The 60,948-nt window shown below is 39.5% G+C and overlaps 2 protein-coding genes across 10 annotated transcripts; both read left to right on the top strand.

Moving 5' to 3' along the window:
* The first annotated feature begins 1,769 nt into the window (after positions 1-1,769).
* On the top strand, positions 1,770-2,469 carry LOC124883177 (small integral membrane protein 30-like). The gene has a single exon (XM_047390162.1). It carries the CDS (start codon positions 1,852-1,854, stop codon positions 2,041-2,043), a length of 192 nt encoding a protein of 63 aa, XP_047246118.1. The 5' UTR covers positions 1,770-1,851; the 3' UTR covers positions 2,044-2,469.
* A 2,116-nt stretch (positions 2,470-4,585) lies between these two features.
* gpr85 (G protein-coupled receptor 85) lies at positions 4,586-40,718 on the top strand. 9 transcript variants are annotated; one of them, XR_007042196.1, is made up of 4 exons: positions 4,586-4,834; positions 5,953-7,979; positions 36,364-38,430; positions 39,290-40,718. XR_007042196.1 is itself a non-coding variant. In XM_047390523.1 (2 exons), exon 2 carries the CDS (start codon positions 6,117-6,119, stop codon positions 7,248-7,250), a length of 1,134 nt encoding a protein of 377 aa, XP_047246479.1. In that variant the 5' UTR covers positions 4,586-4,834; positions 5,953-6,116; the 3' UTR covers positions 7,251-9,028. The 9 variants fall into 9 exon arrangements, 1 of the variants encoding a protein (XP_047246479.1); XR_007042201.1 differs by lacking the exon at positions 39,290-40,718 and adding an exon at positions 5,063-5,119 and having other exon boundaries at positions 36,364-39,251; XR_007042195.1 differs by lacking the exon at positions 39,290-40,718 and having other exon boundaries at positions 36,367-39,251.
* Positions 40,719-60,948: the final 20,230 nt, after the last annotated feature.

Here is a 60,948-nt window from a genome sequence, read left to right as displayed (position 1 = left end):
GTGAAATAAAGGTGAATATACACTACCAGTCAAAGTTTTAGAATAACTTTCTCTTTTAATGGTTTGCTTATGTTTATGACTATGTTTCTCACTGAAGGCATCAAAACTGTGAATAAAAACATGAAATTATGTAGTAAACAAAAAATTGTAAACTTTAATTATGTTTTAGATTCCTTAAAGTAGCTGCCCTTTGCTGTGAAGGAGTGACATAATAACCTTTGGCCTTCTCTCAATGCACCTCTGGGAAGTTCTTTCAAGACTCTTTGGAAAACTATCTCAGGTGACCACCTCATGAAACTCATGAAGGGAATGTCAAGAGAGCAAAACAGTAATCAAAACAAAAGGGTGGCTGTTTTGAAGAATCTGAAATATCAAAAATGTGAAGGTATTTCACACTTTTTGTTTACGGCGTAATTCCATGTCTGTTCATTCATAATTTTTTTGCATTTGGTGAGAGTCTGTAACATAAATAGTCATATACATAAAGAAAACCATTAAGTGAGAAAGTGTATCTAAAACGTTTGACCGGTAGTGTATATAGTTCCCCTCAGTCAATACTTTGTAAAACAATCGGTCAGATTAAATGGTGAGTCTCCATGAACAACAATTTTCAATTCTTGCAACAGATTTTCAATTTAAAGTAGGTCTGGGCTTTGTCTGAGCCATTGTGGATGGTCCTTGATCTACATCATTCTTTTTTAACTCTAGCTGTAAGTTTTTTGGGTTGGTGTCCTGCTGGAATGTGATACTCTGTCCCGTTCTCTTGTTTTTTGCACCTTCTAACACGGTTTATTCCAAGACTGGCCTGCTAAAAAAGCATCCCAACATCATAATGCGACTACCATGGGAATGGTGTGTTCAAGGTGATGTGCAGTGTTAGTTTTACCCCACACATAGCATTTTATATGAAGGACAAAAACATTTTTTTCAGTCTCATCTGACCAGGTCACCTTCTTCCTTCTTCCTGTGATCCCTATATGGCTTGTGGCATATAGTTCTTATTATGGATTTCTTTCAACAGAGGCTTTACTTTATGCCATTCTTCCATGAACACCAGATTTATGAAATGCATGACTAATAGTCCTCCTGTGAATAGAATCTCCCACCTGAAAAAAAGCCCCACAGCATGATGCTGCCACCACCACATTTCACACTATAGTTTTGGAGACTAACCTTGATTTAAACTGTAAACACCACAGCTTTTTCATTGTTACTTAAGCATCATTATGCTGTATGTTCTCTAATAACACAGATCCTTTTTCTATTTTTGTATATATGTAAACCATGCATTATTTGCCTGTTACTTCCCAATAACCCATTGCTTTGTGTTGGTCTGTCAAAGAAAATACAGTGAAGTGCATGTTTCATGCATGACACTGTATATGTGGATCCATTTCTATACTTTCTAACATGCAGTAAAAGCCACCATGTCAACACGTGTTTGTTGCCAAAACAAGAATGTTAATTCGGACAGAAGATGCCAATGACCCTGGGTAAACAAAACAGTCTAATTTGTTTATTATAAGGCTTTGTGGCAGAGAAATAAGCAGTCTATCTGTCTGATTGTGACTAATAAGGTGAAGCTCATCTAAAATCCTCAGGATCTGTTTCAGTTTCATTAAATCCATTGCATCCCATCTAAGAAAGTCAAGCAGAAAAAGCGATGTGCAGTTTTATTGTAATGTCACAGAATACAGAGGCTGTTCTTCTGAACACTGAGCAGCGATGCAATTGGCTGAGCGCACCAGGAAGTCCAGCCGCAACGCTGCTGTCATCTGACTTTGACGCAGGCGCATCTGCTTTCCTACACTCGAAAACAGCAAGAGCGACAGTGAAAGAGGAGAGATCAACATGGTTCCTAGAGTTAAGATTCTAAGCGGCGCGGTGATCGTGTGGCTGTTGGTGTTTTCCTCCCTGATCCCCGCAGCGGAGGCCTACGACGCGGGCGACGCACTGGCCCTACTGCTGTTCACTATCCTGACGATAGTTGGGTTCTGCACAGGCCTCGGCTGGTACGCGCGGAGGCGGAACGGGCCACTCTGAGGACGGAGGATTTCATACACCTTTAACTTTTCTACTGTGTGCTGCATCAAACTTTCTTACGCATGCGTCCCCCTCCTAAATACACGGAACTTTTGGCGCAGGCTCTGTTCTGAAACGTGCCTTATTGGATTCCAAAGATGAACCGGGGAAACCACGTGAAACCGGGGAAGGGAGGAAGGAAACATTCCAGGAAATGTGCGAACACAACGCTGTGATTATGAAACAAAAACTGTTGCCTTTCATTCAAAAAGACTGCTGTCTTTTTTCCAAATATGTTTCTAGCTTTAAATAATCAATGTGGTTACTTGATATGCTTTTAAAATCAACACTGATTGAGGTGATCCATGATATCACGACTAGACTTTGCAAAATTTAACTAGATGATGTGATTACCACTTTTGTAAAGAATAAACTTCTCTAATCAAACTCGTATAAATATTCATAATTTTTTGTTGACCCGTGCATACTTCACAAAATACCTTTTCCAGTTCCTGGACATTTTTTGTGTTTTTTAACAAACAGCATCATGAAAACCAAGAAACACATTAAGGTTGGTCAGGGATAAAGTTGGGGCGATGTTTAAAGCAGGTTTAGGTAAAACAACAATAACAACCAAGAGGCTCATGGTAACTGGGGGAGCTGCAATGGTCCACAGCTCAGGTGGTGGAAATTTACTGGATGAATATTAGCTGCCTTTATGTAAAAGTATATAAAAACCTATTATAGAAAGAAAGTCATGATAAGTCAAACTTAAAAAAGTGCTCTGGTCAAACAAGACCAAAATTAAACTTTTTGTCCTACACACAAAATACTGTGTGTGGAGAGAAACGAATCTTGCATATCATTTTGAACACACCTTGCTCTCAATAAACATGATGGTAGCAGCATCATGCTGTAGAGATGTTTTTGTTCAGGCAGGGATGGGAAAGCTGGTCAGAGTTGATTGGAAGAGGAATGTAGCTACAATTTTGCTAATTAGATCACTTATGAAGGCAGTGAGTTGCTCTGAGTTTTTATCAGGGGTGTCAGAGTCCAGGGGCCTGAATTAAAATGCACACCACATTTTCAGATTATTTTTAGGGCAAGGCTAGGTTATTTGTATAGCACATTTCAGTAACAAGACAACTCAAGGTGCATTATATGAGAAAATATATTGTTAAACATTTTGAATGGCATGGATCATTTTTTTCTACTTTTCATATACACTACCGTGTTTTTCTATCACGTCAATTGCCAGTGATATGCATTAAAGTTTTTGGCTACAACTTGAATTGACTAAATACTTTTGCAAGCCTTTGGAATGTCAAATTTGGTGAAATGTAGCTGAAAATAGTCAGCTAGGCTTTTTTTTTTAACAGCAATAAAAAGTTTGTTAAATGTCATCTCCTGTGTGACAAATGCATCAACTACAGGTCCATCGATTCGGCATGTATGATAACAGCTAATTCATGTTCGTTACCACAATCCCTCTGACGTTTTTTTTTTTTTTCTTGCACTCTCCCCCAGCATGCATTGAGCATGTGTACATATGGCTGATTGAGTTATTGTTCCCCGCAGTTACCATGCTTGTGACATCACAGCAATGCCGTACATGGTGGAAAAATCAGATCCTAACCATCTAAAACCATTTTGTTGTAGCTTTATGTTTCGGCTCATTTTCACAGGAACTTTCAGTTCCCATATAGTGAGAGGAATAAAAGAGACAGGTGGAAGTTAATTTACAGAATTGAAAATAGTTGAGGGAGAGCAGACAGCAGGAGAGATTACTGAGGGATTCTAGACAAGGAACACGCACAAGCACAGAAACCAGAAAACCAGACATATCAAAACATAACCCTACAAAAAATGGCTAAAAATACCTAAGCAGAAGGTGACAAACAAAGTAAGAAATAAGAGTTACAGGAAAATGGAAGTAAAGGGAATACAGTGTACAAATGAAAAAGGCTTACCGAGAGACACAGGGACACAGATGTAAAATGCTAAAAGAACACCAAAAACACTAAATAATCACAAAGGCCCTAAGGGTCTTGGCAGTGTTTTTTTCAACAATGGCTTTCTTTGTGAAAACCTTCTATTACAATTCATGGAACAGCTGTAATTATATTGAGATGATTATATTAATGAAGCAGCTGACTCAGCTCCAGTTGTCTGCAGTTTATTGAGGGATTTAGTAAGGGGTATCATTGTAAGGTTGTGAGGTTGAGTATAAATGCATACTACTCTTAAGTTTTATGTTTTTTTTTTTTTTTTACATATATTAAAGTTTGTCAAAAATTTCAAGGGTTTTTTATACTTTTGCAAGGCATTAGATACCGTTTGAGAAAACAAGACAAAAAAAAAAAAAAAAAAAAAACCTTTTTATTTAGTTTATTGTTTAGGCGTCTGAAAAAAAGCTATTATAAACAAAACTGAAGTAATGATCAGGCTGTTCTTTCATCTGCTCATTGCGTCACCTCCCAGCAGTAATCCGTTACCTAGATGCAGACATGCGTACTGTAGTAACGCGTTACCGGCCAGCAGTGGTCCTGTTGAGCAGATGTTACCGTCAGAGAGACAGGGTTGCTGCTGCTGCAACAAGAGACAAGACGCTTCTTGGATCACAAATAGGAGGGATGCAGGGCGCACGCGCAGTGCGCTCCGTTTACTGTAGGATATTCACCGTGGAGGAAAAAAAGGGGGGGGGCAGGCACTAAATGTAAAAAAAAAACAAACAAAAAAAAAAACAGCGAAAACCCCGACGTGTGCAATGTAAATAACCAACCGTAGGGACACGAACTGGGATTATCAACAGGTAGGAGTTTGATTGATCATGTAATCGGATGTCTTCTTCTCTGTTTTCTGTTTTCCCTCTGGCCCGGTCTTCTTATGTGGTGGCAGCGATTCTGGTCAATTCATAGCGGAGACTTGGAAATGATTCTAGTCTAATGGACGCGCGGATCCGCTTACAGCGTCATGTGGGATGCGGGGACTGTTATTCCGTTCTGTTGATTTTTTTTATAAATATATATATTATTTACAGGACGAATATCTATCGGATTCGAGCGTTAAACGATTTCAAAGGAGGCAATTCAAACGCGTAAGTAGACATAAACGCCTTTTATAATTAAATAAGCTGTAAACAATGCGAAAGTATGTCATATGATTATTACTAGGCGGCTTGTGATTGTCATTTTTCCCCGATCCATCTCGATCGGAACCACCAGAAAGCAAAATCCTATGTCAAAATGGGTCATATCTGATTTAACTCTATGCAATATGCTGAGGAAAATGGTGGTTCGGCTCAATAGATACATTAATGAGAGCAGCGCTTATTAGCGACCCCGTAATCCCTTTAACCTTTGATAATCAGACGAAAACAGAGATGTTTAACATTTATGTTGCATGGTGGGTAAATGTATGAGGCGCTGTTTTATATAAAGATAGCCTTTCTCTGTTCTGCAGGGAAGTGTAGGGTGTGATCAAGAACAGCTTATTTTTGTCTGCATTTGTCTTTATGTTTCACAGTTGCGCGGAAAATGCAGTCCCTCCCCTCACCCATAATGGGGAGAGGACGGGGGGTGTGGGGCGGACTGTAAATCCAACCTAAACCTTTGCAAATGTGGAACTCGTTATTTTCCGACGCGAAAAGATGCGTCGTTTCTTAGTGAAGGCTGGACTGCGCTGTTGCCATCTTTTGTTCTGGAAATTCAGAGGCGTCATGAAAGGAAATTTATGTCACTTTTATCGAGCTCCGTCGCTGCGTGTCTTTGCCTTTCATCCCATTTAGTGTTCAGGTTGATTCTCCATTATGTTAAAATGTAAGGTCCTTGTTAAATCATTATTATTTGGAGGATAGTTGCTGCCTTTTTGACTATGAAAGTGTAGTTGTTGCTTGGGACTAAACACTGATTGTTGGATGATGTTTTTCAGGGATCTTTTCCAGGTGTGATGAGACAAAGAAACAAAGGATGCCTTAGAGAGGAGGTTGTCTATACGCCTGGAAACCTCTTCAAAGCACACCATCAAATGGATCAAACGCCTCCCCCTGCCAACTCTAGATCATGATACTCGGCTGAAGCTATTCCAGTACATTTATGATCCCTCCTCCATCTATGGCGAACTATAGCCATGCAGGGGACCACACCATCTTGCAGAATGTCTCTCCTCTTGCCACATTCCTCAAATTGACCTCCCTGGGTTTCATCATTGGAGTCGGTGTGGTAGGGAACCTTCTGATCTCCATCCTGCTGGTTAAAGACAAGAGCCTGCACCGGGCACCCTATTATTTTTTGCTGGACCTGTGCGCCTCGGATATCCTGCGCTCCGCTATCTGCTTCCCCTTTGTCTTCACTTCTGTAAAGAATGGATCTGCCTGGACCTACGGCACACTGACCTGCAAAGTGATTGCCTTCCTAGGTGTGCTTTCCTGTTTCCATACGGCATTCATGCTCTTCTGTGTCAGTGTCACCCGCTACCTGGCCATTGCCCATCACCGCTTCTACACCAAGAGGCTGACGTTCTGGACGTGCTTAGCTGTCATTTGCATGGTGTGGACGTTGTCGGTGGCTATGGCGTTTCCTCCGGTGCTAGATGTTGGGACATACTCCTTCATCCGGGAGGAGGACCAGTGCACGTTTCAGCACCGCTCCTTCAGGGCGAATGATTCGCTGGGCTTCATGCTCCTGCTGGCACTCATCCTCCTGGCCACACAGCTGGTTTACCTCAAGCTCATTTTCTTCGTCCATGACCGCAGAAAGATGAAGCCCGTCCAGTTTGTGCCTGCCGTTAGCCAGAACTGGACCTTCCATGGGCCAGGTGCTAGCGGGCAGGCGGCAGCCAACTGGCTGGCTGGGTTTGGCCGGGGCCCCACCCCGCCTACTTTGCTGGGCATCCGACAGAACAGCAATGCAGCGGGCCGCAGACGTCTTCTAGTACTTGATGAGTTCAAAACGGAGAAGAGGATTAGTAGGATGTTCTACATAATGACATTTTTCTTCCTGGCTCTGTGGGGGCCCTACCTTGTTGCCTGCTACTGGCGGGTTTTTGCTAGGGGCCCTGCAGTCCCTGGAGGCTACCTGACAGCAGCTGTCTGGATGAGCTTTGCCCAGGCTGGGGTCAATCCTTTCATCTGCATCTTCTCCAACAGGGAGCTCCGGCGCTGCTTCAGCACCACGCTCCTCTACTGCAGAAAATCCCGGCTACCGAGGGAACCCTACTGCGTTATATGATGGTTTTGCTGTTTTTTTTTACTCATCTATGTCTTGGTTACCCTGAATTATCTTGATGTGGGCTCGTCACAGTTGTTCAGCTCTTGTTATACATCCTCCCCCTTCAACCTCCAGTTTTTCCTTGCTACTCCTCACGACCCTTCTTAGAGGGTAGCGAGTGGACTGCTGATCATGCGGCTCTGCATGAACGATTAAATACAAAAAGTCCAATCGAACATGGAGACCAAATGGAATGGAAATATAGAGAAAGTATGGATCTCCTCCTGTGTTTATGTTCTAGTAAACAGACATTGTGGAAGGCCATGACAATGCAGAAAAGCAAAAAGTTTAACATTTTTCTTTTGACAAAACCATGAAAACAAAACCTCCTGCTTTGGATATTTTGAAGATGGGTTACTCTGTGATGTGCGAAATACAAAAAAATAAATACAAAATTATTTAAAAAAATTAACACAAAATGAAGAAACAATACCTCTCAAGGAATCATTGGAAATGTTTTACAGTTTAAGAGTTGCACTAAAACGAAGATGTAAAGTTGCTTTTCTTTGGTCGATGGTTGCCAACTGCATTGCAAGGACAATTTTTTTCCTCTCTGTTATTTTTTCTCCCTCAAAGCAAACAATGAATGCTTTAATTGGCAACAGACAACACAATTGTCTTTACCTTAAGTAAAGCAAAACTTGGTGACTGTTGGGATACACCATCACAAGAGGATAAGATGGTTTTAATGTAAGTGATTTCTTTTTCCATTTACTGGGTGGGTGGGCTTAACGGGGATGGTGGTTTACGATTTGTGGTTTTTTGAAGTTTCAACTTAAAACTAAAACTTATTTCTTGTAGTTTTACAATCCATATGTCCATAGTGTCTCGCATTGTTACTTTCTTAACCGATTTTACAGAAAAAAAGATGGAGCAATGTATGGGTTTGGATTAAAAAAATGATTGATTTAAAAAAAAAAAATGATATTGTGCTTAAAAAAGACATTGAAGACGTAGTTTAATGTTTAATCATATCCATGTACCTAAACACTATCATATTGTTACAGTATTGCCGATGCCATTCCGGGTGTTCTTGCCTTAATGGTGATGATATTGTCATGTTTTTTTTTATTTTTTTATTTAGTCCTAAAAAAAGGTTTGTTTTTGTAGATGCAAGGGGAGGTTTTTTACTTTCTTTGTCACATCAGCGTGAAATGCATGTCCATTTTTTAAAAGCTGGTCCACTCCCAAGAGCATCGCAGGCCATACACTGAGCAACCCATTTTTTTATTCTGCAGTGGTTTGCTACACCCCACAGAGTGCACGAGCACAGGGAGAGTGTGTGTGTGTGTGTGTGCGTAAGAGAGTGTGTGTGTATGTAAGAGAGAGTGTGTGTGTGTGTGTGGCAGTGAATGTGTATTACAGCAAAGATGTGTGTGAGCTAGACAACCGTCACTTCAAGACCAGAGCCTTAGTATGAAATCTTGCACAATTTGTAAAAAACATTAAAGAAAAAAAAAAGACATTTAAGGCACACTGTCTTGTTTCTACTTTCCCTACATTTGCTCTTTACTGATTGTTTTCAATGACTTACTTTCTTTTTCTCTTGTGGCCATGTTAATATTTATTATGTATTCATTTTTGTATATTATAGATAGTGTGTAAGTATGTGAGTCTTTCATTTTAAAGTCCCGAATGTGAGTAACAGTTTCAGTTAGGATTGCATTTGCTGAAAGTTAACTGTGTAATCTGTTGCTTTTTGAAAATAAAAGAAAGTATCAATTTTGAAAAAAAAAAAACCCTGTTTTTTAAATATGCATGTGACTGGGTGGAGATAATACAATACAGACATTTTAACAGACAGATTTTTATGAAATAAGGCCCTTTGACTGTTAATGCTACATTTGATATGCCTTTGAAGTTGGAACTTGGAACAGGTAATTTGGTACAGCTGCAAGTTGGAAAAATGGTGGGACTTACTAATTGTTGTTGTGCTAGCTAGCAGTACAGGAGATAACTCCTGTAGCAACTTTGGTTTGGATAAAGAGAAACAATTTTGCATTGTACTAGTCGCTAGTTGATCATACTAGTTGCTACTCTTGATAACTAGCTAGTGAATGACTAGTAAAGTAAATTCCTACCAATTGAAAACAGTTGGCAAAGACAAAAGCAGATTTATTCTATCTAAAGGATCCCAGTCAAATCAAATGAACTATTAGCTTTTATGTAGCAGTTAACTCATTTAACACATTTAAATTTGGTTTCAAATTTCAAGTTTGTGCCATACTAGTTCATAATTCATTAAGTCTTCAGTCTTACTAACAGCCTTCAGCAAAGTAGATTTTTGCCAACTTAAAATGGTCAGATTTCTAACAACTAGGTAGGACACAGTTTGCAATCCCAAGTAATGATGGATAATTATTGTACTGTTTATCATTTTTATGGAAAGATAATTATTGTGTTAAGAGTTCTGATTTATCCTGACAACGCAAATCTCCCATTGATTAAGTATGCATACCCAAAAAACTAACAGTATAGTGGGGATTGTTAATTTTGCTGTTTTAACTATCCATATTTCCCAATGTTGCCTCCATAACAGCACAATTAATATTAATATATATATATTTTTTATTTATTATTCTGTGCAGTTTGGCTGTGCAATTGTATGATTTTTGAAATACCCTACTTATTTTATTTTTATCTGCATGCCAAAAATTATCATGATAGAATTAGAAGTCCATTTCACCCATTTCTAAACCTAAGACTAAGGCAGATTACCCCCCCCCCCCACCAAAAAATCCACTCATGCAGTTCTTGAGCACCGTTGCAGTGCAACTTTTAGATACATCAAGATTCACATGTGATTCACTCTTGCAAACACTCAAGAGTTGAACGGGTGGCAATAGTTTTTCATGAAAAACACATGATAAAACAGAAATATTGCAGTTCAAGTAGATACTATTTTATAGATTTTGTTTTCGCCAGAAATCAAAACCCCCTGTATAATGTAGACTTCTATAGAAATAACTTTCTAATAGAAAAATATCAACTGTTTAAATACTAAAAAAGGAGATTGGTATTGACAGCTAGTATGTTTTTGATAACTGAGTTGAAAGTTAGCCAATAATCTGCCTTAGTCTTTGCTCTGCTCTGAATAGCCACTAGCATGCTTGTATGGCCCAAACTCATTTGTCTTTGTCCAAACTGATTTGATTAAATGACTTATCTTCGGCAAGTAAGATCATTCTTACTTATTTCCTCTCCAAAGAACCCTTCTTCAGAAAAACTCCTCTCTCCTTTACACAAAAATGTTCAAAACATCAAGCACTGGGGTAAAAGCATCACTTTAAAGTGTGGTTCTAAGTGACTTTTGCTGGTTGGCATTTCTAGAAGGTTTTATATGTATAATTAATGTAAGTGCTTTTTAAATATGAACATAGTTTTTGCTCCAGCTTGTGTGGAACAGCTTGTCACAACAGTATACACGTTGAACCTTGTCACTAAATGTGATGTGACTTCGACATTTAATGGAAATCATTTGTTCTGATCATCTGATCTCCGGGTTGTCTCACCCTCGCAGGTTGTCATTCTATGTTACAGAGGAATACCACTGAATTTCACATGACATATATGCAGCCACCATATGGAACAATGGTGCCCAATAACCCTTTCCTGGGCCCCGGAGCAGCAAATGACATAGCAGTTTGTTCCAGTCTTTCATTTTTAAGGTCACATTGACATGCAGCTGCACTAAAGATGAGCTGTAAAATATGGACATGAGAACTGGGAAATTACAGTAAATTAATGTTTTCTTAAGAATGCATGTGTAAAGGTACAAAAAAATAAATAACTTGGGATGTTTTAGGAAACAAATGGGACAAAATTATAAAATAGGCTTTTTAGAATTCCTCCTCCAGGAATTATAATTCCATTCGTTCACTTTTATCTGCTGAAATAATAAGCAAAAAGCTTTTAAGACATGTTTGGTTATTGAGTGGTATTTCTCCAAAAAGACTGTCTTTGGATCATCCAAACAATGTTTTAAGTGATACTTTCTTATCTTTTGCCAATGACAGATATGTTTTAAAAAAAACCTCATTACTAACAACCTTTGCCTAGGGACATAAGAATATGCTGAAATGACGTGCACACAGTCCAGGGAATTACACAATGTTCTTAAGGTTCTGTCATTAATTTTGGGCTTGTAATGATGCATCTGAACTTTCTTTTTTTTAGAAGTTGGCTTTATTAAACAGGACACAGCTTTAACGTATTTTATTTTTTTTAAAACAAGAATTGAGAGCACAAGTTCACATTTTCGGTGTTTCCCTGCTGCGTCACACCTGACTTAAATAAATGGGTGATGACCAGGCTTCTGCAGCACTTGATGGCATGCTGAGAAGGTAATGCTATCATTTGAATCAGGTGTGTTGGACCAGAGACACGTCTACATAAAGGACAATGGGCGTTATGGACCAGGGTTGAGAATCACTTGCTCTGAACAGTAAAAATTATGCCAATAGGATCAAATACAGATATGTATATAAACCAACTAATCTTTTTCATGTGCTTTTGAAATCACACATTTGGCAGTAATCTGGCTTGATGTTCAATCGCTCTGTGGTTGGTCAATGTTAAATTTGTTGGTTTCCTGGCATGAACCTGGAATTTAAGCGTACTTCATACATTTTCAATATGACTGATATTAGGGCTTTTGGCACAGCATCTAGAAGCCCAGGTTAGCCTGCTTTGTCCATTGCAGAACCAGTTCTGATGTGTACCATTCTACTATCTGAACACCTAACCACATTTTCAAACATGTAGCTGTTGATTTGAGGTGAAGTCAAATAATTTAGACTGAGGAAGCCCTTTTTCCTGCAACACTCAAGTACTGGCTGCAAAAGAGTTGCTCAGCACGAGGTCAGCCACCACACTGGTTGGTGGTTGGCACTGTTCTTAGGTTTTAAAGCAGCCCTTTGACTCATACAAATGCAGTACATCTCCTATTATTGAAGGCAAATAGCTCAGATTTGTCTAATTTGACCAGAAAACATTATCCAGAAGAAATTTGCCTTGTTTAGGCAGGGAGCTGCAAATGTTAGCTGAGCTTTAAGGTTTCAATGTTGAAGCAACCACTACTTCTCTGGTCAACACTCTCTCCATCCATGTTGCTGTTAAATTCAGTGAAACTGATTTCTAATAGGCTTTAGCCTTGAAAGTTCTTGGGTTGTTATGGCTTCTGATGATCAGGAACACTTCTTTAGGCTGGACTATTTTTGACCACAGTTTCCTCACATGTTAGGTCATTTCTATGCAAAGTGATTATGACTGCTTGTTGTTTTTTTTTTTTTTTTAAGTTAAAGTTAACTGTGGCCAACACAATAAGACAGGTTCAAAGCGTGTACAATGTAAGGTTGTATTGCCATTGAGTTCAGTTTATCTCTATAATTAAATTCATAACATATTAATGTTGTAATTTACTGGAACCAAGGTGCAAATCATATACAGGTAAATACAATCCAAGTAGAAATATCAAGTTCAAAATAACTTTTCCAAAATATCAAAGAAAAAAAGCACATATTTTTCAGTTTGTTTTCAAACACCTTCCAAACACCTTTTGGCGGCAAACAAAATCCTAGTTTATTGAATTGAAAAACTTTGGGGAATCACATTGTTGTTAGTTTTAGCAATCAGCATTGTGCCATAAAAACTGTAGGCTCTCCTTTCTGTGACTTAAACATTTCTCATACTTAAACATTAGCTGAACTGAAACTTTTAAACAGCAGGATTGTCTAGGCTAGTGTTGAATTTTAGGAATGCCCCAGACATCAGCCCTATTGAGAATATATGGATTTTGCTGTGTTTGGTTTCTCTTAGTGGGGGGTGTATGCATATAATTGAAAAATTATGTATCATTTTAATAATATTAGCTGTTGTATCCTCATTAAAAAAAAGCATTAAAATTAGTATTTTAAAGCCTAAAATTAAAAAGACATTTATGACAATGATGATATGTACACTTCTCACCAGATTTGTCTCTGTAGCAAACATAAATTGTACCTTTTTGGGTTAGATATCAGTCTAAAAAGGTAATTTAGTTTTCTGTCAGCTATGCCAAACCTTTGGAATATTTCTTTAGATTCACAAGGGAGATACAACATGATGTATTGCCATTTGTTCAAATTATTCAAACTGAGAATGAAATTTTGCTATTAAAGCTGTGGCACGAGTTTAATGTCTCACTGACGCATATTTTCCTCTTGTTGAGTACATGCAAATTATCAAACGGTGTCACTTTTGAGCATTGGCCTTTCTGACATGTTGATTCGAGTGCCTCGATAATTATCTCACTCTTCCTCTCTCTCTTTGCATCTGAGGAAAATATGACAGACAGAGGTGACGGCATGGCTTGAAAGTTGTCTGGCAGATGGGCTCACATGCTAAACTATTTCTCCCTCCGAGGTACCTTCTCTTCCAAGAAACACGGAAGTACATATCGCTCACAATCGAAGCAATTACCAACTGACTGACGCTTGATTTGGGGACACCTATTTAGATTAGGGTAGACATTTGCAGCATGGCAATTATGCTGGAGATAATTTTCATTTAATGTTCAGAAGACTATTCAATTAGTTTTTGCCTGCCTATGAATAATCGAGCAACTTCTTCTTCAGTTCCCTCTGGATTTGCACACACAGTTTGAGATTTTTTATTTCTACCAATGGGTGAAAAACAACAGAAAACACCTTTTCTTTGTATAGTAATTATTATCAATACCATCTGTTGGCTGGCAAACATTGATTTCATTTGAAAATACAAAAACAGGCCTCTATGAGTTTATACAAACGCTTAAGTTTTTCCTATTTGTTTATTTGCATGAAACTCTAATTAATGAGCAGTAAATGTCCATGACAACAAGCTTTTAAAAAATGGGTAAGAAATGAAGTGAATAACTTAATTTTCTGAAAAGCTGCTTAGGAAAAATTAAATAACTGCTTGGTGTGTTTTGTTTTTTCAGTTGACCTGTCATATGTGTTCAACCATGACAGCTTGAAAATGGGAACTCCATACTACTTTGTATGAGAATTGAGAGGTTCATGAGATATGACTTATACGCACTTTGTTGTAAGATCTTTCCAAATACCGTTTCTGTATGACTTCTTAAGTGTGTTGGGTTTGCAGCAGGGATTTAAGAGCAAAAGGAGTCAATCACTTTTCTCTTCTTCATGATTTCTTCAAGTCTCTGAGGTGTGGAGCTGCAGTGGTTTACTTGCCTAACTGTATTGTAGGTTTGGGGCTGATGTGCCATACCTGACTGACTATGATCAAAGGACTGTTCATATGAAAAACACAACTGTTGTGTTTAAATTTCAATTATTATCTGTCTTTTCCTATTATTTTTACTCAGGTTAAATTCCAGAGCACTTTAAGACAATGACAAAACATCTTTACCAAAACCTTTGGGATAATGCAAGTCAAGCTAGTAGTAAATATAGCTTTCTATAATGAGAACAACATGAAATACCTATGTTTATTATTGGGATTTGTATGATAGACCACAAAAAATACTTCATAATTGTGAACTAGAAACATAGTGATGCAAAGTTATCCCAATCCTTCATAAATAACTATTTCCGAAATGTGGGGTTGTATTTAGCCCACCTACTTTGTGGAACCACCATTTGATGCAGTTATAGCTGCAAGTCTCGACCACCTTTGCACATCTAAAGACAGAACAGCAGTTTTCAAGTCTTACTACAGATTCTAAATTGGATTTATGACTGGACTTTGACTGGGCCATTCTAATACATGAATATGCTTTGATTTAAATAATACGAGTGCAGCTCTTGCTGAATGTTTAACGAAGGTTAGCCTTTGCCACAGTTTCAGTTTACCTTGTATTTAGCTCCATGCATCTTCACCACAGTATGATGACGCCACCACCGTGTTTCTCAGTGGTGACAAAGTATTCAGAGTAATCCGCAGTGTTAAATTTCTTCCACACATAGTGTTTGGTAATTATGCTTAAAAGTTCAGTTTTGGTCTCATTTGAACAAAGTACTTTCTTCCCCATGTTTTCTGTGTCCATGGCATGTGGTAAACTGAAAAGAAGAAGCTTTCTTTCAACAACGCTTTTCTTCTTCCCACTCATCCATAATGGCTAGATTGGTGTAGTGTACAGTACAACTAATAGTTGACCTTTTGTCAGATCCTTCCACCTGAGCTGTGGATCTCTTCAGCTCTTGACTCCTTTCTCTTTACCTGGCCTTTCAGGATAGGTGTCTTGGTAATTTTGCATTTTTGCCACACTCTTTCCAGTTTTGGATGATCGGATGTTGGAATATTATTGTTTAACCTAACCTTGCTTTAAACTTCTCCAAACCTTCATCCTTGACCTGTTTCTGCTGTGTTCCTTGGTCTTCATTAAGCTGTTTGTTTACCAGTGTTCTCCAACAAACCTTTAAGGCCTTCACAGAACAAATCTGTTGTTGACCTCTGACTAAAACTGGCTGCAGTGGATTTCTTATTTGTTTTCTTTTGAACTAGAGTTAGATTTAGCAGCTGGATAATTTCTCTGGAAATGGGCCTGGAGAAATTTTGCTTTTCAGATTCTCTACATTCTTAACCCTGTCGTTGGCATCACAGCAATATAGATGAATGCAAGCTGATGCATACCAATTATCACGTTTGCCATTCATAGGAAGTGCAATGATATTCTGAACTGTAATCATGAGAAAAGTACAGAACATGACACTGAATCTTTACTGTTTACTGGACCAAGTCTGTGAGGAAATACAGAATGTGCGAAAGGAAGCAGAAAAACCCATCAATATAAAAAAGAAGAAAAAAACAGAACATTTTACACCCAGTTACCTTCTATCTATGAGTCTCACCGCTAACTACTTAGTTATTTAGAGAGAACATTTTCTTAATGCCCTCAACTAGAAAAAAAAAAAAACTAGAAAAGAATAGCTAAATTATAAACAGTTTAATATAGCTAGAAGATATACCTAACTGCCTCACACTGGACCAAAAATCTGAGTCAGTGGCTTCTAAACCAACCAGAAGGTTTAAAAAGGAGGAATAAATTCCAGAGAAAATAATACCAATAATAATAATACCAAGACTGAGCTGATTATTGGAATACAAATACGTCAGAATAACACTACCACTCTGTTAATGGCTGGTTTAAGCAAAAAAACACAGACAGCCACATTTTTTTATGAAAGTGCAGCTCGGTTTTTGATTTTACAGAGATTTAGCTTCTTTACTTTTAAATCTCTTCGGTTTTGGTAGGAGTTCAAGAGTAAACATGTCTCCTCTGTTGTTAATACTTCGGATGAGTGATGAAGCCTTGGGTCGAACACGATTGGTGGGTTAGTGCTTAAGCACCGAAGCTGCCTGAAGTCAGAATATGCAAAGAGAGAGTACTGGTCGGCGGTAATCCCCCTGGCGAGGATTACCCATGTCTTTCATGCTAGATTAAAGGGTCCCATGATACCTTGCTGTGCTGTCTGGGTCCTGATGTGGAGTCAATAAGCTGGATGAAAAATTATCTGCATTATCTTTGCCATCTTCTGTTTTCAGTGTTGTGTTTAAAGTTGGCTTTTCTTTCTTAATTCACCAGATTTTTTTCACTCTCAACAATCAAAACCTTCCTTAGAGTGAGTTGTAAGAGCATTCATACTACAGTGATACATTTAAAGTGTTATGAATACTGCTTTAAAGTTGTCCATAATTTTTCATGTTTAACTCCAAATATCAATGTTGTTTTATGTGATTGACCAAAAACAAGTAGTCCATAACTTTGAAACAGAAGGTAAATGATGCATAGATTTCATCTTTATTTTTATAATCTTAATATACATAAGTATTGACTTGCATTGAGGGAGGTCTCCACCAGCTTTGCACATCTTCAAACTGAATTTATTGCTCATTTCTTTTTGCAAAATAGCTCAAAATTCTTACAATTCTAACTAAGCTCCTTCTTTCACATTTGCTGTTTTCCCTATATTGCATTTAGTAAACTTTAGACAATGAATCTAATAGCTGTTTTTAAATATTGCTCTTCCTTAAGGCCAGATTTATTGTCCCGTAGATGGGCTTTACTCATTCCATTTTCAAATGATTGACTGAACAGTGCACTCCTAAGATTCTGAAAGCTTGAGTTTAGTTTAATAAGCTAAGGCTGCTTAAAACGTCCTTGACCAGCTGGTGTGTTTTTTGGTCTTCCTGATGCTGTTTGTGTTTTGAGGTTGTATTGAATCAAAATGTAGAAAAATTCAAGGGCTATGAGTTCTGCAATGCATGGTATTTCTTAGCATCTGCTTTCCCTGAATGTGTTGAGATAGCCATGTTTGCACACTTATATAGACGATTTAACTGCAGCAAGACTGGATGCAGTGGGATTTTATTTCTCCAGTTATACAATGAATGATTGCTATATTTCTTTAAGTCAAATTATACTAAGAGAGTACTATGAATCCAAAAAATAAAAAATAAACCTGCATTAACAAGATAGCAAACCTTTTTAGCATACAGATGCATCACAGAAGTGCATCTCCAGAGGGCAATCCGTCGTGATCAAAAGCCAACGTGTACTTTATGGTGTCTATTTAAAACATCCAACCAACTGCTTACATCTGCTCACACTGAGGTACATTTGCCCAAGGAGGAATGAAGAAAAGAAGCACGTTAAGGAGACTAAATTTGACACAGATCTCATTTAAAAGTTGGATTATTTTTAATAATTTGTTTAATAATTCATTTATTTCTGCATCACTGCAACCAGGAAAAGTGCTTAGGGATGTTTATCCAGGCGATTTGTTCCCGCTAATTTGGCATGTTTTTGTCAGAAATCCAAGGGCTTTTGGAAAACAGCGGAAGGGGAGGGGTCGTTGTGTGTGGCTGAGAAGGAAGGGGTGGGGGTTGTTGTGGGAGTTAATCCACTCATTTTCTTGTGTTCCTGCCTCTTCAGCACATTCTCTCACTTCTTCTCTCCTCATCCTTCTCTCCTCCGTTCCTTTATATTTTTGGAAACATCTCATTCTCTTGAGTCAGCCCCGGCATGCTCACGAACGCTCAGTCTAGCAAGCTCTCGCCTCCTCATCATCCTCCTCCTCATCTTTCTCTCTGCTGTTCATGATATTAAAGCATCAAGAGAGCAAAGCAAGAGGGCACAAAAAAAAAAAAAAACTCTCTCTTTTACATGGATAGGCAGACGGGAAAACAAGTGCTTGATAAGCCATTAATTTGCCATATTTACATACCTGACAGGTAACGGATGGATGTGTGCGCATCTGTTGGCATAATAGTCGGTTAAAGGAGGCCTCAGAAGGTCATAGGCTGAAATTTCTGACCTGTAACAACAAGATTAAAACTCAGCGTTTTGGAATCAAAATCAATGCGATATTGATGTTGTGGCCACTTTTTTGGCATTCATCTCAATTTGTCAAACGATGTTGATGGCAGCACTGATTGATGATACCTGACTTGACTGATTGTTGTGACACTTGCTCTTCTTGCATAGCTGATGTTGTTTATCATCTTGCTTTTATAATTTTTCTCAAGTATTCAGCTAATTGCCATGTTCGCAATGGTGTTCCATTTTTGGCTTTATTTTGGGGGGGGTTTTTTGCAAACAAGGTCGGCCACTTCCAGGAAAATCTGCTAAGTGAAGTTTCCTTGGAAACTATAGCAACAGTTTACAATATCCTGCTGGCACAGCTTTAAATCTGCATGTATGATTAAATGGCTTCCATAGAACAATAGATTTGCTTGTTTTGTAATTTTTGTTTTTTTAGTTTGAGTGCATGCTGTTGACCTTCAGCGAGCAGTCATTTGCAGTTTATAACACGTGAGTCAGCTTCTCTAGGTCTGAGCCCATGATTTGGAAAAAGGGTGGTTTGCATCTCCCCAGGTAATGGGTCAAGGAAATTTGGTGTGCTGTTCCCCAGAGATGAATAGATGGGTTTGGGTCTTGTCTGCAGGAATGTGAGCGGTGCTCTGGTCTGTCGAGGTGAACACAGAGCTCTCCATTTCCTGGTTCATTCTACATTCTGATCCTCACCAAAGGCAATGATATATGGATCATGCTTGAAAGAACAAGACTGTGGATCTAAGCAGCTAAAACGATCTTCCCCTGCAGGGTGTGGACCGAAGCTCTTTCATCCGAGAGGAGCTCTCAGTGGAGCCAGTCCTCCTTCGCATCGAAAGGCATCAGTTGAGGTTGTTGGTGCATCTGATCAGGATGCCTCCTAGATGCATTCCTCTGGAGGTTTTTGTGACTCCAGTAGGAGACGGTGAGAAAGACCCAGAATATGCTGATGGAACTACATATTCCCTTGGCCTGTGAACACCTAGAGATCCCCCAGAATGAGCTGGAGTCTCGCTGGGGAGAGGGATGTCTGCATTCAAATTCTAGACCTGTTACCTTAGCCACCCAATTTTGGATAAGAGGTAGACAAATGAAAGATGTTTCTTTTTTGCTGCTAAAAAGTGATAGTAATGAGAAAATTCTGTCGTTTTGGTTGAGGATTTAGTTTTGGTTTAGTCCAGATTTAATTAAAGCCCAGGTTCCACAACAATACACCACATTCAAAAAAGTGATATGGAGATGGCAAACAAATTGAAGGTTGCTGAAGACTGATGATGCTAAACCTTGGGTGAAACACAACTGCCTAATAGCCTCCTGCAGTCCAGACAGTAAAGAAGTGTAGCAGCAGTTCAGAATATCACAATGATGTATACAGAGATTTGAATTGACAGGAAGAGATAGGGAGAATATTATTTATATTTTCAGGATGAAGGACGGTGTGCAGCCATACATGTAGGAGCCACGGAAGGTGGAGGATGTCCCACCTGCTGAGCTGCTGATGGATGAAGAGAATCCTCTAAGAGGGAGTTACTGAAATTGGTATATTGCGTGCCATTTGTTGGAATTCTGTTGATTTGTTGTGAGATGGGATAATCATTTCTTATGTTGTGTACTGAAATTATTTATGTGGTTTTAAATGTGGAAAATGTTAATTTATTATCATTAAAGGTGCAGTGAGGATTTTTCTGCTGGTGCTTGAGAATTTTTTAGCACCTCTCTTTGGGGCGATTTTAATTTACAGCATGTTTTTGGCTGTTTATGCCTATTTGTGTGACATCACAATTAATTTGCTTCTTGTTTACCCTATTTACCTTGTTGAAATTAAAATGTCCTCTGACTATCACAAAAGGCAACCAATTTGTTTTGTTTTTGTTTTTCACTCCTAATGCTACAATTGAAGCATTAGTTGTTGTTTTTTTAATAGATACTGGACCCCTCAATGATGTACAGCAGATAGACTACTTATTATTGAAGACAGCTGCATAGCTAAATACTGAAGAGGCAGCCAGATGATGGTATTGGACAGCACATAATGGAATGTATCTCAAAGGCAAATCTGCTAGTTATACAATTTTACCACTGCAGCATTTTTACTACGTATGTTCAACCCTTGTTTACAGCTGCAAGTAAAACAAAGTTTTGCTTATGTTTTTGACTGGTTCCAGGACAACTTCTGTAGCAGATTTGGTAGAGACTCCGGAAATAAATTTTAAGACACTCAGCACTCACCTTGCACTGGCAGACAGTTTGGCTGTTGTACTTAATAGTTCTTGAAATTAGGTCACTTTCCATATTCGATAGTAGTAAATGTTTGAGGTCGTAGCTGAGGGATGGTCAGAGGCACTGAAATAACTCCGTTTCAGAATACTCCATGTACATAATGTATATGAACATTATGCCATTGCCCATTTTTTGTGGTGGAAATTTGTACTTTAAAACTTTTAAAACTTTGTTTTAAACTCTAGTTGGTAATTACGTTGACTTGAGTCTTGGTGTTTCAAACATATTCCCATGCATAACCTTTATATTTTCAGGCTTCTTACATTATATTATCAGTTAGACAATCTTAGTTACAGTCCCTGACGAAATGTTCTTGGGAAGGACATTTTTCCTGTAACAGTTAGTAAGACAATTTGTAGTTTTTGACCAACAATATGAAAACGAGAAAGCATTAAACATATGGAATGCAGATATATAATATGCATGATAAGGTGTGCAGGGATGAATTATTCACCAGCCCACTGTAATGTGCTTGTTGGTACTTATATGAGCTTTTTACCATTTCCCAGTGTCAAAACAGTACTTTTTATTACTTTATTACTGGACATGATCACAAACTTCTGAACAGTGTTTTGAAGCTAAATGGCCCAGCGGCTCACCTGAAAAATGTTTTCTTCCACTCTAGAACATGGTCACTGCAGTGAAAAAAAGTAATTTTCTGCCCCCTGTTTTCAAAGGATTCAATTTTCCTCTTGAGGAATTATATTTGCTACATAAATGTAATAACTTTCCCTTAGACTGATTACACTGTTGTTATTTGCGCACTTTATTCACCTATAGCACCCACACTGCATGCTAAATAAGTCAGCGCTATATGACCTTTGATGTCATCAACAACCCCTTATTTGTGGCATAATTGTTATTATCGGTTTTAGCTATGCTTTATGCACTGATGTACTTTCCTAATGCAATTTGCATCTTTGTATGGTGTTTGGCAAACAGTAAAACAGATATGAAGCTGAAATGCGTTATTGATGGAGCAATCATCATTCTTCAGCAGAAGCACAAACTGCCACACAGTAGAGGTTCTGCAATCACTGCAGCAGCTGGCTCAAGTACTCTGATCGAAAGATGCACACATATACTATTTACCATGGATTTTTTTTTATCGAAACACAATAGTATTATGCACCTGGAATCTCCCTATCATACTACTAAATATCTGCTTCGCATTCTAATGCCATATGTAGGTACATGGATTTAACTAAATAGTACTGTCTTTTCACACATCTGATGCTGTAGATTGCACAATTAAATCTCCAGCTGAAGAAAGGTTGCAATGGAATTTTTGTACAAGCTAAAAGATTACGTGACATAAGTGTCACACCTTAGAGGTGCAATATTTATTACACGTATGCATGACTGGTACAAAAAAAAAACACATTATTAAGCTAATGCCATGTTATGCACATGTACTGTCTGCACTGATGAAGATTTACTCCCTTCTGCACGCCTAATGCTTGCAGTGGTTGACATTGCATGGAAGTTGGCATTATTTTGCGATTAATGCAGTTTCTAATCATTTTACCAAATAGAGGCACTCATCGACTGTGTAGAGAGCTTTAAACATTCAGGGCATTAAGGTCAGGCAATCATTAATCAAGGAAATAAAAAAATAATAAAAATAAGTTGATGATGTCTAAAAGTAACTCTGTTATTACACACTAGAACACTGTAAATTTTATACCCCTCATCCCAAAACACACACAATGTACAAAATGTGGTCACATCGTACATTTCATATTTGCTTTAATTTTTGATATGTAGACCTAGGTCATAAGTAAGATACTTATCATTTGCCTACTCCTTTCATGCCCTTTTGCTATGTTTATGCCCAAACGGATTTTTTAAACTCCTGTCACTGATTAGAATTTTTTTTTATAAGGCAGGCACAAACAAAGAAACTATAACATTTTACCTTTTTCATCAAATGCCTTTTTTTTTATCCAGCATGTCTCTGTCATCAAATATTTGTATTTGGGATCTTTATATATCAAAAAGTAGTTTCACAAAACTATTTATGTTTTCTGGCATTTACCGCATGGCCATGTTCCATGGCCATGTTTATACTACCTTTTATGCTTATTTTAACTTATTTAATTTAAAAGCATTTCACCGCTGGGGATTATTGAGGAGAAAATATTTTCCAGTAAATTCTAAGCCACTGTATAGCAGTAGGTTACTCTACAGAAACTGTTATTTTTTCCTTACTTTCTTCAGAACCAGACATACGATGGAGAGTGAAGTCGAGAACGCTGATGTCTGTGAATGACTGACTATCAGCTTCTTACACTCAAGTGCTGCATTACCAATTAAATTCCAGAACATTTTTGGCAGGAATCTTTCTGGTGGCAGGAGCTTTTTTTGGGTAATGATTAAAGCTGATCTGTGATATTCTGATCGTGTCAAGAACCTCTGCCAGTATATTTCAGTCTTGCTTGGCCTTGCTATTTTCCATCTATTGAGAATTCTTTAGGTTTTTTTAAGACAGCAAACAAAGAATCTTTTTTTGCTTTCTGTTTCTGCAGGAGCACCTTGAATGTTTTTATTATTTCTTCAGTCAGCTTCAGCATCTCAATTCATGGTGGTTGACTGAGCCATCTCTTGTGGTGGAAAATATTGCTACAGCCACACAGCACCTCCAGGGTCAAGAGCTTCCCATGACTAAATTAGATCAGATATTCTGATCACTCACTGCAATTTATTTCAATTAACATTGGGTCTCTTCAGTGCTGGCAGCCAGCAGATGGTCTAAATCCCATTCGAGGGCCTAGCACCAAAGGGACAGCCAAGAACAGATGACTGGCAATGTAGAACTGTTTTAAACTGACAAGCTAGCTTTAGCACACAATATTTCCTGAGGAAGTCTCAGAATTTCTGAACAAAATCATGACTGCTGTATCCTTATGGTTTCACTTTTCCCGTGCACAGAGCTAAATAGGTTTAAGGGTCTTCTTATTTCTTGTAATTGGTTCAGTGCCTTTACATACCAGGATTGTTTTCCATTTCAAAGTGTTTCATTTGTCCTGAACATCCCAGTAGTTCTTAGTTAGGTTTCAATGTGTACACAGTTAAAGTGTAAAGGTTGCAAGATACATCAACAGATATATCCACAGATAGATATATCATAGGTAATTTCATACTATGTTATACAGATTCTGTATTAGCACTGTTGAAGGTTAACCCATTGCTGTCTGATAAATGCTTGGAATGGCTCCAACTGCCCCTGGCCTAACCTATTTTCGGATTAGTTCTGCTAATGATTATCTGAGCCCTTGAAGGCACAGCAGAATCATTCAACTTTAATCTTAGAATAGTCAGTTGATCCTATGGAGCTATAAATGAAAATATTTTCACATCAATTACAAGGATGCATAGACTGGTACTCTTAATTCTTTCCAAGTGTAGACAAAGTATCAAGAGCAAGCACAGTTCCACCATGAGATTAAAATAATTAAATTGCAGAATTGTCATTATCTTTAATTGTGCCATTCTTGCACATGGGCATGCTTTGATCTAAACCATCCCACTATATTTCTGGCTGTATGATAAGGATTGTTGTCCTGGTGGAAGGTGAACTTGTACTCCAATCTCAAGCCTGTTGCAGCCTGTGATAGGTTTTCTTCCATCATTGCCCTGTACTTAGATTTATTAAATTTCCCATCTACTCTGATCAGCTTCCATCCTCCTGCTGAAAAAAAACCAAACATCTGCACAGCATAATGCTGTCACCACCATGTTTCACAGAGGGATTGGTGTGTAGAGGGTGATGCACTGCTTTGTGTTGGTGGAAATAAGTAGGAGATGAGTGGGGAAAAGTAGGTATATTTATGGTCTTGCGAGACACTGCCCATTGGCTGTTAGCAATGCAAGTACCGCATATGAACTATATTCCTCAAGAACACGTTTTCCTTTACACTGTTTGTCAGAAGGATTTTGGTGCTCAGTAACAAAGATCATTTAGTATGTCTGTCATTTTGCTCGAGATAGAGCAGACCCACATACAGAAGAACACTCAGAAGGACAACTGAATCAGTAAAAGGTGTTTTATTTACAAGTAGTGACACAGGAACATGAACGGTAGAATCGCCAACTGTATGGAAAGAGGGGGAAGAGAACTGGTGAATACAAGAACTATAATGTTGCGGAATAAACGAGAAGTAATTATGATTGAGTGTAGTCAGGTCGCCAGGGGTAGAGGAAGTCGGGGCCCAGGTGAGCGTAGCGGAGAAAGCCAGATGGTTTTACTTGAGCTGGAGAGTGGGTTCTGGTGAGTTCAGGAGTTAATCCAATGTTCAGGTACTTGTGTGGGAGGGTGGACAGGTTACGCTTCTGCCTTGGTTCAGGAGACGGAGGAAAACAGGAAGCAGCCAGCTTAATACTTGGAAACAAAATTCAAATGAAATCCAGCAAATATAGGTAATCTCGTTTGTCCAGAAAACTTCTGGAACCGAAGCCAAAGTTCAACGATGAATGATCAGTAAGCTCAGGTTTCTGCCTGCAAAGGAACATAAACAATATCAGCTTAGGAGCAAAGAAAAAAGCATAGCAATGTCAGATGACCTTATTAAAATATGTTTGAATGTACCATGGTTCTCATTGGTCAAGTAGCTCAAACACGTTTGGGCAGAAAACCTTTTTAAAGAATGTAAATTAATACTCAAAAAAAGCTTTGGAATTGGGGTATGTAATAGGTTGACATAAAATGACATTACAATATTCTTTTAATGTGCCACAGGATAGTACAACATGTTTTTTTAGAAAGAGCATATAGTCAGCAATGCTGAATTTATGTTTGGAAAAAGAAAAATTAAGAAAGTGACATTGTTAAATAATGTAATCAGTACATGGGAGATGAATCAGGAAGCATAACATAAAATACTAGAGGGAATGTACTGTTAATACAATCAGTACCATCAGCAGCTAGCACAGCAGCTGAGGGCTGCGGTGTGTCACTGATATGATTACCTATTCATCCAGGCCTCTGATCTCATTGTTCCCTGACATGGAAGATAATACATGCATACTAATGTGGGACTGTGCTGGAAATAAAAATTTGTTTTTTTTTTGTAGTGGAAACAAGATGGTTAAATTATTAATTTCTTCATTTTGTTGTTTAACTAATTCTTTAATTTTTTACTTATGTATGAGTCGAAGGGTTAATGTAAAACTAGTTTATGAAGGTGCCACCAATTTAAACAATTTTTGTGGAATAGTATAATCAGTAAGGACATAGTGTCATGATTTAACCCAGTGACTTAGCTGTTTTTAAAAAACAAATTTAGACCTTATTTTAACTTAATAAAGAGAGAGAAACTACATTATTAAGTTTCCTTAAGTGTACATAATAATCTCGAATAGATACTAGCAGTGTAGCAATAGATCCATCTCACGATCAAGATCATAGATCATATATAGAGTTGGGATTTTAGCTATATTTTCAGGAAAACTAAGAATCCCTGTTTCACAGTTTTCACAATTATGGTATAAGTTCCAAAAGACACAGTCTGTTTTAAAGAATCTGTAGTCATTGTAAAAAAAAATCCCAGTACAGGTATTATTGTCAGCATATTTTGGAATGTATATTATAAATGATCAAATGCAGTCCAAATTCATAAAAAATATTTATTTATTAGCCCATTAGTGTAGTGAACATGATCTGAGGCAGATGGTAACTTTAGCGGTCGGTGCCTAGTTGTGTATTCTCACAGTGCTTGCAAATGGATCATACATTGTCAGTGTTTCATTTTTCTCTGAGCACCCAAAATGCTGCACTCAAATGATTTCAAGTGGTGGAAACGTCATTGCTTTTCAGGACAGGGTATGTCAGCAAGCCAAATAAAGTCTTCATGAGTCGAGTCATGTCATGTCAACATGACAGGGCAAGTCAAGAACTATTTCCTTTCTTAATTCAAATTAGGAGTCTCAGAGTGTCAAGCTCAAAAGCATTTACCTTCATATCTGGAGCTTTAATAAGAGCTTACACATACTTCTTTGGAAAAGGTCACCTACTGGAAGCAACCAGACGGTGCTTTGCAAAACAGACTTCACTTTGACGGGAAATATTTTGGCATTTTAATATTGAAGATCTCGAGAGTCAAGTACACCCCTCATAGATACCGAACACATAAAAGTGTGTTTTATTTCAAGTGGCCAGTACTGCCTCTTACTGCATAATGGTCGACTACATAAGTGAGAATCAAACAGGAGAGCTATACAAAGTTTGTGGAGGTTGTTTTAGGATTCTCTGTCTTTCTGCCACAATCAAAAAAGAAAACGGCTTTCAGTTTAAAAGCTTAATCTAAAGGCAAATGTGCATGTCCAAGTAACAAGTAACAAGTGAGGCAATGAGCTATGTAGCATGTTGCTCTGTATACATGAGATGAAGAGAAGTATAGAAAGAGATAGCGGAGCGGGAGAGACTTTAGCATGTGGCTGTAGTTATACAGACACTGAGCAAGGTATTACAAAGATTTTAACTAGAGTTTGCCCAATCACGTATAAGCGAAAAAGAGTGAATGGATTAATGGCTTAACTTGTAAACTACTACTAATTAGCTAAGACTTTGTTGTTTACAAGAGGCTTGCTGTTCAGCTAACAGCTTTAGGAAAACAAAGCACTAGATTTGGTTACTGTTGTTGCTTAGCAACAACTAAAAACCATTTTTTTTTTGTCTTTTAAACAGTATGTTCTATTAGAACTGCACATCAATATGTTATTTTCATAGCAAAAGTAGAAAGATCAGTTTGACAGACACATTTTCTCAGTGAAGTGTAACTTAATTGTACCAGCTGTGTTGCGAGGTGCTCGATATTACATGACTTCAGCTCAACTGGAAAGCTTCCAAATATAAATATGCATAAGCATGGCCTATGGCACGCTCAAATTTAGTAGCATGTCCTTGGTAATTTGAAAAAACGCGGTTGCACAAAATACTATCCTTTCATGGTAGGATATTACCATTACTATTCATGAGATAATATGTTGAGAATACACAGAGATAGGAAACAAAAGAATCATTAATGTTTATGTTGAGAAAAAATGCAAACAGCAGCTTACCTGTCAAATTGGTCATCTTAGCTACAACCATAAAAGCTTTTCTGCAGCAAAATGGCAGTGCTTTGTTTTTCTTCCTGCCAAACTGAATCATTCTGAAAAGTGTCGGATCGGAACCTGTTTCTGAATGTTGAAAAGTAATGTAATTTACTTTAAAAGAAAACCAAACAGTTATTAGTTACCCGAATTGGTACCAATTTTCTTTAAATTAGTTTATATCGGTAATAAAAGCATTGGTGCTGTATTCCCAAGCATCGCTTCAGTTTTTCTTGTGAACACGCACATGTAAGCCTGGAGCCCTACAATGTACTTTATAATGTAGATCGATATAATGAAACGTGAAATGATGCCTAAATGGGAATGATTTTTTTTAGGTTCACTTCTGTTTGATGCATCTTTCACAATACTGAGGTGATTTAACAAGGCTTGGGTATTGTAACTTCAATGTGTACTTTTTGATTGTTGGCAGTCTGTACTTACGTGAATCCACAGTGCAAACACTGCAAATAAAGGCCATGCATAATTGAGTCATCTGGACCAAAATAACTCTACCAAGTGAGTGCAAAAAACATTCTCTGAGGTACTGTGATTGTAATCACAGAGCATGAACAAAGGAGAATATTATGTCTGTGTGCGGAGTGGTAGCCCAGGCTTTCTGGAAAATGGGTGAAGCAGAGCTGAATTATGTTGGTGACTGCTCAGTCATAAGGCAGGATAGAAGAAAAGGAAACAAATAGTGTTTGCTATTTGGGGGGGGTCATGGGAGGATATTTTAAGTTGCCCCCTACTGTGGGATATTAACCACATTTCCCTACAGATGACAGAGTAGAATAAAAGAAAATCCCTTTAAATTAGTTGCTGTCAAAGAGGAATTAATTGATTCATGGTTGGCACAGAAAAGACAACGAGACACAGATTTGTACTTTAAAAATTGCTGTAAGAAATGGCAAAAAAATAAATATCCAAAAAACTAGCACCCTTCTACTTCCTATGGCTGCAACATTGGCTTTACAGCATTTTTCACTAGAATCTCTGACTGGAGGTAGATGAAGATTTTTTGCATAGCAGAAAATATACGTTTCTAAAAACATCCAAATATTTTTATGCTGGAGCCTTAACAGACACTTGCTCCAATGTGGACCAGTCATTGATAGCTTCTCAATCAATGAACATTAATTAAGAAAATTTTGTAAATTGCTGTAATTTATAGCTATGTGAGAATTCAGATCTGTGGTGTCATTTTTCCTGTTTAGACCCAAAGGATGTTGTGGCAGACCATACCTACAGATACATGAAAAGCTTCACTTTTTAAGCAATCTGCTGCTTTACAGAGGAATCGTAAGCCTGCTTCCACAGCTAAATGATCCTGAGCCAATTCACTAAGTGAGAAAAGGAAGCCATTGGATTGAAGAGCGGGCCCCATCCATTCCCACCCTGACTGCAGACATGCAGGTTAGTGTCCCTGTCTGCCTTATCTCATGGAGCACCAGCTCGTCTTCAGACCCAAAGCTCAGGCCCAGCTCTTGCTCAAGATAAAGCCTGAAATAGACCACTCTCACTGACAGCAAGGCAAAATTAGATAAGGTTGTTGTGTCCACAGCTTTGAGCTAGAAATGGAGAGGGAGTACAAATGGAAAGGGTATGCATGAGCAAGTAAGCAGAATACAGTTGTGTGATTGCAATGCTGTTGAAGGACATTGCTGCATGTGTTCAACCTTTGACCCTCTTGTTCAAACACAGATAAAAGAAGGGGAAGTTATAGAACTGCACAAATCTCTTGTGCCCTTGCTTTTCTCACAGTTGAGACCATTGATTGTGCCTATTGACCCATGTAGTTAAAGCCCCAGCCAATTTGGTCACCCTGGCTTCAAGAGATAAGAAAATTACCTTGTGCAATGTGCACACTTGTGTGTGAACATACTTCAGAATATGTGTGTGCCGAGGCAAATGTTTATTCATGCTCAATGAAAGCATTTTATTAAGCCTCTGCCAGACACTAAGTAGCAAAAGTGCATCTAAAATGGTTTTCCTCTATTGGCATGCGGAAGCCAATCAATAATTGTGTGTCTTATTAAATTAGATCCTGTAGACAAGAGGCAGCAGTCAGCAGAGTCATCCCAAAGTAACCCCTTGCCTGGTTAGTTCATTCTTCATTAGACAATGGCCTGGAGTAATTGAATTGGCCTGAACAAGCTGAGGGCCCGGCCTTCGCTTTTTCGCCTTTGACAGCATATATTCAAATCTGATGACTTTATACCAGAGCCAAGAGCCCATTTATGAGGGCAGCCAGAGATAAGAAACTTAAAAGTACAGGTCCTTTTCAAAAAATTAGCATATTGTGATAAAGTTCATTATTTTCTATAATGTAATGATGAAAATTTAACATTCATATATTTTAGATTCATTGCACACTAACTGAAATATTTCAGGTCTTTCATTGTCTTAATACGGATGATTTTGGCATACAGCTCATGAAAACCCAAAATTCCTATCTCACAAAATTAGCATATCATTAAAAGGGTCTCTAAACGAGCTATGAACCTAATCATCTGAATCAACGAGTTAACTCTAAACACCTGCAAAAGATTCCTGAGGCCTTTAAAACTCCCAGTCTGGTTCATCACTCCAAACCCCAATCATGGGTAAGACTGCCGACCTGACTGCTGTCCAGAAGGCCACTATTGACACCCTCAGGCAAGAGGGTAAGACACAGAAAGAAATTTCTCAACGAATAGGCTGTTCCCAGAGTGCTGTATCAAGGCACCTCAGTGGGAAGTCTGTGGGAAGGAAAAAGTGTGGCAGAAAACGCTGCACAATGAGAAGAGGTGACTGGACCCGGAGGAAGATTGTGGAGAAGGGCCGATTCCAGACCTTGGGGGACCTGCGGAAGCAGTGGACTGGGTCTGGAGTAGAAACATCCAGAGCCACCGTGCACAGGCGTGTGCAGGAAATGGGCTACAGGTGCCGCATTCCCCAGTCCTGGGCTACAGAGAAGCAGCACTGGACTGTTGCTCAGTGGTCCAAAGTACTTTTTTCGGATGAAAGCAAATTCTGCATGTCATGTGCCAGAGTCTGGAGGAAGACTGGGGAGAAGGAAATGCCAACATGCCAGAAGTCCAGTGTCAAGTACCCACAGTCAGTGATGGTCTGGGGTGCCGTGTCAGCTGCTGGTGTTGGTCCACTGTGTTTTATCAAGGGCAGGGTCAATGCAGCTAGCTATCAGGAGATTTTGGAGCACTTCATGCTTCCATCTGCTGAAAAGCTTTATGGAGATTAAGATTTCATTTTTCAGCACGACCTGGCACTTGCTCACAGTGCCAAAACCACTGGTAAATGGTTTACTGACCATGGTATCACTGTGCTCAATTGGCCTGCCAACTCCCCTGACCTGAACCCCATAGAGAATCTGTGGGATATTGTGAAGAGAACGTTGAGAGACTCAAGACCCAACACTCTGGATGAGCTAAAGGCCGCTATCGAAGCATCCTGGGCCTCCATAAGACCTCAGTGCCACAGGCTGATTGCCTCCATGCCACGCCGCATTGAAACAGTCATTTCTGCAAAAGTATTCCCGACCAAGTATTGAGTGCATAACTGTACATGATTATTTGAAGGTTGACGTTTTTTTGTATTAAAAACACTTTTCTTTTATTGGTCGGATGAAATATGCTAATTTTGTGAGATAGGAATTTTGGGTTTTCATTAGCTGTATGCCACTTCATTGTACTTTTCCTATTATGTTTCTTTTTCTTTTTTTCATGTAGAGCACTTTGAATTGTCTTGCTACTGAAATGTGCTATATAAATAAGCTTGCATTGCCTTGCCTTGCCTTTGGCTCTGCCAAAGCAACACAACTTAGGGGATTTTGTGATACTGAGTTCCAGTGAATTGTCATAAAAGGTTTTGACCAAGGTGTGGCATCTTCCACTCCATGCTTTGCCTTATAGGCAAACTAGAGTGGATCTATGTTGTCAGACAACATCTTTTTGAGCAAGTCATACATTATTTTCTCCATGCATTTGCGAAACACTGACACCTTCCAGACAGTGGCCGAGACAGGTGCAAACGCACAGCAAATGGCTAAATGTGCTGCAAACTCATAACACGCTGCAAACACAATTGATGCAAACTCCAAAACACACAAAAAACAAATGCAACACAAAAGCACTGCAAAAGAAATTTGCTGCAATCACAGAAAATAAAGAGAAGCAGAAACCTACAACCAGCAAAAAATGAAAAATAAAAAACGCAAAGGAGAAATGCTGCAAATAGCAAAAACTACTGCAACTTAAGAAAAGCTGCAAACTCTTCCACAAAACGGGCTGCACGGTGGTGCAGTTGGTAGCACTGTTGCCTTGCAACAAGAAGGTCCTAGGTTTGATTCCCGGCTGGGGCTCTTTCTGCATGGAGTTTGCATGTTCTCCCCGTGCATGCGTGGGTTCTCACCGAGTACTCTGGCTTCCTCCCACAGTCCAAAGACATGCCTGTTAGGTTAATTGGTAACTCTAAATTGCCCTTAGGTGAATGAGTGTGTGCTTGGTTGTTTGTGTGTTGCCCTGCGATCTGTCCAGGGTGTACCCTGCCTCTCGCCCATAGACTGCTGGAGATAGGCACCAGCTCCCCTGCGACCCACTATGGAATAAGCGGTAGAAAATGACTGACTGTTCCACAAAACAGAAGCGCACCAGGCCACCAGGGGGAGTCAAATGCCAAGTCAAATGGGACCACACCCCTAGTAAAGACATTAACGGGATGCCAAGAAAAAACTTGGAAGAAAGAAAATGTACGTTTTCCTATATGTCTTTTTCAAAAAAGTGGTCATAATCTTTTACAATATTATACATCAGAATATTTCTGTTGGTTTTATTAGTGGTCGACTCCCCCTAGTGGTCTGGCCCACTTCCATTTTGTGGAGCAAGTTTGCAGCTGTGTCAGGAGCCAATCGGGCAGAGTAGTGTCCCAACTGGAAATATAATGGACAAATGAAAGATTGCACATGTGATGGATGAATAGACAAATAGGGTGGTGGATAAAAGGAAAGGACAGTTTTTTGTAACCCATAGCTTAATGAAGGACAGGCATTCTAGATCACTTTAGGCTGCAAATATTTAAGTATTCAGCATTTGTTGAAACTAAACTCTTGCCCATATAAAAATAAAGGATATAAAACAAAAATAAATAATGGAACAGTAGATGGATTGATGGACCTCTGCATAAAACTGGCATTTACAAATATTCAACTCAACTTACAAAATGAACCCATCCTCTGGCTTTTTTCCTTCTAAGATGTGCTTTTGGCCAAATATTGTAACTTTAGATGTCCTTTTCTTTGCACAGTTTCTATGGTAATCGAAATCATTGTTATTATCATCAGTTAGCATGGACCTAGGAGTACCTGACGTTTTCAGTGTTTTGTTAAAAGTCCTGAGGGTCCCTACTTCTTGTCAATTTTGCCATGAAAATAAAATGTTTTAACTGATCAATGATTCTTCATCACCATTAGCACCGAGTTTTGGTCAAGAACAAATTTTTGCCTGAACAGACAGAGCCTTTGATGGCTGATTATACCCATTTGTTTATGGGCATCACATTTTAAATTTTCCTTCCAAAGGAGCTGTGGTGAATCATTACTGTGACTGTGGTGAGTCACACCTAAAAGACATCACCGACCCCCTCCTGGACCCCCTGCAGTTTGCCTACAGAGCCAACAGGTCTGTAGATGATGCAGTCAACCTAGCCCTTCACTTCATCTTCCGGCACCTGGACTCCACAGGAACCTATGCCAGGATCCTGTTTGTGGATTTCAGCTCTGCCTTCAACACCATCGTCCCAGTTCTGCTCCAGGAGAAACTCTCCCAGCTGAGTGTGCCCGACTCCACCTGTAGGTGGATAACTGACTTCCTGTCTGACAGGAAGCAGCGCGTGAGGCTGGGGAAGCACGTCTCTGACTCCCTGACCATCAGCACCGGTTCCCCCCAAGGCTGTGTTCTCTCTCCTCTGCTCTTCTCCCTGTACACCAACAGCTGCACCTCCAGTCACCAGTCTGTCAAGCTTCTGAAGTTTGCGGACGACACAACCCTGATCGGACTCATCTCTGATGGTGACAAGTCCACGTACAGATGGGAGGTGGACCATCTGTTGGACTGGTGCAGCCTGAACAACCTTGAGCTCAACGCTCTAAAGACAGTGGAGATGGTTGTGGACTTCAGGCAGAACCCAGCCCCACCTGCCCCCATCACCCTCTGTGACTCCACAATTGACACTGTGGAATCTTTCCACTTCCTGGGAACCATCATCTCCCAGGATCTCAAGTGGGAGCCAAACTTCAGCTCCCTCATCAAGAAAGCCCAGCAGAGGATGTTCTTCCTGCGGCAGCTGAAGAAATTCAACCTGCCAAAGACTATGATGGTGCACTTCTACACAGCCATCATTGAGTCCATCCTCACCTCCTCCATCACCATCTGGTACACCGCTGCTACAGCCAAGGATAAGGGCAGGCTGCAGCGTGTCATTCGGTCTGCTGAGAAGGTGATTGGCTGCAGTCTACTGTCGCTCCAGGAACTGTACACCTCCAGGACCCTGAAGCGGGCAGGGAAGATTCTGGCTGATCCCTCCCACCCCGGTCACAGACTCTTTGAAACTCTCCCCTCTGGCAGGAGGCTGCGGTCCATCCGGACCAAAACCTCACGCCACAAGAACAGTTTTTTCCCATCTGCCACCAGCCTTGTTAACAAAGCCTGGAAACCACCCTGACACTCTGATTCTGATTAAAGACTACAATTATACATTTTTCACTCCCCATTTAGCCTGACAGGGAGGCCTCTGTCTATATATGGAGGTCTAGGCACAGGGGTTTGGGTAGATCCTGGACAGGTGAGTAAACACCAAAGGAAATTACATTTAATATTAGGTTACAGCTTTTTTTTTTTTTTTTTTTTTAAGGTTTTGTAGTTTACATGGTCCTAAAAAGGCAAAATAGACTTAAATCTAGATCTTAAATGTGACCAAATTTACAGTATTAGCATTAGACATAGTACATTATGTTTTCTTCTTTTTTACTGGCAGGAAATTCTATCACACAACTAAACTACTAATTCATGTGTCATAATTTGGCTGTTAAAACTACAGTTCTAATGTGCAAACTGAGTTTAGTTTTTCCTTGTGAATTTTCCAGTGTCTTTCTGCAACAAAAACATCCATTGGTGAATGAGGCCATAATTCCATGTGACATGGGCAGTCAAGGGGAAGGAATATGAGGGTTCAAAGAAAAAAAGGCAGCGAATTACACTTTAGAAAGAGAGAGTGAGATGTAGCAAAGTGCAGATTTTTCCTATTTCTGCCTTGCTGTAAGACAGTTTTGTGGTATTCAAGAAAATGCACCCATTCATATTGTTCGCGAAATGGTCCCCAGTACTAATGAGAAATGGATGGGTAACAATGATCACCATGAGAAACTGGTTCCAATTTTGATATGTCTTAAAGTGTATTCATTTCATGCCTTTATTCTGTTTTACTCTGTGACAGGAGGGTGGTAGAGACAGCTGGCTAAACATGAAATTTGGGAACATTGCTAATATTGGTGCATCTCTATTAGGGCAGCTGCTTGGGTTAATCATTTTTAGGAAAGTGGTTCAGTTTCCAGATGAGGACCAGTGTGTATCTGAAAGAGATACGTTTGGGTGTTTTTTTGTTTCAAAGTAGAGTTCTGTACTTGTATTTCTACTGAGGCAGGACATAATTTGCCACCCTTGAGCTGAAACACGTGCTGAGGTTAGGACATGTTAAGTGTTTCCGGTCAAAGTAACCATCATATATAAAAGTAAAGTGGTGCAACAATCTAAAATATGATTGTGGTTTCAATGACCATTATTTCGTTTATTGTTGCCTGAGTGAGATTAAATGCTTTACATTCTGTTCATAGCTCATTGGTAGAGAGCCACCCTCAACCTAAAGTAAATAAGCACTTAATGCAAAGATGGATTTAATGTTAACAAAATAGCATTCACGTTACCTGCTGTGATGTTTTTGAGCCTAAAGCTGTTTCGAGATGGTAGAAGCCTGCTCTGGTCTGATTAAATGTTAACTTCAGCTTCTGGCAACCACTAATCTGGATTTATACTAAATGAGGATGCTAAACTCTACTGCAGGTAATATATTACCTCCATATAATGTAACTGAAATTTGCTTTAAAAATTTGGAACTATTCTATCATACTAAATAGAATATATGCACATAGCTCAATGTTTTTTTTATTCCTAGGTAATCCTAATCCTTTTTCCTTTTTTTTCTTCTGTTCCACGTTGTAAGCATATCCTATATTTCTCCTAACCACCCTCTGGTCTCTCTTGCTGTCATCTGCTCTTTTGTTTATCCCTTCATCTCTCCCTGTCCCTTTCAACCCCCATTTCTCTTTCATTGCAGCAGCGCCGGAATCTGCCACCATCCATCCCAAGCAGCAGGTAATGGATTGGGCGCGGGACCTGATGTGGCTACGGATGAGCCAGCCCGTAGGCGTGAGAGTGGGCGTTCAAATGGATTTGGAGAAGCTTGCCTGGCGTACTCACACACATGGAACTTTCTGTGTTTGCTCCTCAGTGCAAACCCTACATATCTCCTTATTTCTTCCTTCAAAGTCAAAAGAACATGACAGTAGGGTGCCGGAGTCTTGTTGTTGGGTTGGTTAGGGTACATTTTGATGTTATCAGGATGTTTTTTCTTGGCACTCTTTAATACCAGCAATGTTGCAAAATCTCTGTGTTCTGTTTCTCACTTTGATTGCTGAAGCACAGATCAAGAGCTTGTAAAGGTAGTCCCCAATGTCACTTTACCACTGCTGGAAATCATAAATTGTTGAAGTGCGTCTTGCCACTGGTATATATTGTGTGTTCAGACCAGTGGAACACTTCATGTGAAGTGCAGAGTAAATGGGTCCAAACTAAAGGGAAAAAAAAAACTACAGGATGTTGCACTCTCCACAGAATCCTAACAGAACCCTGGAAACTACCGTAATATACACAAACATCTGTTTATGAATAATGGATGAAGATGAAATCCTTGTACCGGGCCACTCTAGAGCAGATGTTATTTACAGTCTCATCAAAGTAAGTCACCATCATTGGTAATGCATTTTATTACAAGACATATTTTATTGTATTCTAAGAAACATTTCTAAGAAACTTTTTTGCATTTTGTCACCCTAAAGTTTTATTTAGAGAATTTTATGCAATAGACCACCACAAAGTGGCAAATAATTGTCAAGTGGAAATTAAATAATATATATTTTCAAAACCTTTAAAAAATGAAAACATACAAAATGACATTTGCATTCAGCTCTTATTGCCCTGAATAGGTTCCAGTGCAACCAGTTGCCTACAGAAGTTACCTAATAAATGACATGATCTGTGTGTCTTTCTGTTTTGTTAGTTACTTTGGGCTTTTTTTTATTATGTTTTGTTATATTTCTGGGGGTTTTCCCCCTGGTATTGTGTATTTAGTTTCTCCTTTAGCTTTAAGAATGACACATTTGTGTTGTGTTATTTTAGTATGTTTGTGTATTTAGATTCTCATTTGTTTTATAAAACCTAGTTAGTTTGAAGTTTTCACTGCTTATTTTCTCCACATCGCTCTGTAGACATTTTTCCACAGCTTCACTGCTCAAGTTCACATTTTAACTCCCCTTGTTAATGTGCTACTAAACACCACCCCAGTAGCTATTAGCTGGCTGTTTTTTCTTTGTTCCTTGCCAGTCCCATTGCTTTTCCATCATCTCTCCTTGTTCCCATGACACCTGCTGTTTTGCCTAATGCTGTGCTCCCTTTGTATTTTGGCGAATTTTTGACTTTTGCAGTTAAATATAATCTTCACAATATGCCTACAAGATGTTGGAAGAAAACATGTAAAAGGCTGCAGAAGACTATTCCCACCATGAAACATGGTGGTGGCAGCAGTATGATGTGGAGATGCTTTTATTCAGCAGGAATGGGGAAGGTGGTCAGAGTTGGCTAAAAAATACACTGCAGTCCTGGAAGAAAATCTGCTTGAGTCTGCAACAGACTTGAGGTTGGGTACTACTTGAGATAGTACTATAACCCTAAACAGTAAGAGAAACTCTGGCAGTTTCCTAGGTTTTTTTTTTTTTTTTTGTTTGTTTGTTTTTGTTTTTTAAGGTCTACTTAGGAGCAAGTCATGGTACACTAAGTCACTGTAAGAAACTTAAACCATGATTTTTGTTTCATTGTATATACAAAAAGAGATCTAAATGGACCAATAACAAACCATAGAAATGCAGTCATTTGTCAGAAAATGTTACATTTACAAGCCACCCTGAATATAAGGGGACTAGTCAGCAAAGGGTTTATGTATGTGTGTTTCATTTGCAGTCTGGACACAGAAGGGGGGGAGATCTCCTGCTCTGACTGCAGCTTGGAGGGACTGTCGTGTGAGGACAGGGTCACTTGTGACTGCTTTGGGGCAGTGGTGGCTCCCATGGTAGTAAAGTACCATTTTTATTGATTGTTTGAACTTTAGGAACAACATATATTGAGAAAATTGTAAAAAGCACTATAAATGGACTAGTCAGACCTACACTAAAATATTCTATACTGGTTAAATACTCAACTTGGGATTTTTTTTCAAACCTCTATTAAATTAAATTTTTCTAAAGCACACAACTTTTCTCATAAGTTTTCTTTTCATTGTTCTGGTTATTCATTTAATAAAAACTGCACTTTTTGTGCTTAATTTAACACATTAGTAATGCTTGTGTGTGGGGATTGCGGAACAATGACAAGTTTGTCTTGCAAAGAAGAATGGGCAGCAGATTTTTTTTTAAACATACAAGGCTGATAGAGATATACCTGAGCAGAAATGTTGCTTTAATTTCAGCAAAAGATGGTCCTGCAAACTATAAACTCAAGTAAATGGGTTAAAACTAAATTTAAAAAAAGGCTACACAACATTGCACTCTCCGCAGATTTTCTTTTTTAACAAATTTTAAAAACCTTTCAATTCACAACCTTCCATTTTATTCTTATGTGCTATTTTGTCTGCTACATAAAATCCCAATAGCACACATTAAACTGGTTTAAATGTGATAGAATGTGAACAAAGTTTAATCAGTACAAATACTTTTGCATGGCTGTGCTCTGCAGCTTCTCAAGAAAACTAAATATTGAAAAATTAAATTACCCTTTTGTGAATTCTTTTTTCACCACATGTATTTTCATCTATATGCAGGTGAGGTGTAATTTTATATGTGTTTATCCACTCAAATAACCTTTATTGACTGACATATAAATAAAAATGCGTCCTGGCATTGAAAACGTTTTTGTTTTTTTTGTTTTTTTAGTGAGAGAGATGGATGGGAGGCACAGTGACTCTGCCTGCAGGCAGCAGCAGCAGCCATTGTAGGGGCCGAATACAAGGCCAGACACCTGTTTTCCCCCAAAATGAAAAATGAAACGAAGACAAGCATGCGTAATTCTCTGCATATTGGACAAACGGGGGCGAGGCCAAAGACCTGGGGAGAGACAAAATGAGGGTGTGTGTCAAACAGTGAGACATCCAGAGGAAGAATTCACAAAGGTTAGGAGTCCTTGTTATCTTTGATAGACTCTCATGAAGCCGAATAGAATTCTAATAGATTTTTTCTGCTGCATGCTTTGCTTTGGGCCTCATACAACTCAATTAAAATAACAGCAGAGAGCCAGCCGTTTAAATCTTATGAAATATTAACTGTTTATATGCAGCCAGCTGAGTTCCCATGAAGCAAAGATAGAGTTGTCATTTAAATATAAAATAAGTCATGCTTTGTCCAACATAAGCTCTGGATCTCCTTTCTCTACGGCCCTTTTCTTCATGTACACAATCACAGCACAATTAAGTCAGTGATTCAGCAGCAGTAGATTTCGTAAGCAAATTTGCCTCTGGTGGGAAAAACACAAATGCAATTTGGCTCCAACTAATGCTCACATAAGGTATTATTTATTCACACCTTTCTATTTGTGTTTGTTATGACTAAATAATTGCAGGTCTCTCAATGTATCACGATGGAACAAAAATGAGAGCACATTTTTTTAAATAAAGACTGGGGAATTGCTAAAACAAAATGTTTCCAATTTTAGTGAAGATGGCTTTAAAAAATATTCAGTTTTGATTGCTGAAGCATAATCTTGCACAGCAAAATTCGAGTACATATGTTCAGCTGAGGACAAGAATCTTTTTGACAAAATTCAAGGTGCAACATTTTATGGCTTGCCTAACAATTGCAATAGAATAAGTGCAAATAAGGTTTTTTATTTCCGTTGATTGGATTTTTAAGAACTTTTTATCTTTTATCCATAACTTTTTCCTTGGGGGATAAGTATGATGCCAGATTAAGGACACTCTCAAAAATAGGAAAGACAAGAGAACATGCCTTTCAAGTAAGGCAGATGTATGTTGATTTCTATAAATCAGAGAACGACTGCAAGAAAATAGCCGCTTGGTTATAAATTGCCAGAGTGATTATTTAAGAAATTAAAACAACTAGAAGTGTGACAAACAAGACTGGATATGTACAATAAGGTAAGAGTCTCTACATTTCAGTGAGACGGTACTAGAACCTTCTGCCCTAGAAACCAAAACAGCAATGGAGACAAATTAACATTTTATTTTGTTTGTTTGTTTTTTATTGTTTGCTTTCCTGTTTTGTCCTGCCAAAATGTGTTCTTCAAAATGTTGGTCATTTGTGTCAGTGAGAAAAACAACCTTAAAATGTTTTTACCCAGCATGCACAAGATGTTCATTTGAATTTTTACTGTTCATATTATTAAGACCTGCTGGTGCGGCATGAGTATACCAGCCCGTTTCTTAGAAATGTATTCATTATTAATGAAAAGAAAAAAAATCGTAACTTTGCCGGACAAAGTTACTGTTAGTTTCAAAATAAAGATGAGCATACAGGCAGAAGAGTATAATTCAATTCAATTCAATTCAGTTTATTTATATAGCGCCAATTCACAACACATGTTGTCTCAAGGCACTTCACAACAGTCAGGTACATACATTCCAATTAATCCTAACAATTGAACAGTTCAGTCGGAGTTAGCTTTTTATTCAAATTGGATAAAAAGTTTTTCTATCTAAGGAAACCCAGCAGATTGCATCCAGTCAATGACTTGCAGCATTCCTTCCTCCTGGATGAGCATGTAGAGACAGTGGACAGTCACTGGCGTTGACTTTGCAGCAATCCCTCATACTGAGCATGTTAAAAACTCCCTTTTAACAGGAAGAAACCTCCAGCAGAACCAGGCTCAGTGTGAGCAGCCATCTGCCACAACCGACTGGGGGTTTGAGAGAACAGAGCAGAGACACAAAAATAACACAGAAGCACTGATCCAGGAGTACTTTCTATGGGAAGGAAAAGTAAATGTTGATGGATGTAGCTCCTTTAGTCGTTTCACCTAGAAAGAAAGAATAGATAAACTCTGAGCCAGTTTTCAAGGTTAGAGTCTGAAAGAGAGCACATATAATTAGTTACAGTAAAACCTCAGTCAATTACTATATCTAGGAGAGAGAAAGGGTTAAATACTAAAAGACAGGGCCATGTGGATCATCGGTAGAGGGTGAGCATTAAGTTGTTACCAGCAGAAGCTTGGACGATTCCCCTCTCCAGAAAGGTGTCACAGGTAGACACAGAGCCAGGCCAGGTGTAGCTTCTAGGAAGAGAAAAGAGAGAGAACATAAAGTGAAAAACTGAAATAACAGTAAACAATGCAAAATTGGAGAGTAGTGTGAGAATGTAGCAAAGAGGGTGAAAGTGGTCGTTATGTCCTCCAGCAGCCTAAGCCTATAGCAGCATAACTACACAGATAGTTTCAGTTCAGATTATTTAGTTAAACGGCGCTTATTTACAACAATGTCGTCTCAAGGCACCTCACAAAGGGTCCCACTGATGGCAATTGTTATACTAAAAACCACAAGGATTGGGATACCTCCCTCTGTCATACTGATTATAACCATTGGAAAAGAGAAGGGGTCATACAGGTAGCAGAAATGGAGGGTGTGTTTGCACCTCAACCATAACTGAGCCGGTTTAGGCTAAACCTGACTCCCCCTTACTCCAACCAACAGGTAGGGAAGAAGACGGAGGTAAAAAAATAAGGAAGATAGCTCAGGATAAACTAAGCCACTCTAACTATAAGCTTTATCAAAAAGGAAAGTTTTAAGCGTAGCCTTAAAAGTAGACAGGGTGTCTGCCTCACGGACCAAAACCGGGAGCTGGTTCCACAGGAGAGGAGCTCGATAACTAAAGGATCTGCCTCCCATTCTACTTCTAGAGACTCCAGGAACCACCAGTAAACCTGCAGTCTGAGAACAAAGTGCTCTGTTAGGAACATATGGAACCATCAGATCTCTGATGTATGATGGAGCTAGATCATTGAGAGCTTTATATGTGAGGAGGAGAATTTTAAATTATATTCTGGATTTAACAGGGAGCCAATGAAGGGAAGCTAAAATAGGAGAAATATGATCTCTCTTTTTAATTTTCATCAGAACTCTTGCTGCAGCATTTTGAATCAGCTGAAGGCCTTTAACTGCATTTTGTGGACATCCTGATAGTAACGAATTACAATAGTCCAGCCTTGAAGTAACAAATGCATGGACTAGTTTTTCAGCATCACTCCTGGAAAGGATATTTCTAATTTTGGCAATGTTCCGGAGATGAAAGAAGGAAATCCTAGAAACCTGTTTAATATGGGATTTAAATGACATGCCCGGGCCAAAATAACACCAAGGTTTTTTACTTTATTATCAGAGGTCAATTTAATGCCATCCAGGTTAAGTGATTGACTAAGCAGTTTCTTTTTTAAAGACTCCGGTCCAAAGATGACAACTTCTGTCTTGTCTGAATTTAGAAGCAAAAAATTTTACGTAATCCAAGTTTGTATATCTTCAAGACATGCTTGTAGTCTATCTAACTGGTTGGGCTCATCAGGATTTATGGATAAGTAAAGCTGAGTATCATCAGCGTAACAGTGAAAATTTATCCCATGCTGCCTAATAATTTGACCTATTGGAAGCATATATATAGTAAAGAGAATTGGCCCAAGTACTGAGCCCTGTGGTACTCCACAATTAACCCTGGAGTTTAAAGATGAGTTATCATTTACATGAACAAACTGGAATCTGTCAGACAGATAAGATTTAAACCAGCCTAGCGCTGTTCCCCTGATCCCTATACCATATTCCAGCCTTTCTAAGATAATTTTGTGATCGACTGTATCAAATGCAGCACTGAGATCTAACAGAACCAGAACAGACACAAGTCCATTATCTGAGGCCATAAGAATATCATTAGTGACTTTCAGCAGAGCTGTTTCAGTGCTTTGATGAGCTCTGAAACCTGACTGAAACTCTTCAAACAGGTCATTGCTGTATAAATGCACACACATTTGATTAGCAACAATTTTCTCAAGAATTTTAGATAAGAATGGAAGATTGGATATAGGTCTGTAATTTTTCAAGTCATCTCGATCAAGCGAAGGTTTCTTAAGTAAAGGTTTAATTACAGCTAACTTAAAAGCCTGTGGTACATATCCATTTACTAAAGATAGATTAATCATATCTAAAATGGGGCTGGTAATCAGAGGGAACACTTCCTTAAATAATTTAGTTGGGATTGGGTCTAACATACAAGTTGAAGGTTTAGATGAAGCTAATATTTCTGATAACTCAGGAAGCTTCACAGGATCAAAACAGTCCAAACACAAATCAGGTTCTGCAGTTATTTCCAATGTTGTCTCACTTGCTGAGGATGAAGTAATCATCTTCAGGAGTATGTCAAAGATTTTCTTTTTAATAGAATCAATTTTATTTAAGAAGAATCCCATAAAGTCATGGCTGCTAAGAGCTAAGGGAATGGATGGCTCAACAGAGCTATGACTCTGTGTAAGTTTAGCAACTCTACTAAAGAGAAACCTAGGATTATTCTTGTTCTCTTCTATTAATGATGAGAAATAAGCTGTTCTAGCTTGGCGAAGTGTCTTTTTATACAACAGTAGGCTATTTTTCCAGATTAAGTAGGAATTCTCTAAGTGTGTAGAGTAAGACAAAAAAGATTTTCTCCAGAGGTCTAATTGTCATTGGAATGACTTTAGAATGTTCATGTAAATGGGAATTAGAAGAAATGGTTTTTGAAAATATCTCAGTGCTTGTGTTCAGAGTTGGCCACAAGGTAAGTGCGAATCATTTGTCTTTTTGTGTGCTTTTTTAGCCTCTTAACCACAAACACTACTGTATATTGCTAAAAGTATTAGGTCACCCATCCAAATCATTGAATACCTAGGAACACACGCTGCTTGTACAAGCATTTGTGAAAGAATAGGTCCCTCTCAGGAGTTCAGTGAATTCCACTATGGTACAAGGTGATAGTATTCCATCTGTGTAATAAATCCAGCTGTGAAATTATACCGTCAACTGTTATACTGTGTTATAAGAAAGTAGAAGTGACTTGGAACAACATGGTAGGCCTACTAAAACCACAGAGTAAGGTTAGTGAATGCTGAGGTGAATAGTGTACAGAGGTTGCCATCTTTCTACAGAGCCTACAGCTAGAGACTTTAGACCTCCAACTTCATGTAAGTTTCTGATTAGTTCAAAACATTGCAAAGATAGCTTCATGGAACGGGTTTCCATGGTCAAATAGCTGCATCCAAGCCTTACATCTGCAGGTGCAATGCAAGGCCGAATGACTAGGTGTGGTATCCAAAGGCAAAACATGGACAAGTCTGGGTTTGGCAATTGCCAGATGAAAGGCACCAGCCTAACTACGTTGTGTAAGGTATAAAGTCTGGTCCAGATGGCAATTTGGTAATGGTTGTTTTTCAGAAGTTGTGCCTGGCTCCTTAGTTCCTTTGAAAGGAATCTTTAATGCTTTTTACCATACCTAGACAATTTGGACAATTTTATGCTGCCAACTTTGTTAGAAAAGTCAGCAGCCCTTCCTTTTCCAAAATGACTATGCACCAGCGCACATAGCAAGGTCCATAAAAACAGGCAAGAGTGAGTTTGGTGTGGAAGAACTTTACTAGCTTACAAAGAGTCCTGACTTCAACCTGAAAGAAGACATTTGGGATGAATGAAACAGTGAACCAGGCCTGTCTGATCTCACAAATGCACTTCTAAAACACGCCTAAACTTTTTGGAAAGCCTTCCTAAAAGAGCTGAAGCTGATGACATAATTTTGAGCAAATACTTACAGGATTATATTGTAGATGGACACACCTACATGCTAAATAAGGAAATTGGTAAATCTGCCTACAATTGATGGTAGTCATCATAGATGAAGATGCCAGTCCGCAACTGCAACATTTAAATGAAAACTGACATTGAAATTGAAAACCCTGCATTGGTTTCTGTCTAAACATTGTGAAAACATGATTGGAATACAAAAGGAAAAAAAAAAAACTTTACAAAAAGATTTCTACTGATGTCTTGATGTGATTGAAAAAATTGTTAAGGTTGATCAAATTGGCTGACCAAGCCGATTTTAATGACTTTGTTTGGCCTAAATTTGGAATCGGTTGTATGGGCCAGATAAGTTGAATTTTCAATAAAATTTTCTGGTATTAATGCAAACAAGTACCCTAAAAAAGATGTCCATGGATGGGCACTAGAAAATGGTACTGAAATAACAAAAATCACTATACCAATGAATACTGAGTGAGAAAACTTCAAAATATAGAAATGCATTCTTTGTCTTGGCATGCAAGTCAGTAAAAGGTAATAATCATGTAAGGCCACCATTAACAACCCACTGCCAACATGAAGCCGTTGTCAGCTTACACATCAATAAACCGCAGACATATATTGTCTCAGTGTTTCTTAGCCACAGGAGCCGGGTTTCTCCCTGATGGAAAATAAGATCTGACGTGTCTTCACCGCATCATGTAGGTCAAGGTTGTAGTTTGGTTACTGATGCAATAATCTACATGTCTCCTGTCCTTCCATATACTGTAAACTGGCATTGATGCGTAATTGTGACTGTGGAAATGTTTTACTCATTTTCAGTCAGGCAGGTGTTTCTGGTGATAAAATGTGTAACCTTACTGTTTTTTGTGCCATGTTAAATTTGGATTGTTGAATTATGTTTTGTAGTATTCGTCTGATTATTGTTATGGTGTAGGATGTCAAAAAGATATCAGGAACACAAGGTTGATCCCATTGCAAGCATGACGATACAAGCAAAAAGTGTGTAGTGAGTGTTAGAGGGCACACTGGAATTTACAATATATGAGGATTAGAAGAACTCGCATGATGTAAATCTCTTGCTGAGTAAGCTTGAGGGCAATTTAGTGCAACAATGTAATTTGAATGCTCAAAGATGAATGATATAGTGGGTATACTTGTCAAGACTAATACACTGCCAGTCGATGACGGCAGTGCCTGAAGAAATTTGTATTTATTTAACTACATTGCCTTGCAAAAACATTATACCCCTTGAACTTCACACACATTACAGTCACAAACTTCAATTCATTTTATTGGAATTTGATTTGATACACCAAAACAAAGTAGTGTCAATTGGAAGGAAAATGACCCATAGTTTTTCAACTTATTTGCAAATGAAAATCTGAATGTCAGGTGTGCATTTGTATTTAGCTCTCCTGAGGCAATATGTTGTAGAACCACCTTTTACTGCATTTGTAAAATAAGTTTCTACTAGCTGTGACTGAATTATTTTTTCTATTCTTCTTCGCAAGATATTTCAGAGTCAGTTATATTGGAAGGAAGGAAAAATATCCACGATTGTACTTTTTCAAGTCCTAAAACATAGTATTTAAGTAAAAATTGGGTGTGGACACTGTCTCGGCAATTTTTAAGCATTGGTCTGCTTTGTTCTGAACCATTCCATTCCTTTTATAGTCAATTATTTACTGCAAGGTGAATCATTGTCTCAGTCTTAAGTCTTTTGAGGGTTGTAAACTTTTTTTTTTTCCAGGATTACCCTGTCTTTAGGTTCATCCATCTTCCTATTAACTCTGATGAGCTTCCCTGTCTATGCTGAAGAAAGGTCTGCCCACAACATGATAAGGCCACTGCTGTTTCACCCTGGGCGTGGTATGTTCAGGGATATGTGTACGCTTAGTTTACCACAACATGTAACAATTTGCATGTAGATCAAGGCCAGTGTTGGTATCATCTGACTAGAGCATCTTTCAATTTAATTTTAATTCACTTTATTTATATAGCGCCAATTCACAACACATGTTGTCTCAAGGCACTTCACAAAAGTCAGGTACATACATTCCAATTAATCCTAACCATTGATCAGTTATTTATTCAAATTGGATAAAACGTTTTTCTATCTAAGGAAACCCAGCAGATTGCATCAAGTCAGTGATTTGTAGCATTTACTCCTCCTGGATGAGCATGTAGCGACAGTGGACAGTCACTGGCGTTGACTTTGCAGCAATCCCTCATACTGAGCATGCATGTAGCAACAGTGGAGAGGAAAACCTCCCTTTTAACAGGAAGAAACCTCCAGCAGAACCAGGCTCAGTGTGAGCGGCCATCTGCCACGACCGACTGGGGGTTTGAGAGAACAGAGCAGAGACACACAAAGAGAACAAAGAAGCACTGATACAGGAGTCCTTTCTATGGGAAGGAAAAATAAATGTTGTGGATGTACCTCCTTTAGTTATTTCATCTAGAAAGAAAGAACAGCTAAACTTTGAGCGAGTTTTCAAGGATAGAGTCTGAAAGAGAGCACATATAATTAGTTACTGTAAAAGCTCAGTCAATTGCTATATCTAGGAGAGAGAAAGGGTTAAACACTGAAAGACAGGGCCAAGTAGATCATCTGTAGAAGGTGAGCATTAACTTAGTCTTCACTCATGGACAGGATATTTCTAATTTTGGCAATGTTTGGAGGTGAAAGAAGGAAATCCTAGAAACCCTTTTTAATATGGGATTTAAATGACATGTCCTGGTCAAAAATAACACCAAGGTTTTTTACTTTATTATCAGAGGTCAATTTAATGCCATCCAGGTTAAGTGATTGACTAAGCAGTTTCTTTTTTAAAGACTCCGGTCCAAAGATGACAACTTCTGTCTTGTCTGAATTTAGAAGCAAAACATTTAACGTAATCCAAGTTTGTATATCTTCAAGACATGCTTGTAGTCTATCTAACTGGTTGGGCTCATCAGGATTTATGGATAAGTAAAGCTGAGTATCATCAGCGTAACAGTGAAAATTTATCCCATGCTGCCTAATAATTTGACCTATTGGAAGCATATATATAGTAAAGAGAATTGGCCCAAGTACTGAGCCCTGTGGTACTCCACAATTAACCCTGGAGTTTAAAGATGAGTTATCATTTACATGAACAAACTGGAATCTGTCAGACAGATAAGATTTAAACCAGCCTAGCGCTGTTCCCCTGATCCCTATACCATATTCCAGCCTTTCTAAGAGAATATAGTGATCAACTGTATCAAATGCAGCACTGAGATCTAAGAGGACAAGTACAGACACAAGTCCATTATCTGAGGCCATAAGAATATCATTAGTGACTTTCAGCAGAGCTGTTTCAGTGCTATGATGACCTCTGAAGCCTGACTGAAACTCTTCAAACAGGTCATTGCTGTGTAAATGCACACACATTTGATTAACAACAATTTTCTGAAGAATTTTAGATAAGAATGGAGGATTGGATATAGGTCTGTAATTTTTCAAGTCATCTCGATCAAGCGAAGGTTTCTTAAGTAAAGGTTTAATTACAGCTACCTTAAAAGCCTGTGGTACATATCCATTTACTAAAGATAAGTTAATCATACCTAAAATGGGACTGGTAATTAGAGGGAACACTTCCTTAAATGGACTGGCGACCTGTCCAGGGTGTACCCTGCCTCTCGCCCATAAACTGCTGGAGATAGGCACCAGCTACCCCGTGACCCACTATGGAATAAGCGGTAGAAAATGACTGACTGACTGACTTCCTTAAATAATTTGGTTGTGATTGGATCTAAAATACAAGTTGAAGGTTTGGATGAAGCTAATATTTCTGATAACTTTCTTCTCATTTGTTGTACAAACAGGATTTCTTATGTCTTTCCTGCAACAATGTCCTTTTTCTTGCCACTCTTCCATAGTGACCAGGACTGGGGAGTGCAAAACTAACAAGTGGATTATAAAAACATTCTCCCACCTGAGCTGTATATCTTTGCAGCTTCTCCAGAATTACCACGGACCTGTCAGTTGAGGTGGATGGCCACGTGGATGGCCACTTAGTAGGTTTGCAGTTGGGCCACACTTTCAGATGATGGAGTCTGAGATATTAAAAGCTTGGAATACTGTTTTATAAAAGGAATTATATTTTGTTATCTGAAGGCAGTTGCTGTATTATATTTCAGAGTAAAGAGGGCAGAATAGAAATATAGGCCGCACCTTTCAGATTTGTATATATGTAAAAACCTTTTTAAACCATTACTCATTTTCTTACCATGTTACTATTGCAGTGTTGTGTTGGTCTATCACATAAAATCCCAATAAAAATGAGGTTGTTGTTGTAATGTAATAAAAGGTAGAAAATTATATGAGATATACATAATTTTGCATGACACTTTATTTAAAAACAAAATGTTATTTTCAATTTAAATCAAAATATTTCAATGTTAAGATACCTATCCTAAAAATATCATTGTACTTACCTTGAGTTCACAGATTTTGCTCTGTCCAGTCAGAGTACATCTAAAAAAGTAACAGCAGCTCAGAGTACCATTAGTATTCCATCATCGAATATATTAAACTCACAGAAATGTCAATTGGCATAGCGTGTCAGACCCAGCCGGAGGGAGGCTGTGGGTCTGTCTGTCTCCCTGTGTATTTGTCTAAAGACAGGAAGTGCTTGACACACTCAGGAGGTGTGAATTCCCTGCTCGTGATGAATTTAGCCTTTCCTGTGGAGGCAGCCTGCCATGGACATTTTGGGCTCAGTTTAACTCTGATCAACAAGTTCAAATTGAATGCCATTTGGTGGTTTGATTCTGACAAATTACCCCGCATGTTGTGCTTGATAATACCTCAAAACTGTTGTGTTTATTCTCACTTTGGTGGTTTGTTACTTTGCAAGTGGGGTGAAAATATTGGCTTAATGTTCCACCAAGCTGATGGTAAAGGGAATTCAGGGCAGGCGACAAGGCAAACCAAGTCCATTGTCTTTTCCCTGAGGGAGCTGTATTGTCTTTGTTTTACTAACGGTGCTGAAAGTTGTTCTGGCTTAGTTGATCCTCACCTGAAGGTTTGCTTGTGCTGCACAAGTAACGAGTCAGGCTGGGTGGGAGATCTGCAGTAAACAGTGCTGTGCAATCACATACAGCTAGTGAGCTGCTGTGTCTATCTCTTGCATGTGTCAAGCAAAACCCAGCCTTGAAGCCTTCAACTTCAGGCTGCCTTCCTTCTCATGTCATTAGGCTCTTTCAAGAACTCAGAGGTCTTTGCTACCCTGAAAAAAACCCCCAAAAAAACCAGCTCTGGGGAAACATATAAACATGCATGGGATGAGTGTACTGATGTGCCCACATAGCAAACAGGAATTGAAACATACTTACATTGTTGACAGATTGAAATAAACTTTTTTAGACAAGGCATTTCTTAAAAGTTAGAATTTCACAATCATAAAAAAATGTCACATACCGTTGTTGCCATCTAAACTTACTTTAATAGCATCTCAGAGATAGCATCATGTTTTCCCTGATTTCAACAGAGTGGCATTCCACTGTAGGTCAGCTGTGTATAATGACATAAGGAAGGGAATCCTAAAGACCAGGTCAGGTCTTCCTCAAAAACAAGAGATTTTATCTAACCCTAAGTTTTTCATGTCGCAAAAAAAAATGAAAGTCACATGTTTTGAATTTTTTTTTAAACAAATCCGAAAATGCAACCAGGGTCTCAATCACAAAAAAATAGAATTAGAAATAAGGGCTTTTTTGTGTGGAATACCTGATACCCAGCCTCACATAGAGTGATAATTTAATTTAATGTAATTTAATTTTAAAGGCACATGCCTTGTTGGGATATAAATTCCAAGTTATTTTCTATATTATGACAAAATATTACAAGCTGTGTGTGTTTGTGTGTGTGTGTGGCCTTGATGTTAATTTTTTAACTTACTAGTGCACACACTGAGCTTATGCACAACTGGCTTCCTGCCATCATTCACACAACTTAAAGCCTATGTTTAATTTCCATTTTCGTGCTGCATTGGCTGCCCCTTAAATTATTAATGTCCAGCGGCAGCAGCATGAGCTCTTTTTTTTCTCCAAAGTGCTGTGTTTGTGTTGGATGAAAAAAAAGACACAACTGTGATAAGGAAGTGTGAGGAGAAGGAAAGGCTGCGAGAGCAGGTGGAGAAGATAATTTAGTATTAAAATTGAGGTTTGAGAGTAAGGAAGGAGGGGGAAATGTGTTGTTTGTCATGTATGATAAACTAGTACACAGTGTAGTTCAACAACAACAAAAAGGAGTAAGGAGGAAAGTAGATGTGAAGCAGGTAAAAATCCCAAAAGATGTTACAATCCTTGGGTGTTTGGGTTTTGGTTTCATTTGTGTTTGTGTTTTCATCATTACCTTGTTGATAATTTATGTTCTATAGATCTTGCCATGTTGACTTTCTCTGTGTTTGTTATTGTTTGTAGGGTGTTGTAGGGAGTTTCCTAGTTTGTTCTTGTGTTCTGTTCTTTGTGCATTTGGATTTATTTCGCTTAGATCAGTGTTAGTCTTGGTCCCTTAGTTAGTAGTTTCCTTGTGTCTTAGATCAGCTCCTTCTATGTTAATTAGTCCCTCTCCCTCTGCTTCGCAGCCTTCATTCTGCCACAGCTGTTCCACATTTCCAATAATTATCACTTCGGGTTCCTTTGTCATTCTGCACCCCTACCTCATCATATATGCTCCTGGATTTTCATTGTTCAAAGCTGGATTCTTCCGTTACACAGTTTGAAATCTTTCCCATTTCACTTCCTGTACTCGGTGACCTGTTCTCCCTGTGATTCCCCCTGTAAGATCTTCATTATTAAAGTACTCTGCTTTACCACAGTCTGTCTCTGCACTTGGGTCCTTCTCAACTTACAAACATGACAGAAGGGGTTAAAACATTAAAGGAGATCCTGACCTTTGTGTTATTAACACCACAATAGGACTTGTGGCTTCATGCAGGGCAGGGAAGTCATTGCAGAGCAGCAGAACAACCCTCAGCCCACAGGTACCCTTCTCTACCATTTATCTTGCTACCTTCACATTTTGAGGTCCAGTACATGAAACAAAATGTTGGAATTATCAGAGATCAGCATTTTGTTTGTATTTTGTTATTCTGAAATAAGCAAATAAAATTGGTTTTCACAGCAGGTAACCTTAAAAATGACAAGCTTTATGAATAAAAAAAAAAACTTCAAAATGCTGTTTCATCCTATTAAAAAATCAGGGCCTTGAGAAACTATGCCTCTTCAACATTTTCACATTTTATCATGTTGCAACCACAATGTATGATGAGTTTGGCAGAATGTGCACTTTGTTGTGTTCTACAAGTCTTTGAGTTAACTGCCAAGATGACTTTTTTAATTCAACAATAGTTTTTTGCCACTATTCCATAAAGATTAAAATTTGTGGAGTGCTAATAGTTGTCCTCTGAGCAGATTCTCCCACCTGAGCAATGGATCTCTGCCGGCCATCCAGAGTAACCATAGCCGTCTTGACTTGACTTGACTTGTCCAAAACAAAAATAATCCAACCAGGGTGGGCGGAGGGGGCCCCGGAAGGAGGGCAAAAGTTCAAAAAACAAAAATTACCCATTAGGGGAAAAAAACAAAACAGAAACCATAATCCAAAGTCAGAACGAAACAAAGCCCAAGAGGCCGGCGGCGAAGAAGATGACAGTCCTGGAGACCGGCTGCGAAGGAGCCAGCGACAAAGGAGCTGACGATCAGGAGGTTTGCGACGACGGAGCTGGTGTCTAGGAGGTCTGCGATGAGGCCAGGTGAACCCTTGCGGTGGCCCATCCGGAGGTCTCCGGCGTAGGTGCTGGTGTCTAGGCGGCCTATGACGGAATGTGGAGAACCCTTGGTCGGGAGGTCGGCCGCGCCGAGTAGACGACCCTCGGTCAGAAGGTCGGCGACAAAAAATGGAGTATCCACTAAGTGGCCCGTCAGGAGGTCTGCAGCGTAGAAGCTGGTGTCTAGGAGGTCTGCGGCATAGAAGCTGGTGTCTAGGAGGTCTGTGGCATAGAAGCTGGTGTCTAGGAGGTCTGCGGTGTAGGAGCTGGTGTCTAGGAGGTCTGCGGCGTAGAAGCTGGTGTCTAGGAGGTCTGTGGCGTAGGAGCTGGTGTCTAGGAGGTCTGCGGCGTAGGAGCTGGTGTCTAGGAGGTCTGCGGTGTAGAAGCTGGTGTCTAGGAGGTCTGCGGCATAGGAGCTGGTGTCTAGGAGGTCTGCGGCGTAGAAGCTGGTGTCTAGGAGGTCTGCGGTGTAGAAGCTGGTGTCTAGGAGGTCTGCGTTGTAGAAGCTGGTGTCTAGGAGGTCTGCGGCATAGAAGCTGGTGTCTAGGAGGTCTGCGGCGTAGGAGCTGGTGCATAGGAGGTCTGCGGTGTAGAAGCTGGTGTCTAGGAGGTCTGCGTTGTAGAAGCTGGTGTCTAGGAGGTCTGCGGCGTAGAAGCTGATGTCTAGGAGGTCTGCGACAAGGCCAGGCAAACCCATGAAGTGGCTTGCTAGGAGGCCGGCGTCTGGAAAGTCGGCGGAGAAGGAGTCAAGGCAGCCTGCGGCAACTGAGCCGGAGTCTGGGTGGCTTGCGGCGACTGAGCAGGAGGTCCAGTAGTGTGCTGTGGAGCGTAGAAGACCCTTGTTGTCGGTGATCTGGAGGTTTTGTTGTCGGCCGGAACTCAGGAAGCCCTGGACCTGACTGGAGCTCTGGAAAACCAGAATCAGGATCGTGGTCTGGTCGAAAGTCAAAGTCACAGTCTGTAGGCCTGTAGTTTGGCCTGTAGTCAGAAGCCTTGGCGTCAGGCTGGGAGTCAGAAGCCTCGGCGTCAGGCTGAGAGTCAGAAGGCTGTGAGTCAGAAGGCCGTGAGTCAGCAGCCTCTGGAACACAGTCAGCGGGCCCTGGAATACAGTGAACGGGCCCTGGAACTTGGATCAGAGGTGGTCCATCCTCGGACCCCTCTGGACACTCCGGAGGCTTGGCTGCAATCACTGCCTCAAGAAGGAGAGTGAAAGGACCTTCAGCGGAAAGTGGTGCTGGAGCATCAAGCCACCCCTCCTCAAGAAACTCTGCCTGTAATATGGCGTGCACAGGAACCAGATCTTGTGGATAATCCCTCAGGTGGGGAACACACTCCAGGCAGCGATACTTCATAAGATCTCTTCTTATTATATCCAGCCCGGCCCGTACCCATGCTGGAGCTGGAGGCTGCACCAACGACTGGAGACCTCCAGAGGGTGCTGGGTGACCGCCCACCAACACCGTGGAAGACAGCCGCGAGCAGGCTATGGCGGACGCACCCACGGTAGAGGAGTAGGAGGCGCCCGGCCGAACCTCCCTAATGACGACTGCCCTCCGGCGACAACGTAGTCCTGGGCGGGAACCGAACCCAGCGGGGAACTCGACCGAATCCGGAGCCAAGATGAGGGATTTGTCCGTGGCTGCAGCTGGCGTGGAGCGCTTGCGAAGAGAGCGACGTCGGCGTGGGACTCGTATATGTCATTCCCAAGACGAATTGACACTGTATTGGCCGCAAAAGAGCCCCTACACCATACATAAATTATTGTGGTCTAAAACCAGGTGTTTCAGTTTCATTGTCCAACCCCTGTAGCTTTGTCTGCTTGGTCCCGGTTATGGCTGGTTCCTACTGTCACGGTCTATGGTTGAATCTGATCAAAATGCAGACCAGACAAGAAATTGCTCTCATCATGCTGCTGCACAGTGCGTGCAGCAGCATGATGAGAGCAATTTCTTATTTTAATCAAAAAGGTTTTCAAAAGCAGTGCAAATAGTTTCCCAAAAACTTGCATAAGTAGAACCAAAACGTACATAAATTCTCTCAGGGGAAAATGTAGCACCAACTGAACATGGCAACATGAATCAGGTGTAGACCAGGCTGCAGGCAACTGAGGGAATATGAATGGTTGCGCAGGTGACCGGACTGGAAGACAAAAGGACACAAGAGAAACTAGACCATGAAATAACCAAAGGAAAACCTGGATCAAAGGATAAACAATACTAACTCACAAAGAGGAGCAGGGAGGCAGAGGAACAGGAGAACTGACTACAAAACTTAACTATGGGACTCAATAACAAACTCAGAGAAACGGATCTAAGCAAAAGTATAGGCAAAGATAAATAACCAAATGAAGCATAAGAATCTAGAATAACCATTAACTCAAGTAAACTGAGAAACTGGAGGGAACAGAAGAAACACCGGACTGAAAAAAAGGTTAACAAACACTAAACTACCTGAGAGGGAAGCAGAGAAAGTGAAGACTAGAATAAATACAAACCAAAACGTAAACAATAACAGAAAGCTAACCTATCAGAAGGAATTAGAACAAAACTATCAGGGAACAGAATAAATAAATAAACATAACTACTAAACCCAAAGGAATAGAAACACCAACCTGAAAACCACAACAAAGTCCAAAATTGTAGATCCTAACAATCTCCTTGATGTTGTGTCTGCCCTCTGTGTAAGAATCACCAGTTTTTTTTTCAGGTAGAGAAACTGTTACCTGTTTATTTTTTATCTCTCTCCGTTTGCACCGGAGGTACAACACATATATCTTAACTGCATCCCGTACGGTCTCTTTTAACACTTCAAAATAAGAGACTTAGACCAATAACCAAGCATTACATCTCCCTTTAACAGATTAAGTGCTGTAATGCAGTGGTCCCCAACCTTTATATCACTGCGGACCGGTCAACGCTTGACAATTTTACTGCGGCCCGGGGTGTGGGGTGTTGAACTGTCATATTGGTGTGCCCGCTGAGACTCACAAACTCAACAACACGCAGCTGCTCTGTTCTGCATATTTCTGCCATTTTTTAAGGAGAAATATTATTGTGGGAGCCAAGAGCAGCTCATTCTACACAGATTTTCCAGCCTTCTATTTATACTTTTGGAACGGCGTCGACGGAATGCGTGCTACAAGCACGTCTATGTTTAATTATTTCTTGTGCGGCCTGGTACTAACTGATCCACGAACCGGTACCGGTCCGCGGCCCGGGGCATGGAGACCACTGCTGTAATGGACCAGTGAAATAAAAAAAATAATAATACAATAGCCCTTATAACTCACTGTTGAGTTATGATAACATTCTAGTCTTCCCAACAGGGTATTGCTTCAGTGCTAGAACATGAATTGTTAGTCATACTTACATATATGTGTATATATATATATATATATATATATATATATATATTTAGTTTTTATGTATGTTGTATATTTGCTTTACAAGTCAAGGATCTGCCTTAGTTTAATAACACGTCCATATCTTGTTCGGAGTTTGGGTTCAGCAAGTAGGTAGGTGTAGGTGGTTTATTTTGTGTTGTGAGAAGGTGTCATCTATTGCGCCTGAAAATCTGTCTGTCGTTGGTCTTGATATGGTAGCTGCGTGGAGTTTCTGCTGGTTGTATGACCGTGGCCGGCTGCCACCTGCATCTTCCTGCTGGAAACGTATGCTCCAGGTGGTAGTGCTGGTAAGAGTCTGGTGGTGTTGTTGTAGTATTTTCTCTGCCATCATTGACATTCCTCCCTTCTTTCTTGCAAGGTTTTCTGGGGGGTTATCTGAGGCTGAAGCTGTTTTGCTGTTGTCGGCAGGATGGATCGATGGAACGCAGCCTGCGACTCATGAGAATTTGTGCCAGGGATTTCAGTCCGTTCACAGGTGTGTTCTTGTACTCTAACAAACTGAGATATGGATCCTTTCCATCCTCCCTGGCCTTTGTAAGGACTCTTTTTGCAGTTTGGGTAGTCTTTTCAGCTAAGCCGTTGCTCTGGGGGTAATGTGGGCTTGAAGTGATGTGTTGAAAACCCCAGGTGCCTGCAAACTGGCGGAATTCTCTGGAGTTGTAACATTGCCTGTTGTCACTTATGACTTCTTCAGGAATGCTATGTCTGGCAAATAAGCTTTTCATTTTGTGAATCACAGCAGTTGTGGAGGTGTTATGCAGGCATTCAATTTCAAAATACCTGCTCAGGTAGTCACAGATTACAATATAGTTCTCAGAGTCCCAGGTGAACAAGTCTTGCTAACTTCTGCCATGGATTCTTAGAGATCGGCTGTGAGATCATCAGCTCCTCCTGATTGGAACTGTGGTGCGTTTGACATATGTCACATTTACTTACGATTTCTTCTATTTGTCGACTCATGCATGGCCAGAACATGATGTCTCTTGCTCTGTGCTTGCTTTTTTCTACTCCAAAATGTCCTGTGTGCAGCATTTCTCTTCTAAGCTTGTGAGGAATTATTATCTTCTCACCTTTTAGGAGAATTCCATCAACCTCTGTGATCTCATGACGGTGGTTCCAGTATAGTCGCTGACTCATCAGCGACTATACTGGAGGGGCACCTTTTCCTTGTCTCCGGCCAGCCTGATCGAATTGCATCTCGAAGGGCAGACAGCTGCTCATCTTCAGCTGTTGCTGTTTTGAGGTCTCTTAGCCTATCAGTACTTACTGCCATTGTGCTCATCACAGTGTGTACTTGTATTTCCATGTCCTCAGTTAGTGAATGGTCCTCGTCAGAAGTAGAATTCCTCGACAGTGTGTCAGCTACTGGAATCTCCTTCCCTGGTTTGTGAATGAGAGTGATGCTGTATTTTTGCAGTGCAAGCAACATTCGTTGTAGGCGTGGTGGTGCAGAGGCTAAAGGCTTGTGAATTATCAACTCAAGTGGCTTATGGTCTGATTCAACAGTTACATGTTGTCCATATATGTATTTGTGGAATCTTTTGCACCCATACAAGACTGCATATAGCTCCTTCTCAATCTGACCATAGTTTTGGTCTGTGCTGTTGAGAAGTTTGGATGCATATGCAACTGGTCGCTTTACTTGGCTTACTCTACTTATTTTCTGGCCGTCATTTGGTCTACACGCTTGTTTGATAGCTCTTCGGCGTACTGCATGCACGTCATGGTGGTCACTGGCCATAGCTTTTAACTGAAGCTGCGCTAGCTTGTGGGAGCGGGCTACATCAGTAGCTTTATCTAGTGTCAGCTCAGGGCCTTGGCTAAGCAGCTTTTCTCTTACTTTGGGAGAATTTGTAGCAAAGACGATACGGTCTCTGACCATTTCATCACTATTAACATAGTCACACTCTTTGACAAGTAGTTTCAGCTCTGTGACGACGTGTTTGAAGGACTCACCACTACTCTGCATCTTGTCGTGGAACTTGTATCTGGCAAAAATAGGGTTAGCTTTTGGCATGAGGTATGCTGTGAAGCCATCATAATATGTTTTTAGCAGCTTAGCTTCATCCTTGGTCATGGACCACGTGTTATTGATGTCCCATCCTTTGTCTCCGATCCACAGCAGGAGAAAACTGCATTTTTGTTCCTCCGTTCTTTGTTTCAACGAGCCTGAGAACATCAGTTCTACGTGTAGCTTAAAACGGTGCCATGCGTCTGGCAGGTTGTGCGATTCCCAGTTCATTCGTGGGCTTGGAATGCCAAAAGCCTCCATTTTCATCTTTTTTTTTTTTTAAATCCTCTTGCTTTTTTCTGCGCGGGTCCGCAAATTATTCTGACACCATGTTGTGTCTGCCCTCCGTGTAAGAATCACCAGTTTTCATTCAGGTAGAGAAACTGTTACCTTTTTATTTTTTATCTCTCTCCGTTTACACCGGATGTACAACACATATATCTTAACTGCATCCCGTATGGTCTCTTTTAACACTTCAAAATAAGAGACTTAGTTAGACCAATAACCAAACATTGCATTTGGCTAATACAAAGCAATCATGCTGGGAGAGTGGGAGCTTTCAGTGCTTGGTAAGATATCTCAAAATTATAAAGGAGTGAAAATGTGTTATTGACCTATGTTCTTTTGAAATAGATCTCTCCAGCATCAGCTCATCTATCTGACCTATGTCTTTTTTTTCTCCACAACATGGTGGGAGGTAATCCTACTCTGTTCTTTGTTCTTATAGGCGGAGTGACAAAATCTGTGATAAATGGTAATTTTGTTCTTTAATTATCTGAGTCTATTTCTCCCAAAGGTGTTGCAGCTTGCATATGTGGATGCATTCCTCTATGTGGAGTCCATGTGAGTGTCCATGTTAGCGTAAAGTCGGCTGAAACATAAATCATCAACATATTTATGGTATATTCCAAACAATGTTGCCCTCAATTACTCTAACTGCTGTGATTCACTGTAAGATGCAGAATGAAACTGCAAACAGCCTCACTGACAGGCAGGTGAGAAAACTTCAACGTGGGTCAGAAAGCAGCTTCAAATACATAACTTTATTACCTCAAAGAATCATTTGAAATACCTAAGGGCAATGGTTTGTTTTTTAAAAAGCATCTCCTTTTTTCTTCAAGCAAACGCCGCCATTCAAACAAGGTAAACCAAGCCTTGCATGTTTAAGCTTTAAGTTTAGCTTTGCAAATTCTTGCTCAAAATTGTGTTTGAATTGTACGCTATGGCTAAATTAACATGCACACCATCTTATAAAAGCACACTCGCAGAAAGTGTTCACAGTTGCCACTTTACTTCTACAAACTTCAATCTATTTTATTGAGCATTTGATGTGATAGACCAAAACAAAGTAGCACATCGTTTTTTTAACTTAGAAGGAAAATTTATCAACAGTTTATAGAAACACATAGAAAAGCACAACCCATTTAAAATGTCCTTTGGGATATATCTGTCAGAGTTCTGGGAGTTTTCTGTTCACCTGTTTTGCCTGCTACTAACCCCATCCAACCTCTAGATGGCACCAGACGCACGGTAGGAGCCTAGTCCACAGGTGGTCTCCATCAGCCTCATCAGGAGAGGAGCTTAAGAACCCAACGCTGCTAACACTCCAGTGCCTGAGTGTTAACCTGCCATGGTAACTCTAGCTGACCTCCTTCTAGTGATGTCAAAATTAGGCTTTTTTAAGCATAGAATCACTTTGAACCACTGTGTCATAAAGTGGTTCACTACCCGAAGCTTCATTCAATTCCCTTGGGTGACATCTACTGGCAGTAGTGATTGTTGCACCAAATGAAGCCCTGCGAATGTGATGCACCTCTTGTGTAAATAATAGCACTTATGTATGTATATATGCGTGTTGTACATATGTGTTTTTAGTAACCCAGTAAAGATTCTTAGTAATTAACTCACGAAAAAAATTATAATTTAAAACAATGTGAACTGTAGGGGATTACAGATGAAAAATAGCCATTAGGCTAATTCTGGCTTCTTTAATTTGAATTGTCATTTGTTTTATTAAATTCCACTGTCCCATTTTAAATAAATAACAAAACTAATGAAGGGAACATTTTTGATTAGTCATTCATATTTTCTTTGGAAGTGTGCTTGGTGTACTGAGTGTTTTTGGATATTGTGCTTGGTGTAATAAAGAGGGTGCTTGTGTTACTTCAGGTGTTTTTATTCAAGAAAAGTAATTTCTGCACAGAAGGGCTCAAACAGTTTCTTTTTTTGAAACAATTTCTCCAGCTTTGGAAAATGCTCTTTCAAAAGACTCTGTTTGGCGGGGTGGTATAGGTTTGGATACAGTGAAAGGCTGGGAGTCCTTCACTATGAAGTCCACAAGAGCTTCATCGAGCTCTTGCTTCCTGGGTCCTAAAAAAAATAAATAAAGAAAAGTAACTTCAATTTAACTTACAAACACTTAACTGCCATTCTTTCTAATTCTGCATGTATATCTATGTTATGCTGACCTTGATTGGTGGCACGAGGCTGAGTGTTCTCGTGTTTGGCTCTAGAATGCCTCAGCATTGATGCCGTATTATTATTATATGTCAGCAACTGCTGGC

Source organism: Girardinichthys multiradiatus, chromosome 17, assembly GCF_021462225.1.
Source record: "Girardinichthys multiradiatus isolate DD_20200921_A chromosome 17, DD_fGirMul_XY1, whole genome shotgun sequence".
Lineage (NCBI taxonomy): Eukaryota > Metazoa > Chordata > Actinopteri > Cyprinodontiformes > Goodeidae > Girardinichthys > Girardinichthys multiradiatus.
Note: the sequence above shows the minus strand (reverse complement) of the source record. Positions and strands in the feature narration are given on the sequence as shown.

Coding starts and splice junctions, on each gene's coding strand:
- LOC124883177 (XM_047390162.1), top strand. CDS start 1,852: ATGGTTCCTAGAGTTAAGATTCTAAGCGGCGCGGTGATCGTGTGGCTG.
- gpr85 (XM_047390523.1), top strand. CDS start 6,117: ATGATCCCTCCTCCATCTATGGCGAACTATAGCCATGCAGGGGACCAC.